The following is a 72089-nucleotide window of genomic DNA, read 5'->3' as shown; positions in this document are numbered from 1 at the left end:
AGGGGTAGACATGCAGCTTCCTGGGCCAGTGGGGGGTGGGAGTGGGTGGGAGGGATGGGTCACAGTCTTTTGGTGGTGGGAATGGTGTTTATGTACACTCCTAGCAAAATGTAGACATATAAATCAGTAGTTAATTAATATGAGAGGGGGAAAATCAGTGGTATATCTCAAAGTTTCTCAAAACACAAACTGAATCTTTTTAATATATAGGCTGTGTATTTGATATGCGGACTCTCTCAAAAGCCTAGACCAAGTAGATTAGAAGGATCCAATAGCACAGCTATATACAAGATACTGGATACTGTACAGCCAACCGTAACAAAAAGACTTTTCAAAGTTAACCCAATTAACAAATAATGTGATGACAACATTAAATATCGATTGTCTTTTTGAACCCTAAGACAGCAGGAACCTCACATCTCCACTATAGAGGCCCTTCTTCCCCCAGTCCTGGAATCCTTGGATAGGGCCCACTTTCCCATATGCCTCTCCCAATCCATACCAAGTAATATTGCATCCGCCGATCACAACCTAACCACCGCAACTATTGCCACCTCAACATGCTTCACCTCAGGCTGTGTCCAGAGACTTCACGTGTGGAATGACAACCCTTCAGCTTCATTACTCGGGTGAGACCTTTCCTTTTTTAGTACATTCTAATTTCATCTCAGGTGGTTCACTTTCTAACAAAGTCCCATAACCTAGATATACACCAGTTTCTGTGAGAGAGAGCTTATGTGCACACGTATCCATAAACTACTGCAAAATATATACCTGAAAGCAGTAGTACACTAGAGTTTGCAATGAGTACCTCCCTAACACTTCCTCTCCACTATTCCAAGCTTGGGATCCATGATTGCTCAACAAATTGTTTGGTTTCATATGTTAACTCTCTTTTCAATCACCAGGTTCCAGATGCCACCAGGATGCTGGTCAGGCTTCCCTGGATTGAAGACCCCACCAATGTGTCCTGGAGCTCAGCTTCCCCAGAGACACACCTTACTAGGGAAAGAGAGAGACAGACTGGGAGTATGGACCGACCAGTCAACGCCCATGTTCAGCGGGGAAGCAATTACAGAAGCCAGACCTTCTACCTTCTGCAACCCTCAATGACCCTGGGTCCATGCTCCCAGAGGGCTAGAGAATGGGAAAGCTATCATGGGAGGGGATGGGTTATGGAGATTGGGTGGTGGGAATTGTGTGGAGTTGTACCCCTCCTACCTTATGGTTTTGTTCATTAATCCTTTCTTAAATAAAAAATTTTAAAAAAAGTTTAAAAATAAATAAATGCTACAATAATGTATACTGAGAAAACTGTAAAATCACTAAAGTGAAAAGCTGAAATGTTTGCTGGTAAGACATAACAAAAGAAAGCATAGTGGAAGTGGACAAAAAAAGACAAAGATATTTCAGATTAATAACAAATAGATTCTTATGAATGCAAAGAGCATTTAAACTCTAATATCAGGCAAAAAATATTTTCTCAGGCTATTTATTTGCTATGTCTCTAGTTAATTGTTATTGCACTCTATTTTGATTACCTAAGCTAGTAATCGTTCTCTAGATTTTTTAAATTAATTAATTGATTTTTTAATTTTATCATCTTTATTTATTGGATAGAGACAGCCAGAAATTGAGAGTAGGAGTGGAGATAGAGAGGGTTAGAGACAGAGAGACATCTACAGACTTGCTTCACCTCTCACAAAGCTTTCCCCCTGCAGGTGAGGACAGGGTCTAGAACCCTGGTTCTTACGCACTGTAACATGTGCACTCAACCAGGTGCACCACCACCCAGCCCCTCGTTCTCTAGTTTTTAATGAAATATTTATTCCATAGCTCTGTCCTCTGACTCTTTCAACTACATATTGACACCAAAGAACATTCATGAATATATATATATATATATATATATATATATATATATATATGTATATATGTACATATATATATGATTGAACCTGGGTCCTTGCATACTGTAATCTGTACACCACCACCTGGTCCCTCTACGATTTGTTTTAAGCCACTAAGTCAAGGTGCTGCACTAAAGATCTCTCTCTAAATGACTATTTCTCTGAAGAATTTGATATATACAATTTGAAATGAAGACTGAGGTTGAGGGTAATGACTGAAAAGTCTACATGGTGGAGTCTAGAAAATAAAGTGAAAAAAATTAAATACAGAAAGACTGAAGTTAGGGAGAAAGATAGAGAAAGGAAGCTAGACTAGGGATCTCCTTAGTAGTTTCACATCTCTAGTTCTCCCTTACTCACTTCCATGACACTGGATGGAATTCCAGTGGAAACCATAAATCTGAAAAAGCTGAGATTCTGAGGATGGAAGCATTTCTAGATCTATTAGAAGGGATGGCCAAGGAAATTTGAGGTTCTATGACTAAAGCAGCTCAAGTACCCTCCCTCAATAAAAGGATCAAAAAATGTAAATATTTCTTATCTGAAAAATGTATGAATTCCTCTTTAATATCCCATAAAATATTGAAAGCATTATAAAACATTACTTAAAATTTGTTAGAAAATATTTTATAATTAATTTTACCAACCATGTACTTATGGCTTATAAAAAAGTATCTTTCCTATACTTCCAATAACACTATTCTGACAAATTGCCTCTTGCATACATATTGGAATTTTTTTTACATATTTTCTAAAATTGTTATTTAAGGAGAAATATAAAATTTTATATAGATTAGAAGTACTCAATCCTGTCAAAGATAGATTAAAGTGTTTTATACTTTCAAACAACATATATGTGAATAGAGAGTATAAATGCTAGAATGATAAACACATTATTTGTATTTCATTTCATTTAATATTAATTTTAACTTAATTCATTTCTCTATTAAAGTGACCAATTATAGCAAGTGGTAAAGGTTTTAGTTAATAAGAAATGAAATATATCTAAGTTGAATTATCAGTGAGAAAAGTAATATAATAAATATAACAAAGATAAATATGTAACAAATACATAGAATTATGTGAATATAATATTTAAAATGTGATATTATGTAAAATGATAATTTCTTGATTTAAAAAAGATTACTAATACCTCTCTAATTCATTACATTGATTTATGCAAACACTAAATCTGAAGAAGTGGGTATATAGAAATCACCCCCCTCCCATTCACTGTTGCAGCAAAATCAATAAAATACCTAGGAATAAAGCTGACCAAAGAGTGAAAGAAAGACTTGTATAATGAAAACTATGAGTTCAAGGAAATAGAAACTGATAAAAGAAATGGAAAGGCATCCCATGCTCATGGATTGGAAGAATAAATAACATCAAAATGAATATCCTCCCCAGAGCCATATACAAATTTAATGTGATACCAATCAAAGTTCCACCAAGCTTCTTTAAGAGAATACAACAAAATTTAAAATCATTTAACTGGAACCAGAAAACACCTAGAATCACTAAAACAATCTTGAGGAAAAGAAACAGAAATGGAGGCATCACACTCCCAGATCTCAAACTATATTATAAGGCCATCATCATCAAAACAGCCTGGTACTGGAACAAAAATAGGCACACAGACCAGTGGAAAAAAAATTGAAAGACCAGAACTAAACCCCCACAACTATGGACATCTAATCTTTGATAAGGGGGCCCAAAGGATTAAATGGAAGAAGGAGGCTCTCTTCAATAAATGGTGATGGGAAAACTTGGTTGGAACATGCAGAAGAATGAAATTGAACCACCTTATCTCACCAGAAATAAAAATCAACTTCAAATGGATCAAGGACATGGATATTAAACCAGAAACTATCAAATACTTAGAGACATTGGTGGAACACTTTCCCACCTAAACCTCAAGGACATCTTTGATGAAACAAACCCAACTGCAAAGAGGACTAAAGCAGAAACAAACCAGTGGGACTACATCAAATTGAAAAGCTTCTGCACAGCCAAAGAAACTATCACACAAATAAACTGACCCCTCACAGAATGGGAGAAGATCTTCACATGCCATACATCAGACAAGATACTAATCACCAAAATATACAAAGAGCTCAGCAAACTTAGCACCAAAAAAGCAAATGATCCCATTCAAAAATGGGCAGAGGATATGAACAAAACATTCACTACAGAGGAGATCCTAAAGGCTAACAAACATATGAAAAACTGCTCTAGGTCACTAATTTTCAGAGAAATGCAAATAAAGACAACATTGAGATACCACCTCACTCCTGTGAGAATGGCATAAATCAAAAAGGACAGCAGCAACTAATGCTGGAGAGGATGTGGGGACAGAGGAACCCTTCTGCACTGCTGCTGGGAATGTAAATTTGTCCAGACTCTGTGGAGAGCAGTCTGGAGAACTCTCACAAGGCTAGACATGGACCTTCCATATGATCCAGTAATTCCTCTCCTGGGGATATATCCCAAGGACTGCCTAACACCCAATCAAAAAGATATGTGCACACCCATGTTCATAGCAGCACAATTCATAATAGCTAAAACATGGAAGCAATCCAGGTGCCCAACAACAGATGAGTGGCTGAGAAAGCTATGGTATATATACACAATGGAATATTATGCAGCTATTAAGAACAATGAACCCACCTTCTCTGACCTATCATGTATGGAGATAGAATAAATTATGTTAAGTGAGATAATTCAGAAAGATAAATATGAGTATGGGATGATCCCACTCATAAACAGAAGTTGAGAAAGAAGAACAGAAAGGGAAAGTCAAAGCAGAATTGACTGAATTTTGAGTAAGGCACCAAAGAAATAACTCTGGTTGGAGGGTGAGGGTGAATGTTCAGCTTCATGGGGCAGGGAGGGCTGGGAGGGGATGGGACACAGTCTTTTGGTGGTGAGAATGGTGTTTATGTACACTCCTATAAATTTGCAGTCATATAAATAACTATTTAATTAATATTAGAGGGAAAAATTGATTGAATATTTCAAACTTTTTAAAGCACAGACTGTCTTTTTAATACATAGACTGAGTCTTTGATTTGTTGACTCTTAAAAGCTTACCCAGGGAGAACAAAAGCAACTGGTGTCATAGCTATATTCAAACAATGTCAAAGGACATGAAATATGATGAAGATGTGTATGATACAGCAAATCCTAACAAAGGGATTCTTCAAAGTTAACCCATTTGCCAAACAATGTGATTATTGCAATAACTATCTATTGTCTTCTTAAACCCTAAATCAACAGGAATCTCCCACTTTGTCTATAGAGCCTATGTTTCTCCCAATCCTGGAACCTCTGGGGTGGGGCTCACTTCCCTGCTTGCTTCTCTCAAGTCAGGCCAAATGATATTGCATCCGCTGATTCGAACCTAATCAATGCAGCAAGTACCATCTCAGCATGTTTCACCTCAGACTGTGTACAGAGACGTCAGGCATGGATTCCCAACCCTTCACCCTCATCACTCAGGTGAGACCTTTCCTTTCATGGTAGTCTCTAATTCTATTCCAGGAGGTTCACTTCTTAACAAAGTCCCAAAACCTAGATATTGGTCAGGTCCCATAAGATAGAGCATATGTTCACATGTATCCATAAATGAGGGCAAAATATATACCTGAAAGCAAAAATACACAATAGTCTTTAGTGAGTCAGTATCAGTTCATAATGAAATAGTGTCCACTTAGACTTAGCTACCCTCCTCACCTACTTCCTATTACAGTTCTCTCACTCACTCCAAAGCTAACCTTATCAAAGCAAGGACTGCAAAAGCTGAATAAAGGCAAGAGATGGGCATACTTTAATGATGACTCTTTAGTCACTATCAGGCCATTCCACCAGCTGGGGCCCTAATCTGGGAGTCCTGAGTCTCCCAAATAGACTTGATGGGCCTAGACCACAAATAAATCCCTCTTACCATTGTTTCTGGTCATCTCTATCAGGAACAACAAAATAGACCCCTTTGTGGGCCCCTATAGGACCTTGCCCTCAACCTGGATCAATAATGGTAGAATGTTCCATCCTCTGAAGGGAGGATGGACAACATACTCTATGCTACACCTGAGGAAGATGGGTCAATACTGGGGCAGCATGGAATGGTCCTACTCATAACCACAGAATGTGAGCGCATATCTAGAGGGATGTAGAGGTCACACAGACTCATAAGCTAATTATGGGCCCCAGACCACATCAAATTGATGGAGTTTACAGTAATATTTATACCTCTTTTCCATATTAGGGAGCTACTCTCTTCCCTGATCCTGCTTTCTGGTCCTTTTCTCAGCCATAACATCATCTCACCAGACAATAATTAGGATTCACCTGCATATCATATTTCAGGCTCAGACAAAACAAACAAACAAACAAAAAACAAACAAACAAACAAAAAAACACTAGTATAGCTGCAGGCCCTTTGAATTATAACTAAAATATACCTACTAGTTATCTACAAAAATGGAGGACCCCCCCAATGCTTCACCTGCACTATTCCAGCCTTTAGGTCCATAATTGTCCAGTAGTTTGTTTGGCTTTGTATATTAACTCTCTTTTCAGCCACCAGGTTCCAGATGCTAGCAGATGCTAGACTTCCCTGGACAGACAACACCACCAATATGCCTTGGAGCTCCACTTCCCCAGAGCCCTTTCCTAGGAGGGAAAGAGAGAGGATGGCAGTATGGATTGACCTTTCAATGCCAGGTTAGCTGGGAATGTTCAGCGGGGAAGCAATTACAGAAGCCAGACCTTCAACCTTCTGCATCCCACAATGATCTTGGGTCCAAACACCCAGAGGGTCAAAGAATAGGAAAGCTATCAGGGGAGGGGTTTGTATATGGAGGTCTGGTGGTGGGAATTGTGCAAAACTGTATCCCTCTTATCCTATGGTTTTGTTAATGTTTCCTTTTATAAATAAAAAATTTAAAAAAAAATAAAAGTTAGTAATCATATAGGGAACCTTTGTGACATTGTTGTCTCATGTCATTTGATTGCAGGAAGCAGATATCTCATATGATCAGCCATCTGTTATTCCTATGAGGAAATATCTACAAGAGGCTACTAATTGTTTAAGATGCAACAAGTCAGTTTTAGAATATTTAATAGTACTATTCATAGACATTCTATTGATTTGTCTTTATGGCCAATTTATGTTTCTTTTCTTTTTTTTATTTTTTAAATATTTTATTTAAGAAAGGATTAATGAACAAAAACATAAGGTAGGAGGGGTACAACTCCACACAATTCCCACCACCCAATCTCCATAACCCATCCCCTCCCATGATAGCTTTCCCATTCTCTAGCCCTCTGGGAGCATGGACCCAGGGTCATTGAGGGTTGCAGAAGGTAGAAGGTCTGGCTTCTGTAATTGCTTCCCCGCTGAACATGGGCATTGACTGGTTGGTCCATACTCCCAGTCTCTCTCTTTCACTAGTAAGGTGTGTCTCTGGGGAAGCTGAGCTCCAGGACACATTGGTGGGGTCTTCAATCCAGGGAAGCCTGACCAGCATCTTGGTGGCATCTGGAACCTGGTGATTGAAAAGAGAGTTAACATATGAAACCAAACAATTTGTTGAGCAATCATGGATCCCAAGCTTGGAATAGTGGAGAGGAAGTGTTAGGGAGGTACTCACTGCAAACTCTAGTGTACTACTGCTTTCAGGTATATATTTTGCAGTAGTTTTTGGATACGTGTGCACATAAGCTCTCTCTCACAGAAACTGGTGTATATCTAGGTTATGGGACTTTGTTAGAAAGTGAACCACCTGAGATGAAATTAGAGTGTACTATAAAATGAAAGGTCTCACCCGAGTAATGAAGGTGAAGGGTTGTCATTCCACATGTGAAGTCTCTGGACAGTCTGAGGTGAAGCATGTTGAGGTGGCAATAGTTGCGGTGGTTAGGTTGTGATCGGCGGATGCAATATTATTTGGTTTGGATTGGGAGATGCATACGGGAAAGTGGGCCCTATCCAAGGGTACCAGGACTGGGGGAAGTAGGGGCTCTATAGTGGAGATGTGAGGTTCCTGCTGTCTTAGGGTTCAAAAAGACAATTGATAGTTAATGTTATCATCACATTATTTGTTAATTGGATTAACTTTGAAAAGTCCTTTTGTTATTGTTTGCTGTACAGTATCCAGTATCTTCTATATAGCTGTGCTATTGGATACTTCTAATCTACTTGGTCTAGAATTGAGAGAGTCCGCAAATTAAATACACAGCCTATATATTAAAAGGATTCAGTTTGTGTTTTAAGAAAATTTGAGACATACAATTGATTTTCCCCCTCTCATATAAATTATCTACTGATTTATATGTCTACATTTTGCTAGGAGTGTACATAAACACCATTCCCAACCCAAAGGACTGTGACCCATCCCTCCCGCCCACTCCCACCCCCACTGGCCCAGGAAGCTGCATGTCTACCCCTCCTCACTGGGTTTTTACTTTGGTGCCCTACTTACAATTTGATCAGGTCCTGCTTTTATTTTCCCTTTCAGATCTTCTTACTCAACTTCTGTTCATGAGTGGGATCATCCCATACTCATCTTTATCTTTCTGACTTAGCTCACTTTACATAATTCCGTCTAGCTCTGTCCAGGATGTGTCAGAGAAGGTGGGTTCATTGTTTTTGATAGCTGCACAATATTCCATTGTGTATATTTACCACAGCTTTCTCAGCCACTTATCTGGTGTTGGGCACCTGGGTTGCTTCCAGGTTTTAGCTATTATGAATTGTGCTGCTATGAACATAGGAGTACACACCTCTTTTTGGTTGGGTGTTATGGAGTCCTTGGGGTATAACCCCAGGAGAGGAATTACTGGATCATATGGAAGGTCCATGTCTAGCCTTGTGAGAGTTTTCCAGACTGCTCTCCACAGAGGCTGTACCAATTTACATTCCCACCAGCAATGTAAAATAAAAGGGTTCCTCTGTCCCCACATCCTCTCCAGCATTTGTTGCTGCTGTCCTTTTTGATGTATGCCATTCTTGCAGGAGTGAGATGGTATCTTAGTGTTGTCTTAATTTGCATTTCTCTGACAATCAGTGACCTAGAACAGTTTTTCATATGTTTGATAGCCTTTTGGATCTCCTCTGAGGTGAATGTTTTCTTCATATCCTCTGCCCATTTGTGGATGGGGTCATTTGCTTTTTTGGTGCTAAGTTTGTTGAGCTCTTTATATATTTTGGTGATTAGTTTCTTGTCTGGTGTCTGGCATGTGAAGATCTTCTCCCATTCTGTGAGGGGTCTCTTTGTTTGTTTAATAGTTTCTTTGGATGTGCAGAAGCTTTTCAATTTGATGTAGTCCCATTGGTTTGTTTCTGCTTTAGTCTTCCTTGCAATTGGGTTTGATTCATCAAAGATGTCCTTGAGGTGTATGTGGGAAAGTGTTTTACCAATGTTTCCCTCTAAGTATTTGATTATTTCTGGTCTGACATCTAGGTCTTTGATCCACTTGGAGTTGATTTTTGTTTCTGGTGAAATAAACTGGTTCAATTTCATTCTTCTGCATGTTTCAACCCAGTTTTCCCAGCACCATTTATTGAAGAGAGCCTCATTTTTACATTTAATACTTTGGGTCCCCTTATCAAAGATTAGATGCCCATAGGTGTTGGGATTTATTTCTGGGCTTTCAATTCTGTTCCACTGGTCGGTGTGCCTATTTTTGTTCCAGTACCATGCTGTTTTGATGATGATGGCTTGATAATATAGTTTAAGGTCTGGGAGTGTGATGCCTCCATTTCTGTTTCTTTTCCACAAGATGGTTTTGGCAATTCTAGGTGTTTTCATGTTCCAGATAAATGATTGTAGTGTTTGTTCTATTCTCTTAAAGAAGCTTGGTGGAACTTTGATGGGTATTGCATTAAATTTGTATATGGCTCTGGGGAGAATATTCATTTTGATGATATTTATTCTTCGAATCCATGAGCAAGGGATATCTTTCCATTTCTTGGTTTCAGTTTCTATTTCCTTGATTAGCGACTCATAGTTTTCAGCATACAAGTCTTTCACTTCTTTGGTCAACTTTATTCCTAGGTATTTGATTGATTTTGCTGAAACAGTAAATGGGAGTGATTTCTGGATGTCTTCTTCTTCAGATTTAGTGTTTGTATAAAGAAATGCCACTGATTTTTGTACATTGATTTTGTACCCTGATACATTGCTATATAGCCTAATAACTTCCAGTAGTTTTCTGCTGGATTCTTTAGGTCTTTCTATGTATACTATCATATCATCTGCAAATAGTGAGAGCTTGACTTCTTCCCTTCCAATCTGTATTCCCTTGATTTCTTTCTCTTGCCTGATTGCTATCGCAAGGACTTCCAATACTATGCTGAAGAGTAACGGTGGCAGTGGACAGCCCTGTCTAGTCCCCGATCTGAGGGGGAATGATTTCAGCTTCTGTCCATTGAGTATGATGTTGGCTGTAGGTTTGCTATATATAGACTGCACAATCTTGAGGAATTTCCCATCTATTCCTATTTTTTTGTAGAGTTTTGAGCATGAGCGGGTGTTGGATTTTGTCAAAGGCTTTCTCTGCATCTGTTGAGATAATCATGTGGTTTTTGGCTTTGCTTTTATTGATGTGTGAATGACATTGATTGACTTATGGATGTTGAACCAGCCTTGCATACCTGGGATGAATCCCACTTGGTCATGATGAACAATCTTTTTGATGTGTTGCTGTATCTGGTTGGCCAAGATCTTGTTTAATATTTTGGCATCTATGTTCATCAGAGATATTGGTTTGTAGTTTTCCTTTTTTGTCCTGTCCCTATCAGCTTTTGGTATCAGAGTGATGTTGGCTTCATAAAAGGTGGAAGGGAGTATTCCTGTTTCTTCAATCTTATGGAATAGCTTAAGAAGTATGGGTATTAACTGTTTCCTGAAAGTTTTGTAGAATTCGTTTGTGAAGCCATCTGGTCCAGGACTTTTCTTGTTGGGGAGATTCTTAATAACAGTTTCAATTTCTTTGTCTGTGATTGGTGCATTTAGATTTTGTAGTTCTTCTTGGTTTAGTTTTGGAAGTGCATAGGTTTCTAGGAATTGTTCCATTTCTTCCAGATTCTCTAGCTTGGTGGCATATAGTTTTTTATAGAAGTTGCACAGGATTCTATGGATTTCTGTGGTGTCAGTTGTGATATCTCCTGCATCGTTTACAATTCTATTAATTTGAGTCTTCTCTCTTTTTTGTTTGGTGAGTCTGGCTAGGGGTTTGTCAATTTTGTTTAATCTTTCAAAGAACCAACATTTGGCTTCATTGATCTTTTGTATGGTTCTTTTATTTTCTATGTTGTTTATTTCTGCTCTAAATTTAGCGATTTCTGTCCTTCTGGTTGCTTTAGGGTTCCTTTGTTCCTCTTTCTCTAAGTCCTTGAGGTGTGCAGTAAGGTCATTAATTTGAGCTTCTTCTTGGTGTTTAATATGTGATTGTATGGCTATAAGTTTCCCTCTCAGTACTGCTTTAGCTGTGTCCCAAATATTTTGATAGGTTATATCTTCATTTTCATTAGTTTCCAGGAACATTTTAATTTCCTGTTTGAGTGAGTCTCTGACCCAGTGGTTTTAAGGAGCATGTTGTTTAGTTTCAAATTCTGTGTCTTTTAATAATTTTCGGTTTGTTGTTAATTGTTAGTTTTACTCCACTGTGGTCTGAGAAGATATTTGGGATTATTTCAATGCTCTTGAATTTATTGATGCTTTTTTGTGGCCTAACATGTGGACTATCCTTGAGTATGTGTTATGTGGATTTGAAAACAAGGTGTATTCCAGTATTTTGGGGTGGAGGAGTCTGAAAATGTCCAAGAGGTCTAGTGTGTCGATCTCTTCATTCAATTCACTTGTATCTTTATTGGTTCTCTGCTTTGTTGATCTGTCTAAGTGTGAGAGTGTGGTATTGAAGTTTCCCCCTATTATTGTATTACTATTGATGTATTTTTGAAATTCTTTCAGTAGATGCTTAATGTATTTATATGGTCCCTCATTGGGTGCATAGATGTTAATAATTGTTAAGTCTTCTTGGCTGATGGATCCTCTAATCATTATGTAATGTCCTTGCCTATATTTTATTACTTTATTTAATTTAAAATCTATCGTATCTGAGATGAAAATGGCTGTTCTTGCCCTTTTTTGTGGTCCGTTAGCCTGTATGATAGTTTTCCATCCTTTCACTTTAAGTCTGTGTTTATCTTGTTGTGACAGATGGGATTCTTGCAAGCAGCATATGGTTGGGTTATGTTTTCTGATCCATCCCCCCACCCTGTGCCTTTTGATGGGTGAGTTTAAGCCATTGACATTTATTGATATTATGGATTTAATGTATTGTAGTGCCATTGTTCTAAAGAAAATATTTGTTTGCTCTGATATATTGCAAGTATTATAGTGATGTTCTTGTTTATAAGAGGTCTTTTAGTACCTCTTTCAGGGCCGGCTTGGCAATGGTTGCCTCCTTTAACTGTTGTTTATCTAAGAAGGTTTTGATCCCTCCATCTAGTTTGAATGATAGTCTAGCAGGATATATTATCCTTGGTTGAAACCCTTTTTCATTCAGGGCTCGATAGATATCTTGCCACTCCCTTCTGGCTTTTAGAGTTTGAGTGGAGAAGTCTGCAGATAATCTTATGGGATTTCCCTTGTATGTGACTTTGTTTCTCTCTTGCAGCCTTTATGGTCCTTTCTTTATCCTTACTTCTTCTCATTGTGACTATGATGTGTCTTGGTGTCTTCATGTCTGGGTTGATTCTGTTTGGTACTCTCTGGGCCTCTTGAACCTTGATATCCTTTCTGTTATTCAGGTCTGGGAAGTTTTCTTGTATTATTTCCTCTAGAATGTTTGCTTCCCCTTCCTCTCTTTTTCCTCTGGCAGGCCAATTATACGAATGTTCCTTCTTTTGAGATCCTCCCATATGTCTCTGTTGTTGTTTTCAGTGTCTCTCAATCTCTTTTTAAGCTCTTTTACCTCTTTCTTTGTTTTCTCTAACTCATCCTCTGTCTGACTAATTCTGTTTTCTGCTTCTGTTAGTCTGCTTTCCCTTGCCTCAGCTTCTTTCTTCATTACAGCTATTTCAGCTTTCAGTTCTCTAATTGCCTCAAGATAATCAGTATTTTCCTTGGGGGTCTCAGCTGTTGTTTCCCTAATACTGCCATTCCTTTCCTCCAATGTTGTTTTCATTTCTGTGATTAATAAGTTTATTATTGTTTGCATACTTTTCTTATCTATGGTTACCTCTGACTGATTTGTAGTTTCTTCTGGGCTCTTGTCTTCATTCATTGGAGTAGCAGTTTTATTTGCTTTTGATCTTTCCTTTTTTTTATTTATGTGTTTCTTTCTTTTTTTTTTATGCTCTGTTGTTCCTCAGTTGTTGTGTCTTGAGTACAAGTAACACTGTACTAAATACCTTTATGACAATTGCACTCACCAACCTCCAGAATTACAGTAGCAACTGAAGTAAGTATTAAAGTAGTTTAATCGTTACCAGTTAGCCAAACAATTTCTCCAGTCTGTGAAAAAATAGTTACCAAATCCCAGTGAAGAAAGAGAAAAGAAAGAGAGGATAGCAAGAATAGACAGTTATGCAAATCTACTATCCACCGTATATTCTAGGGGTAACAAGAGGGGAAAGGGAACTAGAGCAGAGATACACACATAGAGAGTCCGCTCTGAGTCAGATTTCTTCCCCAAAGTAATTCATAAATTCAGAAAGGCAAAGAAGAAGGAAGAAGTGTATGATAAGATTAAAAAAAAAATAAAAGAGAGAGAGAGACAAGAGAGAGAAAAGGGAGAAGATAAGAAAAAGAGTTGTAATTAAAGAGCAGTGCAAGGAACTTCCCAAATGTGTATCAGTTAATTCAAAAAAGCACCCTGTTTGGTGGTGTGGGGTATCCTGCTAGGAGCTGGTCTCCAGAGACTGCTTATGGCGGGGGGGGGAGGTATGCTTGAAAATTAAAAGGAAGAAAAAAGAATTTTTTCCCCTACTCTAATTCTTAACCCAAATTAAGTTATAGTCATCTCCTTGTCATCGCTAAGACACCTTATTGGCTGGCCTGCTAAAGGCAGAAAATCCTATTGTTTCCAGGGGATGTGTTCAGAGCTCAGCGGCTAGCAGCTTTTCAGTCCGCCATCTTCCGGGAAACCCCCCCCTCCAGACTTTTTTAAAGGATTTCTCGAAAATGAAAACTAGCTCCAAGTCCTTTGATCCAATGAGAGCTATACTTAAGAAGTCTTTGGATCCACCCTCAGGGTCATGGTGGTCCCTGGAGACTCCCAAGAGAAAGCCCCGAGCTATAGTGCTCCCTCTGGGTCCTATGCCGGCCGCCCAGCAGCGCTCTGCAAGCGGCGGAGGAGCCGCCTTCCTGGGCGGAGGACAATGCCCGGTGCACCCGCCTTGCCCGGCGCCGCCTGGAAATTCTGGAGCAGCCCGCCCGCTAGTCCGTGCCACCTTTACTCTAATTCTTAACCCAAATTAAATTATAGTCACCTCTCTGGTGACTATAATTATTGACTGGCCTGCTAAAGGCAGAAAATCCTACTGTTTCCAGATGTGATCAGAACACTCGCTGCTAGAAGCTTATCAGTCCACCATCTTCCTCCACTAAAAGAGTTTATGTTTCTTTTCTAAGATGTAAGATAACACACTTTTTTTTCTTCCTTCACATAATTACGTAGCAGATACTTTTAACTCCTCAAAATTTTATTAGATTATTAAATCCAGCATTTGTATGTATATGGTGGTTTTGATTCTTATCATAAAAAGGTTTTTAAAGGCTCAGAGATAGATACTAGAACCTCAGAATATATTCCCATACTTAAAAAATATGCAATAGCCCTTTTATTTTTTTTCCTTATGTAAAAACATATAGCAGTTTTTATATCTATCACAGTCTAAGTTATTTTATGACTAAATAGAGCTACTTGCACAGGGATACAGAAAGTGATTGATTTACTAGCTTTATTTGAAATCATATCCACTTCAGAAAATGATACTTAGCTATAAGTTTGAACAAATACTGTTTATTTTCCCCTCTAATGACAGTAGAGAATATTTGGGATAAAACAGAGAGAAAAGACCAAGAAATGAATAAGGCAAGTAGCAGCTCTTTTATTAGGGAAGTGTTTTACACTTTTCTTAAGAGTATACTGTGGACAACAAAGTGATAGTAAAATGTGAAAAAGCAGGAACCTTGACAATTACTATCTCTGAGCACAATGGTTCTTCACTCACAAATTAATTTTAATATCTACGGGTAGTTTGTCATGAATTGAAAAGTTTTGCATGAATACACACAATTAGATTTTTATGCAAATCTTGGAGTTCTTCTGGAATACTAAGAGGAGTACTTTGAGATAAGGAAAAAGAGAGGAATAAGAATTGAAATCAAAATTTAATGTTAATGTTTAACTGGAAAACAGTCTGTATTTTTTTCTTCTGATGCTTTTAGTATTAATATGTATGATATAGCATTAGTCATAAAAAAATTGATGTGATAAATTTCAATGGGAAAAAATTCCTCAGAAAAACTAGAAAGACATTTTGGAGGATTCTTCTAAAAAGCTGGACAAGTTTAAACAGTACTTTGTAAGCAGTCAAGGTCTTAGTCAGGCAAAAATTAGTAAAGTCAGGGCTGGGTGGTGGCGCACCTGGTTGAGCGCAATTATTACAATGCACAAGGACCCAGGTTAAAGCCCCTGGTCTGCACCTGCAGTGGGAAAGCTTCATGAGTGGTGAAGCAGGGCTGCAGGTGTCTCTCTCCTTCTCTATCAACCCCTTCCCTCTTGATTTCTGGCTGTCTCTATCCAGAAATAAAGATAATAATTTTTTTTAAAAAAATAGTAAAGTCATGGGTCCCTAATAATATACCTTATAATATACCTAATATAGACTTCCTAGCTTTTTCCAAAATGGGGTCTCCATCTGCTGTATTATTACCTTTAAATTCCTGACTATTAAACTATTTGTTCTGCTTTATATCTTAATGCTGTTCAGTCACCAAGTTGCAATAGTTACGAGGATGCCAACCAGACTTCCCTGGTCAGACAACTTCATCAGCTGGTCCTGGAATGCCACTTCTCCATAGCCCTGCCCCACTAGGGAAAGAGAGAAACATGCTGGGAGAATGAATTGACCTGCTAATGTCCATGTCCAGGAGCAATTACAGAAGCCACACACCCCACCTTCTGCACTCCATGAAGTTCTTTGGTCCATACTCCCAAAGGGATAAAGAATAGAGAAGCATCCCATGGAGGGGATTGGATATAAAATTATTGTGTTGGGAGCTGTATAGGATTGTACCCCTCTTATCCTAAAGTCTTGTTAGTCACTATTAAATCAATATATAAAAATGAAAGAAATGAAGTAGAGAAAATTAATGTAAGAAAAAGAAAAAATCAGGGGCCAGGTGGTGGCATACCTGGTTGAGTGCACATGTTATAATGTGCAAGGGCCCAGGTTTGAGTCCCTGGTCCCCACCTGCAGGGGGAAAGCTTTGTGAGTGGTGAAGCAGCACTACAGGTGTATTTCTGTCTGTCTCTCCCTCTCTATCACCCTCTTGATTTCTAGCTGTCTCTATCCAATAAATAAGGATAATAATAATAATAATAATAATAATAAACATTCCATATAGCTTTGCTATCCAATCTCTTATGTACTGGCCACAGAAGCCTAATTAGTACTTGAAGTATGTGGATGTCAAGTAAAATGTACCTTATGCATAAAATACAAACCAAATTTCAAAGATTCTATGAAAAAATTAGTATTCACCATGAACAATTTTTATTTTTTATTTTTTGAATTTATTTATTAATGAGAAATATAGGAAGAGCGAGAGAAAGAACCAGGCATCACTCTGGAACATGTGCTGCCAGGGATCAAACTCAGGGCCTCAAGCTTGAGCTTCCAGCACTTTATCCACTGTGCCATCTCCTGGACCACACACATATTGGCTATGCATTGAAAGAATAGCATCTGGAGTATTATGTGCATCTTGGAAAGGAAGAGAAGATGGGACCTTTAAAAAAAAAGCAATTATATACAAATATAGACAGATAGTTGCAGGAATATTAGTTAACCCGTTTCTGCAATGTTAGGAGAACTACTGTAATTTACAATGGAAGGATTAGAACTAGAGATTAAGAACTCTGGTGGTGGGAATAGCATGGAATTATACCCCTGTTGACATACAATTTTGTAAATCAATATTAAATAATAAAATGAAGTATGTATATGTACAAAAAGAAGAAATGCCAAAAGAATCTAGTAGAGAACTCTTGGAAATTATTAAAAAAAAACAGCAAAGTGGAAGACCACAAATTTAATATACAAAAATCAGTGGCATTTCTGGCATTTCTATATTTACAAAGACTAAGATAGAGGGGAAAATCTAGGAATCAAACCTTTTACTACATCAGAAAAAAATAAATAGCTAGGAATAAACTGAGAAAAGGAAAATAAATACTATTATACTGAAAATTATGTCATTATTCAAGGAAATAGAAAAACATACAAAGAAATGGAAAGATATACCATGTTCATGGTATGGAAGAATTAACATGTCTAAATGACTACTCTATTAATAGCCAAATACAAATATAATGCAATCCCCATCAAGACTCCACCAAATTTCTTTAAGAGAATAGAACAAAAATCTATAAAACGTTATCTGGAATCAGAAAATGTCTTGGATTGCCAAAGTTATCTTGAGGAAAAAAAACAATAACGGAAGCATCAACTATATTATACTGATATTCTGATGAAAACTGCCTAGTACTACAATAAAAATAGACACACAGTGGACTGGAATAGACTTGAGAGACCAGAAATAATTTTCCATGTCTATTGGCATCAAGTTTTTGATAAGGGGGTCTAAAATAAAATGGTACTGGGAAATTGAGTTGAAATATGCAGAAGAAAAAACTGTTCCATCACATTTCACCGTGAACAAAAGTAAATTCCAAAAACATCAGAGATTTGGAGGAAAACATTGACAGAATTCTTTCTGATGTAAGTTTCACAAACATCTTTGATGTCTCAAGTTCAACAGCAAGGTAAACAAGCAAAAAAAAAAATAATTAAACTATTGAAATGAAAAGCTTTTGCACAGCAAAAGGAACTAGCACCAAAACAGACTTCCTGCAGAATGAAGAATATTTATCTGCCATGCATTATAAAAAAGGGCTGGTAACCAAAATATATAAAGAACTGACCAAACTCAGCAACAACAACAACTTTATTTTAAAATGGAGAGAAGATATGAACAGAATATTCACCATAGCAGAGACACAAGTGCTGTAAAAAATGTGGGGATAAGGGAACATTTCTACAATGCTGGTTGAAATGCAAATTGGACCAATCCCTGTGGAAAACAGTCTGGAGAATTCTCAGAACAAGAGGAAAGGATATATCCTATGGCTTGGTAATCCCACTCCTATGGATATTTACAAAGGAAGTAAATAACACCTATCCAATGAGATATGTGTACTTCTATGTTCATAGCAGCATGATTTATAATAACCCAACTTAGAAGCAACCCAGATGTTCAACAACAAATAAGAAAATAGTGGTATATATATATAATGGAATACTAGGTAGCTATATCCTTTGTCTCATCGCAATTTGGATTTGGAGGAAACATAGTAAGTGAAATAAAGTGGAAGAATGAGAAACCAGCACAATCACATCTTCCTTATACCACAATTACATCACTCAGATGTGTTCTTCCAAACAACTGTATTTGTTGGTAGCTGGGAAAAAAATTGTTTGTATTATTTTATCCATTCTGTACATAAGCATAATAAAATTTTCCCTCATTTTTATCTGTAATGTCACTTTGTTGGATTGCAATACTAGTTTGAGTAACTAATATACTTTTAGTCTTAAAAAAATTGCTCTAAATTAATTGGCTTCAGCTGATTTTAATTCAGGACAATACATCTTTCTAGTATATACTACCTACTTGACAATTAAGTGTGCCTAATTTTTATATTTTGCAGCAGACATAATTTCACACATAGTTTAATGCATAAGGTAGCATTTTCTTAAAATAACTGGTTGTTACCATATAATTTTGACAATGAATATTTCCTTTGGAGTGCTTGGTAATTTTTTAAGTATACAATGTTCTCTTTCCCATAAGTATTAAATAATTGCAAGGCACTTCTTTGCAAATATTTGATTGAAAATGGTCTTATTTTCTTGAATATATTTGAACTCATCTAGATTAAAAAATGGTAATCTCTTTAATGAAATAGAGATCAATGAAATTTTGCTAGACTTACTAAAGACCCGCACTCAAATATTCTATAAAATAATTTAATTCAAAATATAAAGGGAAATATGAATAATATATGAATAACATTGAAGATTGTCATGTAATTGGTTTTCATTGTTTTATATATTCACCATCAGCCAAGAATGAATAGAATTTGTCTGCTGAATAGAATTGAGTAAGATAATATATGAGGTGAAAAAAAAACTAGAATTTAATTAGCAAAAATGAAGATCAGACTGGTAATATAAATGTTAATAACATCATTTTAAGTTAATGCACCTACTGTTATCTGGAACTTGATATGAATTAACGCTTTCAGAAATCTACTAAGAATTTACAATTTGGAGACCAGGTGGTGGAACACCTAGTTAAGTGCATGTACTAAAATGCACAAAAACATAGGACCCTGGACCCCACCTGCAGGAGGAAAACTTCACAAGTGGTGTAGTGGGGCTGCAAGTGTTTCTTCGTATCTCTCCTTTCTACTTCCCCTTCCCTCTCACTGTCTCTGTCTCTATCCAATAATAAATAAAATAATAATTATTAATTAATTAAAAAAGTAATTTATAATTCCATGTTTATTTTATAATTTTGAATACTGATGCACAAAAAGTCTATCTAGTTATAAGTATTTATACAGGAAATATTAAAAAGCATAGTGTTTCTGGAATAAGTCTGTGTGCGAAAAGCCAGGAACAGGAATAAGAGTTTTGACTGAACACATAACTATCTCTGTCCTTCCCAATCCTATTTAATAATACATATATGAATATAATAAATATAGGAAAATGTTAAAATAATAAGTGACTTTATTAGAAGTCTCTTTGGGAGTCTTTTTGCATAACCACTGTGTTATCTCCTCCCACCTTGCTTTATCTCTTCGTCAGGAGTGAGTAATTAAGCTAAAAAAACCTACTTATAGTTAAAAAGTCCTCAGGCTCCTACAGAGAAGGAAAAGTCAAAAGAGATTTTAACAGACTCTGTGCTTCAACTCAGGGATTGAGATAACATTGAAACAACTGTCAATATCCACAACTGAAAACTCTTTTAGTAACTTACTTACACACATCAATCCAGCAAGAGTGAACAATGGATTGAAAAGTACTGAGAGTGGGACCTCATAACACACTAAATACAATGGATAAACTAAGAAGAAACATTGGAAAAATGAACCAGGACTAAAGCCCCCCAAAGGTAGAAGCACGTTAGAATGAAGTCAACGTCCAAACACTAGTTGAGGAATTAGTCACAAAAGTGAGGAGTTTCAAAAAATATCATCATAAATGCAGAAATAAAAAACGACACTCTGAAAGAAAACACCATCTAGAGGTAATTAGAGAGTTGAAAGTTGTAATAGCTAATATAAGCACAGAATTAGCTGAACAACGTAATACAGTATAAGAACAGGGTAACTAAATAGCTGAGCTACAGAAAACAACATGGGAGAGAAAATAGAATAAATGAGGCAGAAAACAGAAATAATAAGACTGAGGATGAATTAGAGAAAACTAAGAAAGAGGTAATAATAACTACTACAATAAAAACCAACAAGGACTACAAAAGGGAATATATACATAAATATTAAAAAGGAGATATTTAAAACAACAAAAGAGGCATATGGTATAACTTCAAACGAAGTACTATACACATTATAGTCCTACCAGAGGCAGAAAGAGAGGGAGGGGAAGAAAGCACTCTACAGGACATAATAGCTGAAAACTTACCTAGTCTAGACATTATAAAAGACATAAAGGTTCAGGGTTCCCAGAAGATGGAGGACTGAGAAGCTTCTAGTGGCTTGAGCTCTGACCACATCTTCTGGAAACAGTAGGATTTTCTGCTTTTAGTAGGCCAGTCAATAAGGGGTCCTAGTAGTGACACCAAGGAGGTGACTATAACTTAATTTGGGTTAAAAAATAGAGTAGGAAAAAAGAGAAAAAAAATTTTTTCTTTTAAATTATTAAGCACACCTCCTCCCCTATCCCCCCCCATAACCAGTCTCTGGGACCAGCTCCTAGCAGGCTCCCCTGCTAGGAGCCTCGTTCTTTACCAAGATTTCTGTCCCACCAGGGAGTATCATTCATTCTAAGTCTATACCCTTCTGAAAATTCTGGCCTTTTTTCTTACTAAGTAGCCAACCCCCACCTCACCCAGCATAGCTAATTAAATAATTAAAAATAAATAAATAAATAAACTCTTTGCCTTCACCGCTCTTTTATGACTGTTCTTTTTCTTATCTTTTTCTTTTTTCTCACTCTCTCTCTTTTTTTTCTTTTTCTCCTTCTTGTCATCCTTTCTTCCTTAATCCTACAGCTTCCAAAGCCACAGGCCCAATCCCCCACACCACCAAAGAGTATGCTTTTTTGAATATACTGATACACATTTGGGAAATATTTTGGGGAAGAATTATGACTCAGAGTGGACTATCACTTTGAGTATCTCTGCTCAATTTACCTTCTTCCTTTAGCTACCCCTAGAATATACAGTGGATAGTAGATTTGCATAACTGTCTATTTCAGCTATCCTTGTCTAGTCCTGAGGGTTTTTTTTTTTCTCTCTCTTTCTTAACAATCAGCTGCCTCTGATCACGAGTTTTGAGGTAATCTGGGACAGGGTTTTTTTTTTTACCCTGCTCTATTTTATTATTAATATTATATAAAGGCATATATCTTCCCCCCCTTTTAGGTTGATCAGAATTAACTCTTAGGGTATCTTTCATTGCTAGGGTCGTGGGCATATTATCTATTGTGGGAGGAACTTGTCTCCTTACTCCTACCTCCTCTACAGACTCTCCCCTCCCTCCTCCACCTAGATAATTAAAAAACATTAAATTAAATTAAATTAAAAATAAAGTAATCAAAAAAAACTTTCCTTTCATGGCTCTTTGATTACAGCTCTTTTTCTTATCTTTTCTCTCTCTTGTCTCTTTTTTCTTTTTTTTTATCTTGTCATATACTTCTTCCTTCCTTCTTCTTTGCCTTTCTGAATTTGTGAATTATTTTGGGGAAGAAAACTGACTCAGAGTGGACTCTCTATGTGTGTATCCCTCCTCTAGTTCCCTTTCCCCTCTTGTTACCCCTAGAATATACAGTGGACAGTGGATTTGCATAACTGTCTATTCTTGCTATCCCTTCTTTCTTTTCTCTTTCTTCTTTAATGGGATTTGGTTACTATTTTTTCATGGACTGGAGAAATTGTTTGGCTAACTGGTAGTAATTAAACTGCTTCAATACTTGCTTCAGTTGCTACTGTAATTCCTGAGGTTGGTGAGTGCAATTGTAATAAAGGTATTTAGTACAGTGTTGCTTGTGCTCAAGACACAACTGAGGAACAACAGAGCATGAAAAAAGAAACACATAAATCAAAAAAATGGATAGATCAAAAACAAATAAAACTGCTACTCCAATGAATGAAGACAAGAGCCCAGAAGAAACTACAAATCAGCCAGAAGTAACCATAGATAAGAAAATTATGCAAGCAATAATAAACTTATTAATCACAGAAATGAAAACAACATTGGAGGAAAGGAATGGCAGTATTAGGGAAACAACAGTTGAGACCTCCAAGGAAAATACTGATTATCATGAGGCAATTAGAGAACTGAAAGCTGAAATAGCTGTAATGAAAAAAGAAGCTGTGGCAAGGGAAAGCAGGTTAACAGAAGCAGAAAACAGAATTAGTCAGACAGAGGATGAGTTAGAGAAAACTAAGAAAGAGGTGAAAGAGCTTAAAAAGAGATTGAGAGACACTGAAAACAACAACAGAGACATATGGGATTATCTCAAAAGAAGTAACATTTGCATAATTGGCTTGCCAGAGGAAGAAAGAGAGGAAGGGGAAGCAAACATTCTAGAGGAAATAATAGAAGAAAACTTCCCTTACCTGAATAACAGAAAGGACATCAAGATTCAAGAGGCCCAGAGAGTACCAAGCAGAATCAACCCAGACCTGAAGACACCAAGACACATCATAGTCACAATGAGAAGAAGTAAGGATAAAGAAAGGACCATAAAGGCTGCAAGAGAGAAACAAAAAGTCACATACAAGGGAAAACCCATAAGATTATCTGCAGACTACTCCACTCAAACTCTAAAAGCCAGAAGAGAATGGCAAGATATCTATCGAGCCCTGAATGAAAAAGGGTTTCAACCAAGGATAATATATCCTGGTAGACTTTCATTCAAACTAGATGGAGGGATCTAAACCTTCTTAAACAAACAACAGTTAAAGGAGGCAACCATCACCAAACAGGCCCTGAAAGAGGTTCTAAAAGACCTCTTATAAATAAGAACATCACTATAATATTTGCAATATACCAGAGCAAACAAAAGAAAAATTTTTTGAACAATGGCACTACAATACATTAAATCCATAATATCAATAAATGTCAATGGCTTAAACTCACCCATCAAAAGGCACAGAGTGGGGGGATGAATTAGAAAACATAACCCAACCATATGCTGCTTGCAAGAATCCCATCTGTCACAAAAAGATAAACACAGACTTAAAGTGAAAGGATGGAAAACTTTAATACAGGCTAATGGACCACAAAAAGGGCAGGAATAACCATTCTCATCTCAGACACAAGATTTTAAATTAAATAAACAATAAAAGATAGGCAAAGACATTACACAATGATCGGAGGATCCATCAGCCAAGAAGACTTAACAATTATTAACATCTATGCACCCAATGAGGGACCATCTAAATACATTAAGCACCTACTGAAAGAATTTCAAAAATACATCAATAGTAATACAATAATAGTGGGAGACTTCAATACCCCACTCTCACACTTAGGTCAACAAAGCAGAGAACTAACAAAGATACAAGAGAATTGAATGAAGAGATTGACAGACTAGTACTCTTGGATATTTTCAGAGTCCTTCATCCCAAAAAATTGGAATACACCTTCTTTTCAAATCCACATAACACATACTCAAGTATAGACCACTTGTTAGGCCACAAAGACAACATCAATTAATTCAAGAGCATTGAAATCATCCCAAGTATCTTCTCAGACCACCGTGGAGTAAAACTAACATTTAACAATAAACAGAAAATTATTAAAAGTCACAGAATTTGGAAACTAAACAACATACTCCTTAAGAACCAGGAGTCAGAGATTCACTCAAGCAGGAAATTCAAATGTTCCTCAAAACAAATGAAAATGAAGACACAACCTATCAAAATATTTGGGACACAGCTAAAGCAGTACTGAGAGGGAAACTTATAGCCATACAATCACATATTAAACACCAAGAAGAAGCTCAAATGAAAGACCTTACTGCACACCTCAAGAACTTAGAGGAAGAGGAACAAAGGAACCCTAAAGCAACCAGAAGGTCAGAAATCACTAAAGTTAGAGCAGAAATAAACAACATTGAAATAAAAGGACCATACAAAAGATCAATGAAGCCTAATGTTGGTTCTTTGAAAGATTAAACAAAATTGACAACCCCCTAGCCAGACTCACCAAACACAAAAGAGAGAAAACTCAAATTAATAGAATTGTAAATGATGCAGGAGATATCACAACTGATACCACAGAAATCCAGAGAATCCTGTGAAACTTCTATAAAGAACTATACACCACGAAGCTAGAGAATCTAGAAGAAATGGAACAATTCCTAGAAGCATATGCCCTTCCAAAACTGAACGAAGAAGAATTACAAAATCTAAATGCACCAATCACAGACAAAGAAATTGAAACCGTTATTAAGAATCTCCCAACAACAAAAGTCCTGGACCAGATGGCTTCACAAACGAATTCTACAAAACTTTCAGGAAACAGTTAGTACCCAAAGTTCTTAAGCTTTTCCATAAGATTGAAGAAACAGGAATACTCCCTTCCACCTTCTACGAAGCTAACATCACCCTGATACCAAAAGCTGATAGGGACAGAACAAAAAAGGAAAACTACAGACCAATATCTCTGATAACATAGATGCCAAAATATTAAACACAGGCGGTGAAGCAGATCTGCAGGTGTCTGTCTTTCTCTCCCCCTCTCTTTCTCCTCCTCCTCTCTCCATTTCTCTCTGCCCTATTCAATAACAGAAATATAACAATAATAATAACAAAAACAAAGATTAAAAAAAATGAATGCAAGGTTGGTTCAATATCCGTAAGTCAATCAATGTCACTTACCACATCAATAAAAGCAAAACCAAAAACTACATGATTATCTCAACAGATGCAGAGAAAGCCTTTGACAAAATCCAACACCCATTCATACTCAAAACTCTACAAAAAATGGGAATAGATGGGAAATTCCTCAAGATGCAGTCTATATATAGCAAATCTACAGCCAACATCATACTCAATGGACAGAAGCTGAAAGCATTCCCCCTCAGATCAGTGGCTGTCCACTGCCACCATTACTCTTCAACATAGTATTGGAAGTTCTTGCCATAGCAATCAGGCAAGAGAAAGAAATCAAAGGAATACAGATTGGAAGGGAAGAAGTCAAGCTCTCACTATTTGCAGATGATATCATAGTATACATAGAAAAACCTAAAGAATCCAGCAGAAAACTACTGGAAGTTATTAGGCAATATAGCAAGGGATCAGGTTACAAAATCAATGTACAAAAATCAGTGGCATTTCTTTATGCAAACACTAAATCTGAAGAAGAAGACATCCAAAAATCACTCCCATTTACTGTTTCAGCAAAATCAATCAAATACCTAGGAATAAAGTTGACCAAAGAAGTGAAAGACTTGTATGCTGAAAACTATGAGTTGCTACTCAAGGAAATAGAAACTGAAACCAAGAAATGGAAAGATATCCCTTGCTCATGGATTGGAAGAATAAATATCATCAAAATGAATATTCTCCCCAGAGCCATATACAAATTTAATGCAATACCCATCAAAGTTCCACCAAGCTTCTTTAAGAGAATAGAACAAACACTAAAATTATTTATCTGGATCCTGAAAACACCTAGAATTGACAAAGCCATCTTGTGGAAAAGAAACAGAAATGGAGGCATCAGACTCCCAGACCTTAAACTATATTATAAAGCCATCATCATCAAAACAGCATGGTACTGGAACAAAAATAGGCACACAGACCAGTGGAACAGAATTGAAAGCCCAGAAATAAATCCCCACACCTATGGACCTCTAATCTTTGATATGGAGGCCCAAAGGATTAAATGTAAAAATGAGGCTCTCTTCAATAAATGGTGCTGGGAAAACTGGGTTATAACATGCAGAAGAATGAAATTGAACCACTTTATCTCACCAGAAACAAAAATCAACTCCAAATGGATCAAAGACCTAGATGTCAGACCAGAAATAATCAAATACTTAGAGGGAAACATTGGTAAAACACTTTCCCACATACACCTCAAGGACATCTTTGATGAATCAAACCCAATTGCAAGGAAGACTAAAGCAGAAACAAACCAATGGGACTACATCACATTGAAAAGCTTCTGAAAATCCAAAGAAACTATTAAACAAACAAAGAGACCCCTCACAGAATGGGAGAAGATCTTCACATGCCAGACATCAGACAAGAAACTAATCACCAAAATATATAAAGAGCTCAACAAACTTAGCACCAAAAAAGCAAATGACCCCATCCAAAAATGGGCAGAGGATATGAAGAAAACATTCACTCCAGAGGAGATCCAAAAGGCTAACAAACATATGAAAAACTGCTCTAGGTCACTGATTGTCGGAGAAATGCAAATTAAGACAACACTAAGATACCATCTCACTCCTGTAAGAATGGTATACATCAAAAAGGCCAGCAGCAACAAATGCTGGAGAGGTTGTGGGGACAGAAGAACCCTTTTACATTGCTGGTGGGAATGTAAATTGGTACAGCCTCTGTGGAGAGCAGTCTGGAAAACTCTCACAAGGCTAGACATGGACCTTCCATATGATCCAGTAATTCCTCTCCTGGGGTTATACCCCAAGGACTCCATAACGCCCAACAAAAAAGAGTTGTGTACTCCTATGTTCATAGCAGCACAATTCATAATAGCTAAAACCTGGAAGCAACCCAGGTGCCCAACAACAGATGCATGGCTGAGAAAGCTGTGGTATATATACACAATGGAATACTATGCAGCTATCAAGAACACTGAACCCACCTTCTCTGACCCATCTTGGACAGAGCTAGAAGGAATTATGTTAAGTGAGCTAAGTCAGAAAGATAAAGATGAGTATGGGACGGTCCCACTCATCAACAGAAGTTGACTAAGAAGGTCTGAAAGGGAAACTAAAAGCAGGACCTGACCAAATTGTAAGTAGGGCACCAAAGTAAAAACCCTGTTTGAGTGAGTCTCTGACCCAGTGGTTCTTAAGCAGCATGCAGTTGAGTTTCCAAATTCTGTGACTTTTAGTAATTTTTTGTTTGTTGTTGAATGTTAGCTTTACTCCACTGTGGTTTGAGAAGATACTTGGGATGATTTCAATGCTCTTAAATTTCTTGATATTGTGTTTGTGGCCTAACATGTGTTCTATCCTTGAGTATGTGTTGTGTGTATTTGAAAAGAATATGTATTTCATTTTTTTGGTTTTTTTTTGGGGTGAAGGGCTCTGAAAATGTCCAGGAGGTCTAGTCTGTCCATCTATCTCTTCATTTAATTTTCTTATTTCTTTGTTGATTCTCTGTTTCATTGATATAAGTGTTCAAGTGGCATATTGAAGTCTCCCACTATTATTGTATTACTATTGATGTATTTTTGTAGTTCTTTCAGTAGGTGTTTGATGTATTTAGAAGGTCCCTCATTGGGCTCATAGATGTTAAAAATTGTTAAATCTTTTTGGTTGATTGATCCTCTAATCATTATGTAATAGCCTTATCTATCTTTTATTACTTTATTTAATATAAAGTCATTGGTGTTAGAGATGAGAATGGGTGTTCCTGCCTTTTTTTGTGGCCCCTTAGCCTGTATGACAGTTTTCTATCCTTTCACTTTAAGTTTGTGTTTGTCTAGTTGGGCCAGGTGGGATTCGTGCATGCAGCATATTGTTGGGTTGTGTTTTCTGATCCATCCTCCCACTCTGTGCCTTTTGACAGGTGAGTTTAAGCCATTGATATTTATTGATATTATGGATTTAATGTATTGTAGTGCCACTATTCAACAGTTTTTTATTTGCTCTGATATATGGTAAGTAGTATTGTGATGTTCTTGTTAATAAGAGGTCTTTTAGAACCTCTTTCAGGGAAGGCTTGGTAATGGTTGCCTCCTTTAACTATTGCCTTTCTGAGGAGGTTTTGATCCCTCCATCTACTTTTAATGAAAGTCTAACAGGGTATATTATACTTGGTTGAAACCCTTTTTCATTGAGGGCTCGATAGATATCTTGCCATTCTTTTCTTGCTTTTAGTTTAAGTGGAGACGTCTGCTGGTAGTCTTATGGGTTTTCCCCTGTATGTGACTTTGCTTTTCTCTTGCAGAGTTTAGGATAATTTCTTTATCCTTACTTCTTTTCATAGTAACTATGATGTGTCTCGGTGTCTTCAGGTCAGGGTTGATTCTGTTTGGGACTCTCTGGACCTCTTGGATCTTAATGTCCTTTCTATTTCATAGGCCTGAGAAGTTTTCTTCTATTATTTCCTCTAGGATGCTTACTTTCCCTTCTCTTTCTTCCTCTGGTAGGCCAAGTATATGAATGTTACTTCTTTTGAGATCATCCCATATATTTCTGTTGTTGTTTTTAGTGTCTCTCCATCTGTTTTGATCTCTTTTACCTCTGTCTTTGTTTTCTCTAGCTCATCCTAGTCTGACTAATTCTGTTTTCTGCTTCTGTTAGTTTGCTTTCCCTTCCCTTAGCTTCTTTTTTCAGTTCAGTTACAGTTTTAGCTTGTTCTGCTAATTGGCCTTTTAGCTCAGCTATTTCAGCTTTCAGTTCTCTAATTACTTTGAGGTAACTATTATTTTCCCTGAGGGTCTAATCTTTTGTTTCCCTAATTCTGATAGCCCTTTCCTCCATAGTTGTCTTCATTTCTGTGATTATTTGGTTTATTATTGTCTGCATACTTTTCTTATCTATGGTTACTTCTGACTGATTTTGAGTTTCTTCTGGGCTCTTGTCCTGATTCACTGTGGTAGCAATTGTATTTGCTCTTGATTTTAACCATTTTTTTTATTGATGTGGCTTTTATTTTTATGTTCTGTAATTCTTCAGTTGTTGTGTTTTAGGTACAAGCCATGCTATACTAAAACCCTTTTGTAAATGCAGTTAGAAACCTAGAAATTATAATAGCAAAACAGCAACACCAGTCCATGAAAAAATAGCAACCAAAACCGAAAGAAAAAGAAAGAGAAAGGAAAAACGGGAGAACAAGATTAGACAATTATGCAAATCTACTGTCCTCTGTGAATTCTAGGGATAGCAAGAGGAGAAAACGAAGTAGAAAAGAGAGACATGTACACGTACAGAGAGTCTACTCGGAGTCAGATTTCTTCCACAAAATAATTCCCAATTGAGTGAATTCAGAAAACAAAAGAAGAAAAGAAAAAGGGAAAAAAAGGAGCAGTGAAAGGAAATATTTATTTATTTACTTATTTGAATTAGCTAGGAGGATAGAAAAAGGAAAGTGGAGGGAAGAGGGAGAGAAATAAATTCCTCTCACAATGGACAGGACACCCAGACACCTATCAACTGAAAAAAAAAATTAATTTTGTTTTGCCTGAGGGAAAATGGACATGTGTATATAATAATAGTAATAATGATAAAATAAAATAGAGTAAGAAACCCTAACAGTCTTCCATTTGGACTGCTCTAGATTGGCTGCAGGTAGCCTGAGTAAAGACAGCCAATTATAAAAAAGTATCAAAAAACCCCACGAAAACCTCCAGGTAGACATTCCCAGACAGGGCTGAGGCTCTGACTGGTCAAATATTTTGTCACTCAAATACAGCTCCAGCCACCTAAAAAAAAAAGAGCAGGAAAACAAAGTAAAACAGGCTTGGAATGACACCCCTGGTGATCCAGGAATCTTGGTAAATAAAATATCTAGGTGGGAAGCCTGCTACAAGTGGCTGCCCACCCCCTGGAGATTGTTTCTGGAGTTGTGGGAAGGGGTGAGTTCAAAAATAATCAAGCCAAAAAGATTTTCCTTTGTTTGTCCTTTTGACTTCTGTTTGTCAGTGCAAGAGTGAGTTATGGGACTCTATTTTGGTGTCACCCTGACCAGCCTGTGTTCACCCTCCTACAGACAGCCTATTATCCTACCCTATTCAGAGAATCCCAGGTTGTAAGCTGCTTCTGTTTGGAGCTCACAGAAACTGCTGTTTCTAAGTTGCCATCTTGGCTCTGCCCCGATTTTTTTTTTTTTCCTTTAAACAAAGAAATTACTAAGAACATATGTTTAAGTTCAAAAGAGGTATGTTACAATTAGTATAAAATATCTTAAAACTATTTGATGTGTTTTACGAATGAGTTTTTGTAAAAAAAGAAATGACTTCATTACTTAGAATGAAAAAATCAGCAAAATGTCACTACTCTAATATTATTTTGGTAATACTATAGCAATAGTGCACTTTTGTTTTACAAAAGGAGCTATAAGATATAAAGGCACAGCCATTTATATCATTTCCTTTAACAATGTAGACTATCTTTCAACATACTTCATCTAGTGGCATTTTCAGTTAATTTGTTTACCTAGTACATTTCAGCTCAAAGGCAAAATCTACTTTCTTCCTTTGCTATGTTGAGAGGTGAAACATAATCATATTTATATTTTTGTATAGTATAAAAGACATAAAATTTACTTAAAACTTGAATTGTAGAGTAAGTTAAGAGAGTGGAAGAAGAATATATACATGCAAAATTATTGTGTATACCCACAGAGAAAAAAACACTATTTTATAGCTTATCAACATATAATATTTCTGCAGTTTTCACTTACATGTGGATAGAAACACTAGATTGATAATAGATGTGGTATAATAACTCTTTAAACTGAACTGTAATTATAGGGAATTAACTGCTTTCTATTTTGTGCAAGTAAGAGATATGCTTCTAGCCAATGACATTTGTTTATTTAGTTACTATGCATAAAATGTGTACTCTAGGGGAGTCAGGCAGTAGTGCAGCGGGTTAAGCGCACATGGCACAAAGCGCAAGGACTGGTAAGTATCCCGGTTCAAGCCCCCGGCTCCTCACCTGCAGAGAAGTCACTTCACAGGCAGTGGAGCAGGTCTGCAGGTGTCTATCTTTCTCTCCCCATCTCTGTCTTCCCCTCCTCTCTCCATTTCTGTCTTATCTAACAACAACGACATCAATAACAACAACAATAATAACTACAACAATACAACAAGGGCAACAAAAGGGAATAAATAAATAAGTAAATTTTCTTTTTAAATGTGTACTCTATGTCTGACAGTGTTCTAGGTAAAACGGACAGAAAATTTCCATTATGGACTTTCCAATTCATGGCAACAGATATCAGTTTAAGAGAAATTGTTGTTTTAGAAGAGAGAAAAACAGAGAAAGAAATTAGGGAGTATAGATTAAACCTAAAGTGTGTGTGTGTTTATGTGTGTGTGTGTGTGTGTGTGTGTGTGTGTGTGTGTGATATTATCATATTGAAGAGCACAGTTTAGAGAAACAAACAACCCAGTCCTAAAGGCCACCAGAAATGAAAAATGTTCAGTTACTAATTATCAGAGAAATGCAAATATACAACAATGAAATACTACTCCTGTAAAAATATCATACATCACAAAGGACTATAACAACAAATGTTAGAGAGATTGTGGAGGTTAAAGTCACCCTTTTATATTGTTGGTAGAAATGTAAATTTGTCCAAGCCCTGTCTGGAGAACTCTCAGAAAGGTAGAATAGACCTATCCTATGATCCAGCAATACCTTTCCTGGGCATATATCCAATGAAAACAAACACACTTATCCAAAGAGATCTGTATATACCTGTGTTCATAGCAGCACAATTCGCAAAAGCCAAAAACTTGGAAGCAACCTAACTGTCCAACAACAGATGAGCGGCTAAGAAAGTTATGGTACGGGAGTCAGGCTGTAGTGCAGCAGGTTAAGCGCAGGTGGCACAAAGCACAAGGACCGGCATAAGGATCCCAGTTTGAACCCCGGCTCCCCACCTGCAGGGGAGTCGCTTCTCAGGCGGAGAAGCAGGTCTGCAGGTGTCTATCTTTCTCTCTTCCTCTCTGTCTTCCCCTCCTCTCTCCATTTCTCTCTGTCCTATCCAACAACGACAATAACAATAAGAACTACAACAATAAAACAACAAGGGCAACAAAAGGGAATAAATAAATAAAATAAATATTAAAAAAAAAGAAAGTTATGGTACTTAAACACAATGGAATCTTACTTATCTATTAAGAATGATGAAGTTGCTGTAGCCCTTTCAGTAGATGTTTGACGTACTTACATGGACTCTCATTGGATGCATAGATGTTAATAGTCCTTAAGACCTCTTGACTGACTTATCCTCTGAGCACTCAGTAATGACCATATCTATCTTTTAAAATTTTACTTGTTTTAAAGTCTATAGTGTCAAATTGAGAATAGCTGTTCCTGTCCTTTTTTGTGGTCCATTGGCTTGTACAATCCTTTTCCATCCTTTCACTTTGAGACTGTGTTTGTCTTGTTGAGTTAGGGGGGATTCCTACAGACTACATATGGTCCAGTTGTATTTTCTGATCTATCTTCCTACTCTCTGCCTTTTAATAGGTGAATTAAGGCTACTGACATTTATTGATATTCTAGAATGAAGGTATTTTAATGCCATCATTCTAAAATTTTAGAGTTTTCTGATATATGGCATGTTTATGATGATGTCATTGTTTATAGGAGACCTTTCAGAGCTTCAATATAATAACAGCAGCACAGTAATAGTAGGGGATTTCAACACCCTTTATGAATTAGACCAGAAACTACCAAATACTTAGAGGGAAATATTGACAGAACTCTTTACCATCTAATTTTTTTATTTGTAAATGGTAATATTGACAAAACTACAGGATAAGAGAGGTACATTTCCACCCAAAATCCACTCTCAGAGCTCCATATCTAATACCCGTCCCTTGACATTTTCCCTAATCTTTATCCCTCTGGAAGCATGGGCCCATCTAAAGTTTTAAAGGCACCTTCAATGAAACTAATCCAATTACAAAAAAAAAAAGTTTAACAATAAACACAAATCAGAACTTGGACTGGGTCTGGTGTATTGCACCAAAGTAAAGGACTCTGGGGTAGCAGGGAGGGTTCAGGTCCTGGAACATAATGGTGAGGAGGATCTAGAGGGGCACTGAATTGTTGTGGCAAAGTGAGAAATGTGAACAGGGGTAGATGGCATAATGGTTATGCAAAGATACTCTTATTCCTGAGGCTCCAAAGTCCCAGGTTCATACTGAGTTCACCTTGTCTATTCCATCTTGGATGGAGCTCGAAGAGATCATGTTAAGTGAGATAAGTCAGAAATAAAAGGATGAATATGGGCTGACCTCACTCATAGACAGAAGTTGTAAAACAAGATCAGAAGGGAAAACTCTAAGCAAAACTAGGACTGGAGCTGGTGTATTGCATCAAAGTAAAAGACTCTGGGGTGGGGTGGGAGTGTTCAGGTCCTGAAACATGATGGTAGGATGAGGAGGACCTAGTGTCTGTTGTATTGTTATGCAAAATGTTATGCATGTACAAACTATTGTATTTTACTGTTGACTGTAAACCATTAATCCCCTGTTAAAGAAATTTAAAAAAAGAATGATGAAGTTATCTTTTTTAGTTCATACTGGATGGACCTTGAAGGAATCCCGTTAAGTGAGATAAGCTTGAAAGATAAGTATGAATATGGGGTGATATCACTCATGCATGGAACTTAAGAAATGAGAACAGAAAGGGGAAATATAAAGTAAAACTTGGACTGGTTTGGTATTTTGCACCAAAGCAAAGCACTCTGGGGAAGGGGAGGAGGACTTAAGGTCACGGTATAGTATAACTGATTTAACTCGAGGGTGATGGTGTTTTACAGACACTTGTCTTGGTGAGATGAGAAATTGTATCCATGTGCCAACAACTGTCCTATAAATTATCAACCTCCAAATAAAAATAAACAAAAAGTTTTATCTAGCCAGTTTATAATATTATACATTTCCCCATTTTTCTTTCATAGGCCTCATCTCAGTTTTAAAATATATATTCAAGTGATTATTGTTAATTTATTTTTAACATCAGATTCACTTTGAATAAATGTTGATTTATACGGTTGCTTCAGGAAGGTACATTTCCACATTTCCCCAAGATAGCTGTCAGTACACCTCAGTCTCCCCCAAACCACCATTTTCTAGGTTGTATGCTCTGAGAATGAGCATCATTCTTGCTATGTTCACACGCCTCTAAAATCCTGTACATAAAAGATGCTCAAAAATAAAACTGGAGGTCAAAATTTATATGTAAAAATTAGTTATCTTGAATAATTCCCCAAATAATCTCCTATAGATGAAAATTAAATAATTCAGTGTGGCCCATATCTATTTAAATAGACTAGCTGATAAATGCTTAAGTAGTAAGACTATTTGAAATAAACCAATAATAAAGTATGTGATATATATATATATATATATACATATATATATATATATATATATATATATATATATTTACATATATGTGTGAGTGTGGAGAGAGAGAGAATGTATGAATCCAATTGAGGACTTGTGTATTTCTGTGTGTTTTTTTTCTTTTCTCATTATATTTGACATTTTTGAAACCAAGTTTTGTTACAGATCATTAGCCTATAGCTACGTGCTGGTGTGATGAGATTGTACTGAGACGCATAACATTTTAGCATGAGCAATTGAAATTACAAGGTTGTACAGATAGTGTGTTATAGAGATTATTGCAGCTTGGTCTGGTTACTGAGTTTGTGAGTAGGTATCTTGTTGTGATAGAATGAGAAGAAATTGGTCTCCAATCACTGGAGAAAGTTGTAATGATGTATGAAATGAAAAATCCCTTCCTACCAAGTTCAAAGAGAACACAAACCTTCCTTTGCAATCACTGCTATGTTATTTTTCACTAAAACATCATACAATTCTAGAGAATAGAAATCCCATGGCAATACTAAAACTTGGAGTTTATTAGAGAGCAAAAATAAGCTTAGTTGAGAATTTGGAGAAATAAAGAATTAAATGACCCACTATTATAAACATCTTATTTTTTAAGCACATATATACTTCTACTAATATGAATAAACTCCAACATTAACACACAAAGCACACATTACAGAAAATAGCCAATCTAGGGAGGGTATTTTGAAAATATATAACTGAGGGAGGTGGTGGTGCACTTGGCTAAATGCAGAGATCACAGTGTGCAAGGACCCAAGTTCAAGCCCCTGGTCCCCACCTACAGGGGGAAGGTTTCACGAGTGGTGAAGCAGGGCTGAAGGTGTTTCTCTGTCTCTCATTCTCTCCCCCACCCCTCTCAATTTCTGTCTCTCTCCATTAGTAAAAAAATAAAAATGTTTAAAAGATAGAAAAAGAAAGTACATAACTTAAAAGTTTAATTTCATTGTGTTTAAACAAATGTCATATAGTCTCCTTTTCAACATTCTAGAATATCATATGTGATAGTCAGATTCATTCATCTATTCAGCAGTAATCTGTTGACAGGTATGTATTATCATAGTTCTTAGCACAGGAGAGAGAAAAATGGTAAATCCTCAGCTTTATTAGAATCTACATACAAATTAAGACAATAAAGAGAATAAACAAGGATAAAGAGAATAAACTGAGGATAATAAATTCAAGAAAGCAATTCAATGAAGTGAAAGTTTCTATCTTAAATATGTTGTTCAGTGGTAGTCTGGACTAGTTTGGTGTACTGCATCAAAGCAAAGTATCTGAAGAAGAGGGGTGGGAAAGAGGTGAGGGTGTGGACCTTTTAACGTCCTGATACACAATGACTGACCTAATTTTGGGGTGAGAGTATTTTGCAGGCACCTATCTCAGTGAGATGAGAAATTGCACTCTTGTGACAACTGTACTGGATACCATTAGCCTCCCAATAAAGAGTTAGAATAGTTGTTGAAGTATTCCAATTAGCAAGTCATTCCACTACTAGAGGAGAAAGGTAATTTAAACACAGGGGCATATAATCAAGAGAATCTTTTAAAAATTTGAAAAGTACCAATGAAATCAGTGTGGCATGCAAATAAAGTTAAATAGACATAAGAAGGAAGTCTGGTAATGGTACACATTGTATGAAGTTCAAGGATCGAGATTTAAGCCCCCATTTCCCCACCTGGGGGGGTCACTTCACAAGTGGTGAAGCAGGTTTCCAGGTGTCTATCTTTCTCTCTCCCTCTCTATCTTCCTCTCCCCTTTCAATTTCTCTCTGTCATAGTCAAAAAATTCAAGGAAAAAAATGGCCACAGGAGTAGTGGATTTGTAGTGAAGCCCCAGAAATAACCCTGGAGGGGGAAAAAAGTCATCAAGAAGACCAGAAAGCTAATAGAAGACAGACATTTACAGAGTCTGACAGGTTTATTCAAACTCTTATTTATTTCAGATGAAATAGGAAGCTATTGTAGGTTTGGAGTCAGAGAATAACACAGGTATATATGAAAAAAGATAACTGATTGGTTAATGAAACACTGAAGATCAGTCAAGAATTACCAAGTTAATGTAGAAGAGATGGAACTATAGCTCGCACTAGGATGGTAATAAAAATCATAACATCAAAAATATGCGAAATGGAAGACTGAACAAATAAGCTTAAAACTACATCAAATGTAACTTAACCACAATAAAGGAGGAGGAGGAGGGGAAGGAGAAGAGAAAACAATGAACCTGTTCTTCTTCTAGCGTTTGCCCTTCTTCCGTAGCCAGTTAATAGCGTCAGGTTGAGCCTGATGTAAAGTTTCGAGACCTCCTTTGAATCTGGAGAGGTGGCAGTCATTGACTATGTGGGTCATAGTCTGTCTGTAGCCGCAGGGGCAGTTCGGGTCTTCTCTGGCTCCCCAGCGATGGAACATAGCGGCGCACCAGCCATGGCCTGTTCGATAGCGATTGAGGAGGACCCAGTCATAACGTGCTAGGTCAAAGCCGGGTTGACGCTTGCAGGGGTCTGTGATGAGGTGTTTGTTCTTTACCTCAGCTGACTGCCAACTCTGTTTCCAAGAGTCTGGAACAGAGAAGTTCAGTGTAGGCGTAGGGGACCAGATTGGATGACGAGACTTCAAGTGTTGGACAGGGTGGGCGAAGATATCCGCGTATATTGGCAGGTCCGGTCGAGCATAGATGTGGGAAATGAACCTAGATGATGCCGCATCCCAACAAATATCTGGTGGGGCGATGTTGCTAAGAACTGGCAGCCATGGAACCGGGGTGGAACGGATGGTTCCAGAAATTATCCTCATGGAGGAATATAATTTGGAATCGACCAAGTGGACATGGGGGCTACGGAACCATACTGGGGCACAGTATTCTGCAGTGGAATAGCATAATGCCAGAGATGATGATCGTATTGTGGAAGCGCTGGCGCCCCATGAGGAGCTGGCCAGTCTTGCAATGATGTTATTCCTTGCGCCCACCTTTGCTGCAGTTTTTATGAGATGTTCGTGAAATGACAGGGTGCGATCGAGAGTAACGCCAAGATAGACTGGCTGGGCTTCATGCCAGATTCTCGTATCGTCAAGCTGCACATTAAGCTCACGTGAGGCCGAGGCATGGTGTAGATGGAAAACAGATGATACCGTTTTTGCAGTGCTAGGGATTAGTCGCCATCTTTTACAGTAATCAGATATCATTGAACCTGTTGGTACAATGTATCTCAAACTAATGAAAAAATTTACCATCATAAAATTTTTGTCCAAATTCTGTGCATTTCAGAGATGATGCAGTGTTTATTTATATTGAAGACATTATAATGGGAGCCATGTGTCTCACTTCTGAAGGGCATTTACAAAAAACTTATAATAATGGATTGCAATTCAGTATAAGCACAAGCTTGAAATACTCAGAGACATATACTCCAAATATGCCCCAGATCTACTCCCACTCAGAGAGGATATAGAAACAGTGGCAACTATGTTAAGTGTTGTGTCTATATATCATTATTTAAGTATTTATTTACTTTCTCTCCACCAAAAAGAACCTGGGTTCTATGAAGAAATTATATGAATGTGCAATAATAAATGTGAAGTGTTGAGGAAATGTTAAGGAAACATTTCAAGAGGTTTCTACAGATCAAGTTGATTTAAATATCAAAATTTATGAGATTAATACATCATAATACAAAATAAGACTGTTAATGCATCATAGCATAAGTGTTAAAGCAATTAATGGGGAAAGGGGACATAATTTGATAAAATGTTTATCTTATTTATTTTATGAGGGGACAGAGTACCGCTCAAGCTTATGCAGTGCAGGGTTGGGACGGAAATGAGGCTTCACACACAGACTGCATATGTTGGGAGTGGTGTGAATTTATTTTTCCCCTAGTAAAGATGTGTTTGCAATTTATCATCCTATTTTACTGCTTAGGACTACTTTATCTCTCAATGACTTTATGAAGATGTTGCCACATGCTTCTTGGGTTCCTGAGTGGAAAGAGAAGTAAACTCAGCACTCTGTCAGCTTTGAGCCACTATTACAACTCCCTCGAAAAACTTATGTTATATAATTTCCTAAGTGATGGATTAAGTCATAATTAGATAGATACTCTTCTCCTGGAAGCTATAATCCACAGGACCTGATACATATTTTTTGATAGTAAAAGTGGCAGAGACCCAGAGCAGTGAAATCACTCTAATATGATCACCACTCACATAGCAACTACCCTAGACCTCAGTGGATGATGGTAAAACCATAAACATACCCCATTTCAGTATATTTTTCCTGCTTTAACTTTCTCCCACTTTAATGGTTGGTTAATGGTCCACAGTATAATTTTGACACCTTAGGGAAGAGACCTATGCACATCTATATTCATAGCAGCATAATCTGTAAAAGTCTTATCTTGGAAGCAACCCAAATGACTAACAATAGATGAATGGCTACAATATTTATCATATAGTTCTTAAAAATGATGAGGTCATCTCCTTTTTGAATATTTTTTTAACTATGGAAAAGAAGACATTAGGAAATAGCATTTTCGTTTACCAAATGTTTTTCTTTGGTTCTTATTTTGGTACAGTTGATAAACAGGTCATTTTGATTTCAGGTATTTTAGGTGCCTGAGAGTTCAAATCAATTGACACAAGTGAATAAGTCAACTAACATGTTGTATTCTGTTTAGCTATTTTAGTCATATTGTGAAATGTGCCACATTTATAACTATTGAGAATACTTGATATTTCTATATGGCAGAGGGCAAACCTAAGTAGAAGTAATTGAGAATACAGATATTTTTGTGGCACTATGGCAACAGTGTAAATTTTTAATAAGAAAAAGGAAGTAAAAGGCATTTGGCTACCCAATTTAATATTTAATACTAAATATTAATATTTAAGCAATTATTAATGTAGACATTAGTTATGTCTTAACAGATAAGAAAAATTAAGGACTAGAGAAGTCATCTAAATTACTATATAATCTATGCTGGAATTAGAGTCTGTAATTTTATTTCCACAGTATCACAGTCACTCCTACTGCTATGGTACAAATAATTTACATTATTTTCCCATTACTGGGATAGTCCACATAAATTGCTTTCCTTGATTCCATTTTATGTGTGTAGAATTGTCAAATTGAAGAATGTCTGTTTTGATAATATATTTAACTAGTTTATTAAATAAGCCTGTTTTAAGTTTTTGGAATTCTATTAATTCTCAGTTACTTTCAGACTTAATGTCTGTAATTCAGTAATAAAGCCAGTTAATGAGGGTCCAATTTGTTGTTATTCTTTGGGAAAAACAGACACTGCTTATAGTCTTAAATGACTTTGTCTCCAGGCTTAAAATTATTACATAAACATACAGAAAAAAAATCAAGGAAATCAGGTCAGAAAATAATAGTTGTCTTTGGACTAAAACAAACAACTCAAGAGGAAGTTAAAAGGAATTTTAGAAAATATATGGTCATAAAATGACATGCTGACAGTTATTCTCACTATGCATTATCAATGGGATTATACGCATGGAAGAAAAAGTACTGACATATAAGGCTGGCATAAAGTTGCTATTGCTACAGTATAAGAGAAATGCATAATAGTTCATGATTTTATGAAGACATTTTAAAAAATATAGTACAAAAGATACAGCAAACTAGATTGTATATATACTTACAAAAGTTCTTTATTAAATAATTAATAAACTGTCTCTAAAGAATCTCCATCATCTAACTTTGGATGTAATAGGTACAAAATATAAATTGATCATAGAATCATAAAAGAGAGAAATAGTCCAGTCTATGGAATAAACAGACCTAAGTAAAGATTTTAGAATAAGAAATATTGATAGAATCATTGAAAAAATAGATGATTTGCAATTGTGATATTAAAAAATCAAAACCAATAAAAATAGGACCTGGAATGTGGCCCAGAAATATAGCTCATTTCTGCATGTGTGAGGCCCTGGTTTCAGCTCCCAGCACCACATAACAAGAGAGACAAAACCAAGTGAAACATCAGAAATTACTCAGTGGAATTCTTAACTATCTCTACCCACCCACTCAAAATAAAAAGGTTTTAAAACTATATAACTTACTTACAGTCAACAATATTTATATACCTTTCCCATACTTGGTAGCTACTCTCTTCCCTGTTGCAGCATTCTGGTCCTTTTTCCAGCCATGACATCATCTGCACAGACAATAACTTGGATCCACCTGCACATCACATTCAGGCTCAGGAAAAAAAAAAACAGCATAGTCATGAGCTCTTTGGAATATAACTAAAATAGGGCTACTAACTATCAATGAAACGGAGACACCCCCTCACCCCCAATGCTTCATATGAACTAGTCCAGCCTTTAGGTTCCTGATTAGTTAACAATTTGTTGGGCGGTATATGTTAACTCTGTTTTCAGCCATCATGTTCCAGATGCTAACACGATGCCAACTGGACCTCCCTGGGCAGATGACCACACCAATGTGTCCTGGAGCCCTGCTTCCCCAGAACTCTGCCCCACTAGGGACAAGAAGAGACAGGCTAGGAGTACGGATATACCAATACCCATGTTCAGTGGGGAAACAATTACAGAAGCCAGACCTTCCACCTTCTGCACCCCATAATGACCCTGGGTCCATATTCCCAGAGGGATAAAGAACAGGAAAGCTATCAGGGGAGGGGATGGGATTTGGAGTTCTGGTGGTGGGAATTGTATGGAGTTGTACCCCTCTTATTCTATGGTTTTTGTCAGTGTTTCCTATTTATAAATAAAAATATTTTAAAAACCTGTAATTTATATGCCATTCAAGTAACAAAAGTGTTACCAATAGTGGCTTAATATAATTTTGTAAGTTAAAGGGTTTCAAATAAGTATAATAGTAAAATATGTATCAAACATTTTTATCTGCTCTCAACCCAAGTGACATTGCTCTTACCTTCTAGCTGCCCCCTCCTAGTCTCATACTGGTCTACTACTTCTCATCCCAATATAGTCCTATGTCTGGACAAAATGAAACATTTTGTATGAGAAGTGAAAGTTATATATTTTTTTATTTCTAGAAATCCATTGTAGACTACCAGACACAGTCGCTTATCTGTGGATCAGTTCCTAATAGATATCCATTGTCAACTGTTCTAGTTTCTGGATCAGGTCTGGTTTTGTGTTGAAGAAAGCCATTGCTCATTTAAACTTAGATATTTTTATTTCCACTTTATCTTTATTGTTTACCTAAGTATTTCCTATTTTGTGTTATTAATGTCTAAAATGCATATGTATTTTTTCATTTGCCTGAGAATTAGTTTTCTACTTTTAATAGGAAGTGGGAAGGCCAGGCTCTGGACAGTGTATGTCTTTCTACTTTCCTAGGTATGCAAAGTATTCACTCTTCCTCTCAGGCACGGTTTCTCAGTCTTGCTCCAATGGATGAACAAACATTTCTAGTACCTAATGTTCTTCAAGAGAGACAAAGTAAGGAGGTACCACACCACTACTCACTAACCAACCCCCAGCTGCCTTTATATTGGCCACAGATCTTTCCTCTATCTCCCTTCTTACCAATTCCAGACCTAAAGCACAGATCCTCTCCACACAGTTTTTGGCTACAATTTTCTCCCCAATTCCATGAAAAACTTTTTCTCTTTTGGAATTCCCCATACTTTCTGAGACTTTGATAACATTCATGTTTAATTTCCTTATTTTTTTAAATATTTTTTTAATTTTTTTTTATTTAAGAAAGGATTAATTAACAAAACCATAGGGTAGGAGGGGTACAACTCCACACAATTCCCACCACCCAATCTCCATATCCCACCCCCTCCCCCGATAGCTTTCCCATTCTCTATCTCTATTTTAAAAATACTTTCTTGCCCTTTCTCATATTTTATGGTTAGAGATAAAATGTCTGTTCAGCTGGTTCCTTTTATACAATACAAGTAATGGTTTCTACAATCTTCTTACCTAGACTGTAAAATACTTTCTTTAATTTGTTTGTACCGTTCAGTGTCTCTCTGGTGTCGGATGCATCACAAATGGTCATAGAACTGAAGAATGAGGGCAGAGGCTGACTAAGGACAGAACAGAGACAGAAGAGGGTTCTGATTTGGGAAGGGATTTAAATTCCTGATTTTTCAGTGACCTTTCCGTATTTGAAGTTTACAACTTGAATTATTATGCATTTATCTGAACTGTTTGCAGCTGTCGAGGTAACTGCCTCCTTTGTCCCTTTAAACTTCTTTGATAATTAAATAAAAAGAACATAAATAAAGAAATGCACCCCCAGAACTTTTCATTATTAATGTTCTATGAATAAATTGGAAATCTGCTACAGTACCCCAAGGGGGTGATTAATTTAGCAGACTAAGAATTTTGATTAAAAAGGAATGAAATGTCTGACACGTAGTCTATTTATCAGTTATTATGATATTAAAACACTCTAATCATTGTGGTGCCTAAATTAAGACTTCACAGCCTAAATGCCACTTCATTTTGTTTCTTTTGATTTGGCGATGTTTCATGGGCTTATTATCTTTGAATATGTATGCATGTGTATGAGGGTGTCACATCGTCCCACTGATCTCTGAAGAAAAATAATGCAGCAAGAAAGCTTTCTATCACAAGCTATGCTACCAACTTTTCCATGTTTCAGGAGGCATAGAGGATGCATAATATAATAATAAATCAGTTATTCAGATATTATTATAAAACATATTCCATTGCTATTAAGCAACCTATTTTTCAGTTATTAGTATTTATAATTTACAGTTGTGTACAAATAAGAATTTGACTTTGTAATTAATTACAAAAATTAAAATGTTCTGTCCCATCATTGATTTAGACATTACCTCTGCTTCAAAAATATCATAGAGAAGAGGTACAAATTTTTCCATGAATATTGTTTTTATTATTTTGAGAGGTACTTATTTATGTATCTAGATAGAGATAAAAGAGGCAGAGAGAGTGAAAGAGACCGCAGAACCAAAGCTTCTTGCAGTACGGTGGGGTTTGAGGTCAAACCTGAGTTGCATACATAGTAAAGCAACATACTCTCCAATTGAGCTATTTCGCTGGCCTTGTTTTAATTATTGTAAACCTACAGGATGCACTAAATATTTCAAGTATTAAGAAGTGAGTGCATAAAATAATGTAACTTTTTTAAAGCTTTTAATTTTTTTATATTTATTTTCCCTTTTGTTGTCCTTGTTGTTGTTTTTATTGTTGTAGTTATTGCTGTTGTTGTTGTCATCATTTTTGGATAGGACAGAGAGAAATGGAGAGAGGAGGGGAAGACAGAGAGGGTGAGTGGTGAATAATGTAACTTTTAATGTTGATTGTTTAATTTGCAAACATGTTTATCAGATTTTTAACTGCAATCTTTCTAATTCATATTTCTATCATTCTCACTAATTACTAAGCAACATTTAAGATGTGGACTAGAATAAAATTGTTTGACTGGGTTCTGTTTTAATCTGATTTGTTGGTTATTCTTTCATTTAAACAAAGCAAACAAACAACTCAGACAGTGGCAATGACAGGAAATATCTGGAGGAATAGAGATCTAATTTTTTACCCTTTCTTTTCACTCCAACTTATATTATAAGGGAATTCAGTATCTTAGACTTCATGAAGTAGTAAGCACCGAGGCACCAGAGGTCAGGGGAAAAGTCCACTTACTCGGCCTGAAATATGATTTAAGAAAATTGACCCCAAATTCCAAGGTTCAAGCCACTCAAAAATCTCTAGATGAAAAGAAAAGATATTCAAGATATTTTGATTATATTAAAGGAAATGTAATCTATTGCTAAAATTACCAAAAAATAAACCATCCTGGGCCTCTGAGGTTTTTAGAGACTGGATAAATAGGCAAATATCAGATTGATTAAAAAAAAAGATTGCCAATAATATAACCTGTATACTTCTTATATACATTTGATAGACACTGACATTCTGACTACACAGTTTTTAGACAGTGTCAGTTAGCTGAGACAAAGTGAGAGAGGAAGAGTGAGGCCTAGTAGGGTATATCTTTGTGTTAGCCCTGGTATTTTATGTTAATGCTACAGCGTCAGAGAAAACTCTGGTACAGTAGTGCTTACTTTCCATAAATGAAGTAAAAAACATGAAAAATCTGAACCAAGAAAAGAAAAATCATTCATACACAAGACCATGGTATTGGAGAAAGAAAAAAACTCTAAGGTGAAACATGTCGCAGTGGCACTGGTTGCACTGATTTGGTTGAGATCAGAAAATGTAGTATCAAATGGTGTGGATCAACGGAAGCATGAAAGAAAACAAGCAAAGCCTCAGAGGATCCGCACAAGACCTTACCATGATTTATGCCATTTAATGCTATTTACAAATAACTATATCTTATATACTGACAAGACCAGTGGCTTCTGGTCTCCCTGGTCTAAGATTATAGGTGATAAAATATTTCAAAAAAAGTTATTGTTAAAAATACATTAACAGTTTGAGCTCAGTGTTAAAATTCATTCAGTTAACTAATGTAAATCCTTGAGTGCTTAGATTGAAGGAATATATACTTAGAACTGAGGTCTATGCAACAAAATGTTGAAGATATTCAATCTATTTTTCCCCTCTTGTGTTAATTAAATAGTGATTTATAAGACTATAACTTAATAGGAGTATATATTAACATCATTCCCACCATCAATGGTCTGTGTACCTACCCTGCCCCCTATAGTGGAGCTGAAAATCTACGCCCCCACTCATGCCCCAAATTATTTACTTTGGTGCAATACTCCAAACTCAGTCAAATTCTGCTTCATGTTTCTTTTTCTTTCTTTCTTTCTTTTTTTTTTTTCTCAACTTCTGTTTATGAATGGAATCATCCTATACTCATTTTTCTCTTTCTGGCTTATCTCATTAACATAATTCCTTCAACCTCCACCTAAAAGAGGTTGAAGGTGGATTCATTATTCTTCATAGTTAAGTAGGAGTCCATTGTGTGTATACACCACAAAATTCTCAGCAATTAATTTGTTGTTGGACACCTGGGTTGTGGCTATTATGTGTTCCAGGTTGTGGCTATTATGAATTGTGCTGCTATGAACATAGGAATACATAGTATTTGACTCTTTAGGATATATCCCTAGGAGAGGAATTACTGGGTCATAAGGAAGGTCCAATTCTAGCCTTGTAAGGGTTCTCCAGACTGCTCTCCACAGGGATGAACTTAAAGTCTCACCATAAGTGCAAGAGGGTTCCTCTGTCCCCACAACCTCTCCAGCATTTGTTGTTCCTGTTATTTATGATGTATGTCATTCTCACAGAGATGAGGTGATATTATATTGTTGTCTTTATTTGCATTTCTCTGACAATCAATGATTTGGGGCAATTTTTTATATGTCTGTTGGCTTTTTGTATCTCTTCTGTAGTGAATATTCTGTTCATATCACCTTCCCACTTTTGAATCAATACAACCAGTGCTACCTCAACATGTTTCACTTTGTACTATGTCCAGAGATGCCAGACCTAGGATGTCAACCCTCTAGCTCCAATAATACTTGAGAGAGACCTTTCCTAGCCAATATGATTTCTAAGTTTCATTTCAGGTGGCACACCTACTGGCAGAGTTATAGAACCTAGACATAGACCAGGGCCTAAGGGATAGGGTTCATGTGCACATCTAACCATAATTTAGGGGGAAATATATGTCTTAGAGTAAAAGTATTCAATAGCCTGCAGTGAGTAAACTTAGACTCAATAAGTAGAGCAAGCAAACAGAAAGATCTAAAAAATACACCATTAAGCACTTAATCAAATATTCATTACTTAGGCCTAGATACACTCTTCAAATACTTCCTATTTAACTTCCCTCAACCACTCTAAGCCTAACCCTTGTCAGATAAAATAAGGACTACAAAAGCTGGATAAGGGCAAGAGGCTGGCACATTTTAATGATAGCCTTTTGGGTCACTACCAGGCCACCCCATATGTGATAACTACTACACTATAAAAAGCATTAATCCCCTCAACAAAAAATATTTTTAGCTTGAGAGACAGAAATATATATATATATATATATATATATATATATATATATATATAGAGAGAGAGAGAGAGAGAGAGAGAGATATAGCATTATACTGGTACATACTATAGTGATGACGAAACTTAAGACCTCATGCTTTTAAGTGTAGTATTTTAACCACAGCATCACCTCTGAGACTTCCTTTCCTTTCTATAGAAATGCTTCTATAGCCCTCAATAATTTACAGAAGATCAAATAACTAGTAAATGAAAGAGACTGTAATCATAACATCAAAAGCTAGACTCTTAGTTGCTTCACAAAACAATAAAGAGGGGCTGAATACAAGCAGCTACTAGTTAACTCTACCTATACTAGTCTTCTGCTAAATATTCAAATCTGGGAGTCGGGCAGTAGTGCAACAGATTAAGCACATATGGTGCGAAGCACAAGGACAGATGTAAGGATCCCGGTTCGAGCCCCGGGCTCCCCACCTACAGGGTAGTCACTTCACAAGTGGTGAAGCAGGTCTGCAGGTGTCGATCTTTCTCTTCCCTCTCTTTCTCCCCTCGTCTCTCGATTTCTCTCTGTCCTATCCAACAACAACAACAACAATAACAATATCCACAACAATGATAAAAAACAACAAGGACAACAAAAAGGGGAAAAATGGTCTCCAGAAGCAGTGGATTTATGGTGCAGGTACCGAGCCCGGCTATAACCCTAGAGGCAAAAAAAAAAAAAAATTCAAATTTAACTACTAATCTGGAATTAGACCTAACAGAAATATCATAGAACACGTATCAAGTACTTGGATCTGTTACTGACACAAGTATCTCATGTCCCTTGCTTTCACTGCCCATGTGAGCTAAACCCGCTGTGCTACCACCCGACTCCCTTCATACTGTTTATTTACTTAACACTTATAGCAAATATTTTTTTTAACTGAAAAATACAGCCTCTTCCAGATCTCAGTTCAGTTATACCTTGGCTTTATTTCCAATATTACCTGAAATCATAAAGTTAAAATAGTTATCATATATATGTTTATACCCTAAAAAGTCAAGAAAGTTAGTTAATGCCCTTGTCCTTATTTGACTGTATTGGGGCTTCAATATGGTGAGTGTTTGTCATAAGAAGAGATTGCTACTGTTCTCTTTGTATGTCTTTGCTCCCCATACCAAACTTGGGATGAAGCAAAAAAGAAAAATAAATTTGCATGGAAACTGAAAAATAACTTAAATCCTTAGACTATTTGATTTTGTTAGTCTATTTCTATTATTTTTATTACGTTGCTGAGAGCAATGTTTCAAGTGATAGATAGGGACATGGGTAGCCTCAAAGCAAATTAATGGACATTTGATTGGAGATAAATTGGAATAAAATGAAAGCAAAGTGACTTATTATGAGAGATTGGAAACAAACAGGCAAGTGTGACACACAGAAGTATGATAGGACTAATAGGAAAAAGGGGAAAGGATGTCAGGAATAGTCAGAAAAATAAAGTTGTTTTTGGATAAAAATTGAGTTATGATTATTTGAGTATGCAAAGAGAAAATGATATTGAATTGGACAGCATTAATATTATGGCTGCTGTTCTAAATCCAAGGATAACAGCTTATACTGTTTTGTAAACATGATTTTTAGTTCCCCTTGGAATAGACATGGGGTGATGATAGTGTTATAGAGTCATTTTTATTTTTACCAATAACATATAGCTTTTTATGAAGCATCCTTTTCCTCCTCTGTGATACTCTGGAGGAAGTAGTGAGAGATTACAGCCATCTCTATCCACAAGACTGGAGCAGACAACTGTAATTGTTTGTCTTTCTTGTGTCTATTTAAGTTTTATGTTCCTAGGTAAAAATTTTACAAAGCCAACAGTATATATTCTCCTACATAGTGAAGACAATTTTTGTAAGTAACCCTCAAACTTGTTTTTAACAGTTTCTAGATGTGCATTTTTTAAACATATGAATTGTAAAGACCAAAGTCATGTGTTTTTACCGTCACTTAAAAGTATAAGCAGAACTTTTATTTTTATCACCATTCTAATCTCAGAATTCCAGGGTTATTTATATCACTATATTTTTGTAAAATCTTTGAAAATAAAACATTTCACTTATTCAGAAAATAAAAAAGATTTTAAGTAGTACATTATGTCAATCATAAGAAATAATTGTAATTTTGTTCTTGCCATCAGAATTAGCAATCTATTTGGTTACATTTCCACTGGATAGCACATTTATTATGTGCTCCTTGGAAAAATAAAGATTTGTTCCTCTTTCCAGAACAACTTTATTCTATCTTTCAATGTAATAAACAAAACAAATGCTCTGGCAGCTTGTATGAGTGAATTCTTATGTTGCAAACAATCATAGCAAGCAATAATGAGCTCTGTCTCTGGCATGCAAACTAGAAACAAAGCTCAAGGAGATGTGCATCTGTTGAAGGTTTTATGAGAGATAAATGTTTCCCTTTACCATGATTCACAAGGATGCTGCTAAACAGAAACATGCATTGTGCCTAGCTGCCAATACAACTAAAACAATCTGTGTAGGATTGTGATTCAAAGTAGAGATAAAATTGTATACCAGACAGACTCCAAGTGCACAACAAAGGTCTCCATTCAATTATTCCAAAAACATCTTAAGAGACCCTGAAAGTAATTAAATATTCCATGTGCACCTAAGCTTGCTATTCAATTAACCCAAATAGGTATGTTTCCAGGTGTTCAACACTTGAAGAGAGGTATGGCTACATGAAATGAATGTGTGGGTTTTCTCATATCACATAGCAGGGATGGGGCATAAATATTATTGAGACAAGTACTTTTTGTGTAGTGCTTTTTAGATACACTCCACAGCTTTGAGGCATGCTTCTGAAAGCCAGGAAAGTTCATTTCTAGATCTAAATTATAGTCTACACATAGCATATGTCGAAAAAGTAAGTTTATAATATCACCATCTATTAATGTTGGTGTCAGAGTAAATGGTTTTATTTGCAGAGCCCAAAGGATGTGCATAAGAACTTTCATACTATATCCTACTGCTGTTTATATGAAGACAAGATGTACATATAACTAGATGAATTTAGTATACAGATTCATAATGCATAAATTCACACCATACACAGTGATACACAGATATACATAACAGAAACATACATTGATAAATTGATGAATGGTTGGTTAAATCTGTATCACACAGATGCCAAAGTAGCTACCCTTCCAAGTGTTACCCACACTGATATGTCATTCAGATAATACCAAGAATTAATGCATGATTATTATGTATTTATAATTATCACTTAGTATTCTGAATTCCCATGTTTCTGGAGATAGAGCTACTTTAAAAAAAAAAAAAACTAACTCCTGGTTTATTTCAGAGCCAAATTTAAGAATTTTTGAAAATCAAAAAAAATCATTTAGACAAGAGTTTAACATTAAACTAGATACTGGCAGAACTGATCAAAAGGAAACAGAAAGACAAATTATATAAATTGGAATGTAATTAAAAATTACAAATAGCCTAAGATCCCTAATAAAGATAAAGGTCTTGATGAGTGGGATCATCCCATACTCATCTTTATCTTTCTGACTTAGTTCACTTAACATAATTCCTTCTAGCTCTGTCCAAGATGGGTCAGAGAAGGTGGGTTCATTGTTCTGGATAGCTGCATAGTATTCCATTGTGTATATATACCACAGCTTTCTCAGCCATGCATCTGATGTTGGACACCTGGGTTGCTTCCAGGTTTTAGCTATTATGAATTGTGCTGCTATGAACATAGGAGCACACACCTCTTTTTGGTTGGGTGTTATGGAGTCCTTGAGGTATAACCCCAGGAGAGGAATTACTGGATCATATGGAAGGTCCATGTCTAGCCATGTGAGAGTTTTCCAGACTGCTCTCCACAGAGGCTGTACCAATTTACATTCCCACCAGCCATGTAAAATGGTTCCTCTGCTCCCACATCCTCTCCAGCATTTGTTGCTGCTGTCCTTTTTGATGTATGCCATTCTTGCAGGAATGAGGTGGTATCTTAGTGTTGTCTTAATTTGCATTTCTCTGACAATCTAGTGACCTAGAGCAGTTTTTCATATGTTTGTTAGCCTTTTGGATCTCCTCTGGAGTGAATGTTTTCTTCATATCCTCTGCCCATTTTTGGATGGGGTCATTTGCTTTTTTGGTGCTGTTTGCTGAGCTCTTTATATATTTTGCTGATTAGTTTTGTGTCTGATGTCTGGCATGTGAAGATCTTCTCCCATTGTGAGGGGTCTCTCTGTTTGTTTAATAGTTTCTTTGGATGTGCAGAAGCTTTTCAATTTGATGTAGTCCCATTGGTTTGTTTCTGCTTTAGTCTTCCTTGCAATTGGGTTTGATTCATCAAAGATGTCCTTGAGGTGTATGTGGGAAAGTGTTTTACCAATGTTTTCCTCTAAGTATTTGATTGTCTCTAGTCTGACATCTAGGTCTTTGATCCATTTGGAGTTGATTTTTTGTTTCTGGTGAGATAAAGTGGTTCAATTTCATTCTTCTGCATGTTTCAACCCAGTGTTCCCAGCACCATTTATTGAAGAGAGCCTCCTTTTTCCATTTAATATTTGGGCCCCCTTATCAAAGATCTGAAAGGGAAACTAAAAGCAGGACCTGATCAAATTGTAAGTAGGGCACCAAAGTAAAAACCCTGTGGTGAGGAGTAGACATGCAGCTTCCTGGGCCAGTGGGGGGTGGGAGTGGGTGAGAGATGGGTCACAGTCTTTTGGTGGTGGGAATGGTGTTTATGTACACTCCTATCAAAATGTAGACATATAAATCAGTAGTTAATTAATATGAAAGAGGGAAAATCAGTTGTATGTCTCAAAGTTTCTTAAAACACAAACTGAATCTTTTTAATATATCGGCTGTGTATTTGATATGAGGACTCTCTCAAAAGCCTAGACCAAGTAGATTAGAAGCATCCAATAGCACAGCTATATACAAGATACTGGATACTGTACATCAAACCCTAACAAAAGGACTTTTCAAAGCTAACCCAATTACCAAACAATGTGATGATAACATTAACTATCTATTGTATTTTTGAACCCTAAGACAGCAGGAACCTCACATCTCCACTATAGAGTCCTTACTTCACCCAGTCCTGGAACCCTTGGATAGGGCCCACTTTCCCGTATGCCTCTCCCAATCCATACCAAATAATATTGCATCCACCGATCACAACCTAACCACCGCAACGATTGCCACCTCAACATGCTTCACCTCAGACTGTGTCCAGAGACTTCACGTGTGGAATGACAACCCTTCAGCTTCAATACTGGGGTGAGACCTTTCCTTTTATAGTACACTCTAATTTCATCTCAGGTGGTTCACTTTCTAACAAAGTCCCATAACCTAGATATACACCAGTTTCTGTGAGAGAGAGCTTATGTTCACACGTATCCATAAACTACTGCAAAATATATACCTGAAAGCAGAAGTACACTAGAGTTTGCAGTGAGTACCTCCCTAAAACTTCCTCTTCACTATTCCAAGCTTGGGATCCATGATTGCTCAACAAATTGTTTGGCTTAGTATGTTAACTCTCCTTTCAATAACCAGGTTCCAGATGCCAGGCTTCCCTGGATTGAAGACCCCACCAATGTATCCTGGAACTCAGCTTCCCCAGAGACACACCTTACCAGGGAAAGAGAGAGGCAGACTGGGAGTATGGACCGGCCAGTCAATGCCCATGTTCAGCGGGGAAGCAATTACAGAAGCCAGACCTTCTACCTTCTCCAACCCTCAACGACCCTGGGTCCATGCTCCCAGAGGGCTAGAGAATGGGAAAGCTATCATGGGAGGGGGAGGGTTATGGAGATTGGGTGGTGGGAATTGTGTGGAGTTGTACCCCTCCTACCTTATGGTTTTGTTCATTAATCCTTTCTTAAATAAAAAATTTAAAAAATAAATAAACAAATAAATAAAAGATAAAGGTGTTATAAAGGTCATAGGTAGAAAGGAATCCTAATCAGGGTTCTCTTTCATTAATGTGATATTGAACAAAAATTGAATGCTGTAAACATGCTAAGAAATCATTAATGAAATTAGAGTATTGATTACAAAAACAGACTACATTAAAGCCTTGAGTAATATCTGGGTGTCACCCTAGCTATAGAAGTGAGAGATCAATTATACCACTTGATTAACATTAAATTGTGATTTGACTCAACATGCTTTTAAATTCTCAACTATAATGACTAGATGAACCAAAACCTCAAAGAATTTCCTTATCATAAAAACCTAGCAAGTGATTCACATTCAAAAGAACTTAATTGCAAATATTCAACACTTTCTTTGTCCTAAAACCAGGTTATTAACAAATACCGCTATAGAGTAATAGAAAAAATAAAGGATAACAGAAAAAAAATTCTTAGCAAAAAAATTTCAATGCAGCAGTGATAGAGATAAAATACAGTGATGGCATTTTGAGGAATACTAAGTATCCTCACAGATCCCCATGTTATTTTTCAAGAACCATAGTTAACATTAGACATTAACACTAGTTAACTTGTATTTGTTGTATTTGTACAATGCAATGAAGCATGAAAAACCGCCAATATATTTGTACTAACTAATATATTTCCTTTTAGTACTTTACTGAAAAACATCATTTTTACGTATGTTGATGTAAGATGTTGCCAGACTAGCTGTACAGAAACATTACTTCTAAAATTATGTATTGGTTCCCCATGTGGATTGATTTTGCCAAAACTTTCATAATTTATATTTGACAATAAAATGAAGTCTGATTATTAGTTCCAAATATTCTGCAGCCCACACACTTAATGTATTATTGAGTATAGGTTAGAGTTTAAACTGAAATTTTGTTTCCTATAAAGCCTACACTACAAAAAGATGTTGAAATTAGATTCTAAGACTAGCCTTAGTCCAAAAATTAGAACACTAATCAACAAGGACTTGGAAATACTATTTACTCCTTCATATAAAACACCTGTATTCTTCTTCTTTAAAGAAGATTAAAAGTATTGGGATTATATTCAAACTGAACTTAAGTCCAGGAAATTGTATATATGAAAATTCAGAAATTTTTCTGTAATAATATCCTTTTTAATATATTTAAAATAAATTATGTGCTATTATGTAAATGTTAGCTTTTTAAAAAGTTAATATCTGAATTCTCTTAGAAAAATCAATTATATTCTTAGAATATAATATTTCAGAAATTTACTAAGACAATGTTATTTATATGAACATCTCATATATATGATTCATATATATGTGTATATATCATGACATGAAAAATTACATATAAGTATTGAGTATATTTTTATTTATTTTTTAATATTTATTTATTCCCTTTTGTTGCCCTTGTTGTTTTACTGTAGTTATTGTTGTTGTTATTAATGTCATAGTTGTTGAATAGGACAGAGAGAAATGGAGAGAGGAGGAGAAGACAGAGATGGGGAGAGAGAGACCCCTGAAAACCAGCTTCACCGCTTGTGAAGCAATTCCCCTGCAGGTGGGGAGCTGGGGGCTCCAACTGGGATCCTTACAGAAGGGTCTTATGTTTCAGGACACATGCACTAAACCCGGGGTGCTACCACATGACTCCCACTTGAATATACCTTTAAAAAGGTATTCCCCCATGATTATATTAGTTTTCTCTTCCCTTCTCTTCTCTTCTCTTCTCTTCTCTTCTCTTCTCTTCTCTTCTCTTCTCTTCTCTTCTCTTCTTTTTTCTTGAGCCTGACAACTGATATGCAAGTGTATCCAGTTTATACTGGACTTCCCTGGGCAGACAACCTCACCAATGTGTCCTAGAGTCCCGCTTCTCCAGAGCCCCACCTCACTAGGGAAAGAGAGCCATACTGGGAGTATGGATCAACCTGTTAATGCCCATGTTCAGCAGGGGAGCAATTACAGAAGGTAGACCTTCCACCTTCTGCACCCCATAATGTCCCTTGGTCCATACTCCCAGAGGAATAAAGAATAGGAAAGCTATCAGGGGAGGGGATGGGATACGGAGTTCTCATGGTGGGAATTGTAGTGTTGTATCCCTCTTATCCTATGGTTTTTGTCAGTGTTTCCTTTTTATAAATAATTTTTTTTTAAAAAGGTATTCCCATGAAATTATCTTTTTCCTCACCTCACCAAAAAAAAGTTTACAAATATATTGGATATGCTTAGTTTGTTACCTAGAGGACCATGGACATCTAATTACCATATAAGATTCTATAGTTAGTATAAAGATACTTTATCCAGATTTAAGGTATACAGTTTACTTAAAAATACAAGGAATCAAAATATTCTGATGGTAATTAAATCATGGTGCTCCAGATAGGAAGCTCCAGTGTTGAGGTGTTGCTAACCCCCATATGAATGATAAAGTCCTCCCAGAGACAACGTATCCACAAATCCCCCAGTGAAGCAAAAACAATGAAGCATACAAATAAAGGTTCAGAAGAAATAGAGAGATTTCTGGAATTGAGTGGACTCTTTGGATATATCCTTACCATGTTGGACATATACCTCCCAGCCCAGAATAGATAAGGACTTAAAGCTTTGTTTTTGGACTTATACACAACATATGAGCAGTTAAATTATGAATCATATACAATTTTGTATCAGTAAGTTTAGTTTAGGTATGGTTCTTCTATTCTTTTTTTTTTTACTTTGTGGGGGAGGGGTAATAGTTTACAATATAGTCTTTAACACATAGGCACAACTTCTCTACTTGATTGGTGTCTAGGAAACACAACAGGATCCCAGTGCCTCTTCATCTTTTCCCTAACCCTCTATCCCTAGCGTCCTTTGCCTTGATGTAATATGCTACTCTTAGTCAAAATATCATCTTATCTTTTCTCTTTTGTTCTTTGTTCTTATTTTCCACCTATAAGGAGATCATTTGGTATTATTATTTCTTATAAGTCATTTTTAGCAAGGCATGGTACTATATTTCTTGGCCAAAGATATTCTGGTAAGAAAATTTTAAAGATTAATTAATTGAGTTACATGAGAGAGAAAAACCACAGCATCATTCTACACTAGCACCCCGGTAATGCATATTAAAGCTGAGGACTCATTTAAAAGCTCCAACCCTGTCCCCAACCATCTTCCTGGAACCAAATTAGTGTAAGGTATAGCCTTAATTGCATTTTTGCTTTTGCATGTACATGTGTGAAGTTGGGGTGGAAATCAATGCCTCATACATTTGAGTTATGTGGATTTTTTTTTCCCCACTGGCATCTATCGCTAGCCTTATTGGGGGCATTTTAGGAAGAACATCTCCATCTCCCAGAAAATAATTATTAGCCTATTAATTTGGGCATTCAGTTGGCAAAAATTACAATGGAATTAAACCAAAAAGCTTGAACTCTTGATTTCCCCTAGGAATAGTGTTGTGGAGAATGGAGTGAATAAATTTTTCTTAAGGAAGTTAGTTTAACCCCTTATTCCAAAGATTTTTCTAGGAAAGATAAAATTTCACAAGCTCATATTCCCTCTAAGGGTGTGATTTCTTAGGAAAAGTTAAAACATAATTCGATGAATTAAAACATTTTTAAAGCCATCAATTAAGATTTTTAGAACAAGGTAGTACAGACAACAAATCCTATTATTTTTTGGCCCTTTTAAGCCCTTTGTAATCATGTCTAGCTAAATTCCCCAACACATAAATATAAAATTCACAAGTACCGAAGGCTATATATAGATGAATACATTATAGCGTCAATGACTATTACAAATTACTTGACTAATAGGTGCACAGAAAAAGACACCATTCATGAGTTAAACCAACAATCTATAGCCCCCAAAATATTTAGATCCTGTTAATACAGCCAGTCACTCCTCTTTTAAAATATTACTAAAATTTCAGTGACACCACTGAATACGATTGTAGACAAACTATTCTATTTTATTCTTCATCTGTTATAATCGTTAATAGTAATGTAACTATCATCTCTCTGATTAACATTTAATCAGCTATGAAATTCTGTACTGCACATGTAATTAGTCATTCCTACAAACACCTTCCAACCTATCAACTATTACTTTGGAAGCAAGCAAGTCTCAAGTTGCTCAATAATAATCTACACTGCCCACCAATAATTTAGTTTTAGAACGTGAAAATCCACATTTAACAATGTTTGTTAATGAGTCATATGTAAAATTAAAGTAGGAATCTTTAATACTGGATTTCTCATCAAAGATTCTGTTAAATTCAAATTCTATGTAAAGCCATTCCAGTGGCCAAAGACATCTAGAAAACTGAAAATAATAAAGCTAAAAAGCATGCACTAGTATATATGCCAAATGCATATTATAGTTTTAAATGTTATGAAAAAAATCAGTATACAAAGAAACAGATTTCCTGAGAAAGGTTAACAGATGATTCCACATTTGTCCTCCTGTTTCATTTCTATTAAAAGTCCTGCTACTCAAAAGAATTATAGTACAAACTACAGATGAAGTTCTCACGTTTTAAGTTTAGACTAGCCCCATTTAGAAATAGGTTTAAGTTTTTGACAAAATTTATCCAACATTTTAATATGCACTCAGTATAAATTATTAATGAGACTTTACATCATTCTGTACCTAAGTTTAGACATCTACTGTGATTTTTACAGTTACCAAATGTATCAGAGCCATACTAATTTAGACTACAAACTAAGAATATAAATAGCTTCTATACCAGTGAGCAATAATGAATGGCCCATATTTTGAATCTTTACACAAAATAAAACAGAAGCTACTTTATAAAACCATCCAGTGTGACAAAAACTTCTTGATGGCATGAATAATGTTGGAAAAATTCATTGTATTACTACTTTAATTCACTAAGTACTTATATAATTCATGTGGTTAGTAGGGCACCAAAGTAAAAACCCTGTGGTGAGGGGTAGACATGTGGCTTCCTGGGCCAGAGGGAGATGGAGGGGTGGATGGGATGGGACACAGTCTTTTGGTGGTGTGAATGGTGTTTATGTACACTCCTAGTAAAATGTAGTCATATAAATCACTAGTTAATTAATATGAGAGGGGAAAATTAATTGTATGTCTCCAAGTTTTTAAAACACAGCCTGAGTCTTCTTAATATATAGGCTGTGTATTTGATATGCGGACTCTCTCAAAAGCCCAGACCAAGTAGATCAGAGGCAACCAGTGGCACAGCTATTTACAAGATACTGGGTACTATACAGCAAACCCTAACAAAAGAACTTTTCAAAGTGAACCCAATTACCAAATAATGTGATAATAATATTCATTACCCACTGTTTTTTTGAACTCTAAGACAGCAGGAACCTCACATCTCTACTATAGAGCCTATATTTCTCCCAGTTCCATCACTAGGGAGCCAGAGACGACCCGAACTGCCCCTGCGGCTACAGACAGACTATGACCCACATAGTCAACGAATGTCACCTCTCCAGATTCAAAGGAGGTCTCGAAACTTTACATCAGGCTCAACCTGATGCTGTTGACTGGCTACGGAAGAAGGGCAAACGCTAGAAGAAGAAGAAGGATAGGGCCCACTTTCCCGCATGCCTCTCCCAATCCATATCAAATAATATTGCATCTGTGGAATGCAACCTAATCAATGCAACGATTGCCACCTCAACATGCTTCAGCTCAGACTGTGTCCAGAGACTTCACGTGTAGAATGACAACCCTTCAGCTTCATTACTCGGGTGAGACCTTTCCTTTCATAGCATTCTCTAATTCCATCCCAGGTGGCTTACTTTCTAACAAAGTCCCAAACCCTAGATATAGACCAGGTTCTGTGAGAGAGAGCATATGTTCACACGTATCCATAAACTACTGCAAAATATATACCTGAAAGCAGAAGTACACTACTGTTTGCAGTGAGTACTTCCCTAACACTTCCTCTCCACTATTCCAAGCTTGGGATCCATGATTGCTCAACAAATTGTTTGGCTTCATATGTTGACTCTCTTTTCAATCACCAGGTTCCAGATGCCACCGGGATGCTGGCGAGGCTTCCCTGGATTAAAGACCCCACCAATGTGTCCTGGAGCTCCGCTTCCCTAGAGACCCACCCTACTAGGGAAAGAGAGAGGCAGACTGGGAGTATGGACCAACCAGTCAACATCCATGTTCAGCGGGGAAGCAATTACAGAAGCCAGACCTTCCACCTTCTGCAACCCACAATGACCCTGGGTCCGTGCTCCCAGAGGGAAAGAGAATGGGAAAGCTATCAGGGGAGGGGATGGGATATGGAGATTAGGTGGTGGGAATTGTGTGGAGTTGTACCCCTTCTACCTTATGGTTTTGTTAATTTATCCTTTCTTAAATAAAAAAATAAATTAAAAAAAAGAATTGATGAATTCTTTATTCACAGTTAAAAAAAAGAATTCATAGCACCAAAAAAGCAAATGACCCCATCCAAAAATGGGCAGAGGATATGAAGAAAACATTCACTACAGAGGAGATCCAAAAGGCTAACAAACATATGAAAAACTGCTCTAGGTCACTGATTGTCAGAGAAATGCAAATTAAGACAACACTAAGATACCACCTCACTCCTGCAAGAATGGCATACATCAAAAAGGACAGCAGCAACAAATGCTGGAGAGGTTGTGGGGACAGAGGAACCCTTTTACATTGCTGGTGGCAATGTAAATTGGTACAGCCTCTGTGGAGAGCAGTCTGGAAAACTCTCACAAGTCTAGACATGGACCTTCCATATAATCCAGTAATTCCTCTCCTGGGATTATACCTCAAGGACTCCATAACTCCCAACAAAAAGAGGTGTGTAGTCCTATGTTCATAGCAGCACAATTCATAATAGTTAAAACCTGGAAGCAACCCAGGTGCCCAACAACAGATGAGTGGCTGAGAAAGCTGTGGTATATATACACAATGGAATACTATGCAGCTATCCAGAACAATGAACCCACCTTCTCTGACCCATCTTGGACAGAGCTAGAAGGAATTATGTTAAGTGAGCTAAGTCAGAAAGATAAAGATGAGTATGGGATGATCCCACTCATCAACAGAAGTTGAGTAAGAAGATCTGAAAAGGAAACTAACAGCAGGACCTGACCAAATTGTACGTAGGGCACCAAAGTAAAAACCTTGTGGTGAGGGGTGGACATGCAGCTTCCTGGGCCAGTGGGGGGTGGGAGTGGGTGGGAGGGATGGGTCACATTCTTTTGGTCATGGGAATGGTGTTTATGTACACTCCTAGTAAAATGTATATATATAAATCACTAGCTAATTAATATGAGAGGGGGATAATGATTGTATGTCTCTAATTTTTTCATGACACAAACTGAATCTTTTCAATATATAGGCTGTGTAATTGATATGCAGACTCTCTCAAAAGCCTAGACCAAGTAGATCAGAAGCAACCAATAGCACAGATATATGCAAGATACTAGGTACTGTACAGCAAACCCTAACAAAGGGACTTTTCTACGTTAACCCAATTACCAAATATTTTGATGATAACATTAACTATCGATTGTCTTTTTGAACCCTAAGACAGCAGGAACCTCACATCTCCACTATAAAGCCTCTACTTCCCCCAGTTCTGGAACCATTGGATAGGGCCCACTTTCCCATATGCCTCTCCCAATCCATATCAAATAATATTGCAACTGCCGATCACAACCTAACCAACACAACGATTGCCACCTCAACATCCTTCACTTCAGACTGTGTCCAGAGACTTCACGTGTGGAATGACACCCTTCAGCTTCATTACTTGGGTGAGACCTTTCCTTTCATAGTATACTCTAATTCCATCTCAGGTGGTTCACTTTCTAACAAAGTCCCAAAACCTAGATATACACCAGTTTCTGTGAGAGAGAGAGCATATGTTCACACGTATCCATAAACTACTGCAAAATATATACCTGAAAGCAGAAGTACACTAGAGTTTGCAGTGAGTATCCCCGTAACACTTCTTCTCCACTCTTCCAATCTTTGGGTCTATGATTGCTCAACAATTTGTTTGGTTTCGTATGTTAACTCTCTTTTCAGTCACCAGGTCCAGATGTCTTCAGGATGCCGGCCAGCCTTCCCTGGACTGAAGACCCCACCAATGTGTCCTGGAGCTCAGCTTCCCCAGAGACCCACCCTACTAGGGAAAGAGAGAGGCAGACTGGGAGTATGGACCGACCAGTCAACGTCCATGTTCAGGGGGAAGCAATTACAGAAGCCAGACCTTCTACCTTCTGCAACCCACAATGACCCTGGGTCCGTGCTCCCAGAGGGATAGAGAATGGGAAAGCTATCAGGAGAGGGGGTGGGATATGGAGAATAGGTGGTGGGAATTGTGTGGAATTGTACCCCTCCTACCATATGGTTTTGTTAATTAATACTTTCTTAAATAAAAAAAAGAATTCATATTGTTATCAAGTATAAAAATATTTGTTGAATACATATTAAATGGAATGTACTTTCCAATTATCAGAATTTGAGCAAGAGTTTTATCCCCTATAAAATTTTTGGCAAAAATGGAAATAGTATTGTCAGAGAAATTTCAAAAGAAATGAGATACTACCCAAGCATACAAGTACTCTAATTTCTCTTTATATAAAAGTAAAACATAAAGTACTACTAAACAATGTGAAAATGTCATATTGAGAGCACAAGTGAATAAACAGATTGCAAATGAAATGTCAGCTAGACAATAAAAAATATAATGAAGGAAAATAAAGAAAGGTGGATGAATTGTTAGCTAATGATGTGGTGCAGGAGTATGAAAAGACCTGCTATTTTATAAAGAATGACAAGGAGAGGGAAGTTTGATTAAAATCATACAAATGAAGTGAACACTGAGTCATGGATATTTGAGAGAATAACTTTCAAAGTGCAAATGGACCTTGAAAAATTCATGTTAAGTGAAATAAGTCAGAAACAGAAGGATGAATATGGGATGATCTTACTCTCAGGCAGAAGTTGAAAAACAAGATCAGAAAAGAAAATACAAGTAGAACCTGAAATGGAATTAGCGTATCGCACCAAAATAAAAGACTCTGGGCTGGGGGTGGGTGGGTGGAGAGAATACATGTCCAAGAAGGATGACAGAGGACCTGGTGGGGGTTGTATTGTTATATGGGAAACTGGGGAATGTTATGCATGTAGAAACTATTGTATTTACTGTTGAATGTAAAACATTAATTCCCCAATAAAGAAATTTAAAAAATATATCAGGAAAAAAAAGAAATATAAATTAACTTCTTTTGTAGAAAAAACAGCAGTTTTCGGAATTTAATTTCTAGAGAACCAGCAAAGATCAAAACATCCATGAATTAAAAGGTGACTAACATTCAGATTATTTAGGTATGCCATAGTAATGAATGATTTTCCCCTAAATGATGTAAACTCCACTAGGATATTTTGTTAAATAAATTATTTGACCATACATATTTATTTAAAAAAAATAAGAAATGTCAAGAAAATTAAATATAGTCTTATTTCCTACAGCTGTCTAAAATTGACAGTGGTTTTTAATGGGCATATAAAATAGTTACTGTCTGGTAATATGACAGTAGAGACTTGGGAAACAGAGATGGGGGGGTAGTATCTAATGGCTTGATATAGATAGTTCTATAAATGGTAGAGTGAACATTTGAAAAGTAATGGATCTAAGAAAACATTTAAGGAACAAAATCCCAGACAAAGAAGCACTTTTAGTTGAGCATGGAGTCAAATTGATGACACAATTATTATACTTAACAAAAATGGATCCAAAATTAAGGTTTTCAATTTAAAATTTCATTATGAATATGTACATAGCAGATGGTAGTATAGCAATTAAAGTACAAAAAAGGATAATAAAGCAATGGTATAAATAACTATGAGCCAGGTAAGAAATTTAATGACCAAAATGAATATATAAAATTTTATGATGCTACTATAAGTCAGACTTGTTAACTCCAAGTATGTGATCATCCAAGGTTGTTTAATTATATATCATTTGAAAGTATATATAAATATAGAGTCAGCTTCGTATAATTACAAAATGCCTGACAAAATTTGAATTGTAATTCTACTGGTATAAGGATCAGATTTAGATGATTTGAATCTTAATAATACTAAATCCTTTAATTCATATACTTGCTATTACCCTCCTTTTATTTAATTATTTGTTCAATTTCTCTGTAAAATTTCTGGTTTGCTAATAGTCACTGATAGATATTGAGCATTTGAAGTTACTGCACTTAGTTATCATGTAGTATGACCCCCACTATACATATTGTGTTATATGTAACCTAAAAAAGTCATAAATCCAGGCATACTTAGCATACACACAACGTGAAAGTCATTAAAACATTAGACAATATAATGCATAAGTAACAATAACAAAAAAAAGGTATGAGTGTCATGAGTTTGTACCCCTCTGTATTAGTCAATTTTCAGGTACTCAAACATAAAATCCCTCAGGGACATTATCTATGCATTAAGTGAGGAAGAATAAATAAAATAATATTTACTGAAGACTCTATAACTCTCTCAAAAGCTCAAAACAGCTGATTTTGATTATCAAGAGTAAACAGGGATGATAGTACATACCTGAAATAGTGTGAGGGAACTTCTGACTTATTACTACTTCTAGTTTGTCCACTACAGAACTCAAATTACCTTTTTTTTTTTTTTTTTACAGAAATGCTAGTAATGGATTTAGGCTATAACTTCATGTAAGTAAATCACGTCCATTAAACTTTGGGCATTTTCTGTTCCTTTAAAATGATTAGGTTCTCTAAATCTGATTACATTCATAGGAGGATACAGGTCCAAAAAAGATGACAGAGGACCTAGTGGGTGTTGTATTGTTATATGGAAAACAGGGAAATGTTATGCATGTACAAACAATAGTCAAATGTAAAACATTGATTCCCCAATAAAGAAATTTAAATAAATAAATAAATAAATAAAATAAACATTCAAAGGAACTGAACATTTATCAAGTCACCTGGAATTCTAGGGAAATTACAGCCACTTTCCTGGAAATAATGACTTTTATTTTTTTGGTTTAGAGTAAATAAAAACATTCTTTGGGTCCTTTATAACCAAATTCAGTTACTGAATCAGGAAAATTTAGAAAATCTGAACAAATTATTCATAACTATGTAAATCTAAAAAATATTTAAAGAATCACCCAAAACAAAAAAAAAAATGAAAAACTAGAAGCAGATGACTTTACTGCCAAACATTCTAAGAACTAATCCTCTAATACTTAAAAAACCTTACAAAAAAAAAAGGGAAAATCTAGAGATATGTTATGCAATCAACATTATCTTAATTATCAATAAAAGACAAGGACAACACACACATGCACATGCACACGCACACAAACACCTACCTTACCGGGCAATATCATTGATGAACGGGTTAAAAAATTATCAAACACTAGCAAAATAAATTCAGCAATATATCAAAAAGATCATACACTGGGATTTATTGAAATGATACAAGAGTAGCTCACCATACGGAAGTCAACAAACATAATACAACATGACAAAAGGATGAAGACTAAATAACAAGAAATTCAATTTATTTTGAAAAAAGATGCTAAGTTCAACAAATTACTGATGATAAGAGGACATACCTCAACATATATATCAAAGTCACAGCTGATATCCTACACATGGGAAAAACTTAAAACTTTCCTCTAAAACCAAGAAAAATGCAAGAATATCTACTCTTTTGTGTGTGTGTGTTTATAGGACTTTTTTTTTTAATTTAAGAAAGGATTAATTAACAAAACCATAGGGTAGGAGGGGTACAACTACACACAATTCCCACCACCCAATCTCCATATCCCACCCCCTCCCCTGATAGCTTTCCCATTCTCTGTCCCTCTGGGAGCATGGACCCAGGGTCATTTTGGGTTGCAGAAGGTAGAAGGTTTCAGCAAAATAAATCAAATACCTAGGAATAAAGTTCACAAAAGAAGTGAAAGACTTGTATGCTGAAAACTATGAGTCGTTACTCAAGGAAATAGAAACTGAAACCAAGAAATGGAAAAATATCCCATGCTCATGGATTGGAAGAATAAATATCATCAAAATAAATATTCTCCCCAGAGCCATATACAAATTTAATGCAATACCCATCAAAGTTCCACCAAGCTTCTTTAAGAGAATAGCACAAACACTACAATCATTTATCTGGAACATGAAAACACCTAGAATTGCCAAAACCATCTTGAGGAAAAGAAACAGAAATGGAGGCATGACACTCCCAGACCTTAAACTATATTATAAAGCCATCATCATCAAAGCATAGCGGTACTGGAACAAAAATAGGCACACAGACCAGTGGAACAGAATTGAACCCAAAAATAAATCCCCACACCTATGGACATCTAATCTTTGATAAGGGGGACCAAAGGATTAAATGGAAAAAGGAGGCTCTCTTCAATAAATGGTGCTGGGAAAACTGGGTTATAACATGCAGAAGAATGAAATTGAACCACTTTATCTCACCAGAAACAAAAATCAACTCCAAGTGGATCAAAGACCTAGATGTCAGACCAGAAACAATAAAATACTTAGAGGAAAACATTGGTAAGACAGTTTCCCACCTACACCTCAAGGACATCTTTGATGAATCAAACCCAATTGCAAGGAAGACTAAAGCAGAAACAAACCAATGGGACTACATCAAGATTATCTACTCTTATTACTAGTCTTAAAGACCAATTTCACACAAAAATGTATAAATGGTACCCAAAATAGAAGGGAAGAAGAAAATTTGGAAATATCTTCAAATGATGTGATGATCTACATAAAAATCCCAGGCTGTAGTAACAGCTATTATAAACAAAGTGAAGTAGCAAGCTATTAAATCAATCTACAAACATTTGTTGTATCTTTATATATAAATAATGAACTAGTAGAAAGACAAATTGGGAAATATCACTTACTAGTATATAAAAAAACCTACAGCCAACATCATACTCAATGGACAGAAGCTGAAAGCTTTCCCCTTCAGATCGGGGACTAGACAGGGCTGTCCACTGTCACCATTACTCTTCAACATAGTACTGGAAGTTCTTGCCATAGCAATCAGGCAAGAGAAAGAAATCAAAGGAATACAGATTGGAAGGGAGGAAATCAAGCTCTCACTATTTGCAGATGATATAATAGTATACATAGAAAAACCTAAAGAATCCAGCAGAAAACTACTGGAAGTTATTAGGCAATATAGCAAGGTATCAGGCTACAAAATCAATGTACAAAAATCAGTGGCATTTCTTTATGAAAACACTAAATCTGAAGAAGAAGACATCCAGTAATCACTCCCATTTACTGTTTCAGCAAAATCAATCAAATACCTAGGAATAAAGTTGACCAAAGAAGTGAAAGACTTATATACTGAAAACTATGACTCGCTACTCAAGGAAATAGAAACTATACCAAGAAATGGAAAGATATCCCATGCTCATGGATTGGAAGAATAAATATCATGAAAATGAATATTCTCCCCAGAGCCATATACAAATTTAATGCAATACTCATCAAAGTTCCACCAAGCTTCTTTAAGAGAATATAACAATCATTTATCTGGAGCATAAAAACACCTAGAATTGCCAAAACCATCTTGAGGAAAAGAAACAGAAATGGAGGAATCACACTCCCAGACCTTAACTATATTATAAAGGCATCATGAAAAAACAGCATGGTACTAGAACAAAAATAGGCACACAGACCAGTGGAACAGAATTGAAAGCCCAAAAATAAATCCCCACACCTATGGACATCTAATCTTTGATAAGGGGGCCCAAAGCATTAAATGGAAAAAGGAGGCTCTCTTCAATAAATGGTGCTGGGAAAACTGGGTTATAACATGCAGAAGAATGAAATTGAACCACTTTATCTCACCAGAAACAAAAATCAACTCCAAATGGATCAAAGGCCTAGATGTCAGACCAGAAACAATCAAATACTTAGAGGAAAACATTGGTAAAACAGTTTCTCACCTACACCTCAAGGACATCGTAGATGAATCAAACCCAATTGCAAGGAAGACTAAAGCAGAAACAAGCCAATGGGATTACATCAAGTTGAAAAGCTTCTGTACATCCAAAGAAACTATTAAACAAACAAAGAGACCCCTCACAGAATGGGAGAAGATCTTTACCTGCCATACATCAGACAAGAAACTAATCACCAAAATTTATAAAGAGCTCAGCAAACTTAGCACCAAAAAAGCAAATGACGCCATCCAAAAATGGGCAGAGGACAGGAACAAAACATTCACCACAGAGAAGATCCAAAAGGCTAACAAAATATGAAAAACTGCTCTAGGTCACTGATTGTTAGAGAAATGCAAATTAAGACAACACTAAGATACCACCTCACTCCTGTAAGAATGGTATACATCAAAAAGGACAGCAGCAACAAATGCTGAAGAGGTTGTGGGGACAGAGGAACCCTTTTACATTGCTGGTGGCAATGTAAATTGGTACAGCCTCTGTGGAGAGCAGTCTGGAAAACTATCACATGGCTAGACATGGAACTTCCATATAATCCAGTAATTCCTCTCCTGGGGTTATACCCCAAGGACTCCATAACATCCAACCAAAAAGAGGTGTGTACTCCTATGTTCATAGCAGCACAATTCATAATAGCTAAAGCCTGGAAGCAACCCAGGTGCCCAACAACAGATGCGTGGCTGAGAAAGCTGTGGTATATATACACAGTGGAATACTATGCAGCCATCAAGAAAAATGAACCAACCTTCTCTGACCCATCCTGGACAGAGCTAGAAGGAATTATGTTAAGTGAGCTAAGTCAGAAAGATAAAGATGAGTATGGGATGATCCCACTCATCAAGAGAAGTTGAGTAAGAAGATCTGAAAGGGAAACTAAAAGCAGGACCTGACCAAATTGTAAGTAGGGCACCAAAGTAAAAACCCTGTGGTAAAGGGTAGACATGCAGCTTCCTGGGCCAATGGGGGGTGGGAGTGGGTGGGAGGGATGGGTCACAGTCTTTGTGTGGTGGGAATGGTGTTTATGTACACTCCTAGTAAAATGTAGTCATATAAATCACTAGTTAATTAATAGGAGAGGGGGAAAATTGATTGTATGTCTCTAAGTTTTTCAAAACACTAACTGAATCTTTTTAATATGTAGGCTGTGTAATTGATATGCAGACTCTCTCAAAAGCCTAGACCAAGTAGATCAGAAGCAACCAATAGCACAGCTATATACAAGATACTGGGTACTGTACAGCAAACACTAACAAAAGGACTTTTCAAAGTTAACCCAATTACCAAATAATGTGATGATAACATTAACTATCGATTGTCTTTTTGAACCCTATGACAGCAGGAACCTAACATCTCCACTATAGAGCTTCTACGTCCCCCAGCCCTGGAACCATTTAATAGGGCCCACTTTCCCGCATGCCTCTCCCAATCCATATCAAATAATATTGCATCCGCCGATCACAACCTAAACAACACAACGATTGCCACCTCAACATGCTTCACTTCAGATTGTGTCCAGAGACTTCATGTGTGGAATGACAACCCTTCAACTTCATTACTCGGGTGAGACCTTTCCTTTCATAGTATACTCTAATTCCATCTCAGGTGGTTCACTTTCTAACAAAGTCCCATAACCTAGATATACAACAGTTTCTGTGAGAGAGAGCATATGTTCACACGTATCCGTAAACTACTGCAAAATATATACCTGAAAGCAGAAGTACACTAGAGTTTGCAGTGAGTACCCACCTAACACTTCCTCTCCACTATTCCAAGCTTTGGGTCCATGATTGCTCAACAATTTGTTTGGTTTCGTATGTTAACTCTCTTTTCAGTCACCAGGTCCAGATGTCATCAGGATGCCGGCCAGGCTTCCCTAGACTGAAGACCCCTCCAATGTGTCCTGGAGCTCAGCTTCCCCAGAGACCCACCCTACTAGGGAAAGAGAGAGGCAGACTGGGAGTATGGACCAACCAGTCAACGCCCATGTTCAGGGGGAAGCAATTACAGAAGCCAGACCTTCTACCTTCTGCAACCCACAATGACCCTGGGTCCATCCTCCCAGAGTGATAGAGAATGGGAAAGCTATCAGGGGAGGGGATGGGATATGGAGAATGGGTGGTGGGAATTGTGTGGTGTTGTACCCCTCCTACCTTATGGTTTTGTTAATTTATCCTTTCTTAAATAAAAAATAAATTAAAAAAAAAAAAGAACAGGAGATAGGCACCCTTTAATGATGGCCCTTTTGGTCACTACCGGGCCACCCCATCATCCATGGCCCTAGTCAGGGAATCTTTGGATTCCATATAGATATTATGGGCCTATACCTCTAACAAATACCACTCTCCACCATCACTGGTCATCTCCATCAGGAACAACATCATAAACCCCCTTGTGGGCCTCTATAGGACCTTGTCCTCAATGTAGAACAACAAAGTAGGGACTGCCCCACTCTCAGAAGGGAGGCTGAGTCAACATACTCTGCAATTCCTTAAATGAGTACAGCCTAGAATGTTCCTAGCCATGACCAATGTGAGTGCAGGCTGAGGGATGCACAGGTTTCAGAGGCTCCTGTGCTAAGTATGTATAGATATGGGCCCTAGGTCAAATCAATGGGGGTTACAGTTAATGATATTTGTATACTTTTCCCATATATGGGCGCTTCTCTCTGCCCTTATCCAGCTTTCTAGTCCTCAATTCTGACACCATCTTCTCAGACAATACTTCTAGTCCACCTGCATGTTAGCTGTTGGGTTCAGTCAAAAATTAGTAAAGTAATTGGCCCCTTGGAATATACCTAAAATAGACTTTCTAGTTCCTTCTAACATGAAGACCCCAAATCTCATATGCTATACTTTTACCTTTAGTTTCCTGATTATTAAACAAATTGTTCTGATTAATGCTTTTCACCCACCAGTTTAAAGATGCTACCATGATGCCATCCTGATTTCCCTGGGCAGACAACCTCACCAATGAATCATGGAACCCCACGTCCCCAGAGCCCTACACCACCAGGGAAAGGTAGAGACAGGCTAGGGTTATGGATTGACCTGTTAATGACCATGGTCAGTGGATAAACAATTACAGAAGCAAGACCTCTCACTTTCTGCACTCCATAAAGAATTTTGGTGCATACTCCCAGATTGGATGGGGAATGGGGAAATTTGGAGGGAATAGGATATAGAACTCTGATGGTGGGATTTGTGTGGAGTTGTGTCCCTCTTATCCCACAAACTTGTCAATCATTATTAAATCACTAACAATAAAAAGGTATGCATTATTTCAATATGGATACCTCTCATTTTTTCAACTTAAATAGTATCTCTCATTTATCTTTTCTTTTAAATTTATTATCTTTATTTATTTATTGGATAGATAGCCAGAATTGAAAGGGGTGTGGGAACTAGAGCATGGGGAAGACAGAGAGATACCTACAGCCCTGCTTCACCACTTGCAATGCTTTCCCCCTGCAAATGGGGACTAGGATCTCGAACCAGGCCCTAAAGCATCGTAACATGTGCCCTCAACCACGTATGACACCACCTAGCCCCATCTTTCTTTTTTTTTTCTTTAGCTTACAAATGTCATTTGATAGATTGAGGGATAAAAACTTACTGTGAATATTTTAAGTTGAATTTATATAATTATTTTTACTTCAATATGTTTTTACTCATCATTTCTACTTCATATTTCCCAAGTAGTGCGTTTAAGCACTGAAAATAGGGTTAAATAAAACAATTTTAAATGTTGTAAGTAGCAATGTCCAATATGAGAGTTTTTAAATTTCAACTCACTTTTAGATAAAAACTCTGTTGCTTTCAAAATGGTCCATATCAGACTAAAGATTAGAAGCAGAGTTAAAAAATCTAAGGCCCTGGTGTTCAAGGGGAAATATGAATTCAAACTACTAATTTAAAAAATGTAATTTATGGACTGAGTTAGTCAGAGTCAATCTTTCTATTTTACTTACAGACTTCTTTCTAGCCTTTTTAAAATGCTACTTTATTAACAACTACAGGATCTAGAGTATCAACACTGAGTTTTATAACACTGAAAATATTCTAGACTGTTGTTATGATCTATTCAACCATTTTTTTGGTTATCTTATATAATATGCAAATTCATGTAAATAAGAGAAGTTAACTATTGAGAAAGCATAACATAGACTGGAAATGTAACTCAAAATGAATACAACTATCTATCTCTCTCTATATATATATTTGCCCCCTCCCTTTTTAAAAAGATGTTATTTATTCATGAGAAAGATAGGAGGAAAGAGAAAGAACCAGATACCACTCTGGCACATGTGCTGCCAGGGATGGAACTCGGGACCTCATGCTTGAGAGTCCAAAGCTTTATCACTGCACCACCTCCCGGACCACCACCCCCCTTTTTTTCTATGATCCTTACTTCTCTTCCTTTATAAGTCACACCTACCTGTGCATAGTAACTCAGTGCTAATACTTCACAAATCCTTATTTTACTTAATTTTTCTGCCATGCACATAAAATTTCCTTGTCTCAGTTGCTTATAATTTACCATAATTTATACATTTCTCTTTAGGTATTTGGGCGCTTCCTGCCTGAATGTGGGTTTTATCTTTAGTAGCCTTTACCCTGTCATAATATTCATGAAATATTAGCAGCACATTTTATTAGTGATTTAATAAATCCCCTGATAGCTTTCCTACTCTTTAACCCTCTGGGAGTATGGACCCAAGATCATTGTGGGATGCAGAAGGTGGAAGGTCTGGCTTCTGTAATTGCTTCCCCGCTGAACATGGGCGTGGACAGGTCGATCCATACTCCCAGCCTGCCTCTCTCTTTCCCTGCTAGGGAAGGGCTCTGGGGAAGCAGAGCTCCAAGGCACATTAGTGGGGTTGTCTGTCCTGGGAAGTCTGGTTGCATCATTCTAGCATCTGGAACCTGGTGGCTGAAAAGAGAGTTAACATATAAAGCCAAACTGTTGGACAATTATGGACCTAAAGGCTGGAATAGTGCAGATGAAGAGTTGGGGGGACCTCCATTTTGTAGATAGCTAATAGTCATATTTTAGTTGAGTATTGCTGTTTTAATCCAATATTTATATATAAACACATTATGCTGATTTGAAAAATGTCAGCTGAAAAGGAAACTAACCAATACAAATAATTGTGACCATTAAAGCAATCTGCTTTCTAGATAATTAAGATAAATATACAGTGTTATAGAATATATAATATATTTTCAAGATAAAATGATACATAAGTTTTCTACTAAATTCAGAGGTTAAAATACTAGCAGTGTTATGATTAGGAGTGCATATAGAAGAAGCTGAGAAAGAGATATAAAAATATATTTTACTGGGAGATAACAAAGGCATCTCATGAATTCTTGT

The sequence above is a fragment of the Erinaceus europaeus genome, chromosome 3 (genome assembly GCF_950295315.1).
Source record: "Erinaceus europaeus chromosome 3, mEriEur2.1, whole genome shotgun sequence".
NCBI lineage: Eukaryota > Metazoa > Chordata > Mammalia > Eulipotyphla > Erinaceidae > Erinaceus > Erinaceus europaeus.
This window is presented reverse-complemented; position numbering follows the sequence as displayed.